Source organism: Lynx rufus, unplaced genomic scaffold (assembly GCF_022079265.1).
Source record: "Lynx rufus isolate CCGP_SWC_20201006 ecotype Redwood Valley unplaced genomic scaffold, mLynRuf1.p SCAF_3, whole genome shotgun sequence".
NCBI lineage: Eukaryota > Metazoa > Chordata > Mammalia > Carnivora > Felidae > Lynx > Lynx rufus.
Genome location: NW_025814845.1, coordinates 84,217,938 through 84,290,026, shown reverse-complemented (window position 1 = coordinate 84,290,026; position 72,089 = coordinate 84,217,938).

Sequence of the window (72,089 nt, the reverse complement as noted above, 5' to 3'; positions counted from 1 at the left end):
GTTCTAAAAATTCTATGGATATAGATCACTGGTAATTTTTCATTGGCAATTTTTTTCTGCATTCTAGCCATATAATTTATTATTTAGTTCCTGTTCACTCTCCCCTTCCTCAAGCTTTATTTCACCTGGTGTTTTGTTTCTGACGTAACTGGCATTCATGATCTAGAACCTAGATCATGGCATTCATGGTCTAGAATTCTATGAGAACTGGGTTTTAAATGTGACCTTCCCCGGATGATATTCTTATGGTGGGTGTTGAGGGGCCATCAACCCATGACCATTTTGAATTAAATCTTAAATGATTCATGAGAATTTGAAGCCCCACACTTAATTGCAGGTGATATGATTTGTGAAAATTTGATTGTCACACCTAATTCTCAGAAATCTCATTTGTAGACCCTCAAATGTAAGGCTGAACTAGTCAGTCTCCTTTGTGTATGCCTTTGTGGGAAGATACGTTTTCTTGTCTACCTTTTTACTTTTAACTTTTTGGCTTTTTATGGGCATCTGCAGCCCAACTCCTCACTGTACACAGATCAGGGTCATGTGTCCTTTTTCACGTGTGCCTTTAAAACCCAAGACTGAATTATAAGAATTGGCAAACTCTGTTAGGCTGGTCACCAGCTTTAGCACTTGCTTTTATGTATAGATTCAGACTCATTTCATTTTTGTCTCCTGTGGAGATCCCTTTCTTGCAAGCTCTGACATGAATTTAAGAAAATTAAAAATATATATTTCAGCCAATTTTGTTTTGTATTTAATGTTTTGTAGACAGCGAGTTTTCAGGACATCTGGTCTACTATATGACCAGAAGTGGAAGGCTCTCCTTTCTTTTCTCACTCATTACCAATTTCTGTTCATTTCATAGGCAGAAACTTTCACTCTTATTTTTGTTTGTGTGGGAGTCTTTTGTAAATATTTCTTTTGCTTTTATCTTCTCTGCATAAAAAAGCTTAACAAGATACTGTTTTAATCAAAGATAACCTTGGCTCTAAAATAGATGTCTGTGACGTTTATTATAAAACACTATTTCTTCATACTACTACATTGTATCCTCTATAATTTTACCCACAAATCATTAACATTGGCAAATAGCAGTAATTTGGCTGGTTGGTCTTTCATTTGAAAGGGTTTTTTTAAAAGTATGTTAATAGACCACAATATAGTTGGGCCTTATTTTATTTCTAGTGCCCAGAGTTTCTGAGACTTTGCTGGGGCTTGTGCTTAGCTCTCTAGATCAGTGCTGCTCAAAGCATCGTCTGTGGTATGAAGATGGTCCATAAACTGCTATTGGTCTCCAGTAAGTACAGTACAGAAGTGGAGTGTTTAGAAGCCTTCACAATTTGGCATTGCAGACTGTAGACATATCTAAGTATGCAGTAAGTGAACTAAGCTTATTGAGCTGACATAGTCTGGTTGTTCTGATGGCAAATTCATGATTTCTGTTTGGCGGAGCTGTGTGATAGTTGTGCGATATTTGTCCACGAAGAAATTTATTTTACTCCACGCATGAAGATATGTATCCATATCTTCAAATGAACTCAAATAGTTCTTTTTGGCAGTATATTCAGTTATTTCAAATAAATTACTGATAAGGCCCAATTTTTTTTTTCTGGGTAGCCAGTGCTTTTAACCTGAAATTTTATACTTACACCTCTTCCACGGGTACCACAGGTCACATAAAGGCATGAACAAAAATCAAGCTGTAAACATAGGTGTTTTACTTGTGTTAGAAACACAACTCGAAGCACCTGTACCACCATCATTTGGTAATAGATGCTACTACACTAGGCAAGGAGAGCATAAAGGCTGTCACTATTCAAGAGACAATGTAAGTTTAGGACTTGAGACTCCAAGCTCTGAAACAAGAATGCCTGGTTTTAACTCCAAGCCCCACCACTTAGTAGCTGTGTAACATTGGGCAGGTTACTTAAACTTTCTGAGCCTCACCTTTCTTACCTTTAAAAAGAGGATCATGGCAATGGTCCCATGTCCTAAATTTGTTTGGAAAAAATTCAGTGAAGATTGTCATCATTATTTGTGGCACTATTTCATGCACTTAGAGCAGAGAAGAACACTATGATAATCCACATTTCTATCCAATGCACACATAGTTGTTTTGATCTTTAATAGTGGATGAAAAAAATGCAAGTATGCAAGTTTTAATTGTGTGTTTTTATTCCCTTCTTAATTTTCCTAACCCAATAGCTCTTTCTTTCTTTCTTTCTTTCTTTCTTTCTCTTCTTCTTTCTTTCTCTTTATATCTGTCTCTTAACTCTTCTCCAAGCAGTTCTCTGTATCTTTGTTCACCCCAATTTTCAAATATTTTCCCTTGTTATGAGTCTTTATACAACAAATATTGATTAAGATTCTTACAGGTGCCAGGCAGTATTCCTGGTTCTTGGGATAAAGGAATTAATCAAACACTGGTTCTGTTTTTAAGAAGTCTACAATTTCATTTGGGCTACTGCATATGTAATAAAGATGAGTATTGTAAATGTTATGATACATACATGAATGAGGTATAGAGGAGATTTCAAAAGAAAAGTCTCAAAATTTTGTGCTATGAAATAGTGTGTAAGTGATGTTTCAGCTGATCATACAAAAATGAATGTGCTCTTCAAGAGGACTGGGCAAAGGTGATCAGATGAAATATTTGTTAGATATAGCTAATGTAAATAGGAATCATTCCATATAGGCATGTAGAGAAAACTTTTCTTTTTACAAGAGGAGGTTGGTGGTAAAATATACCCACAACTAGATCCAAAGCTCTGACAAAATAACAACCCCTAACTTTTACAAAGTAGAAGAGAAATCAAAGTTTGCACTCAGTATTTGCACCAGATCTTTTTTTTTTTTCAGGAAGTCTGTGATTTTCTTCATTCTATTTGCTTTATTTTGCTGTAGCCAATGAAACAATCAGGAAAAAATATAATCCATTTGTTCAATATCACAAAGTGAAAATAAGACGGTTGCTGGGTCAGAGTAGGGAAGCAAAGTGGAGATACATACCTAGCCAGGGAAAGCAGAGAGAAAGCCAATGACTGTCAAATAAGAATGGTCACCTGGGTCTGCAACAAACTATGAGATTGCAGAACACGGGCTCAGACATGTGAAGTACAGAAAACAGCCCTGGAATATGATGAACCAGTGGAGAATTTCTGGACTGAGGAATTAAGTGACAGGAAAACACCAAGCTGTAGGAGTAATTCTTAGTGAAGTGACTACTCCTACAGCAAGTTATAAATTAAATATATTTAAATCGATAACTATTTTCACAACTTAGTTCTGATTTCCTTGCATGCATTTTCAAGAAAGAAAGATGGAAATGTTGTAAGCTACAATTCCCATAATTCACTTTATCTTTTCCTAACTTTTAGTCTCTTAAAGAAATACAGACAATAATGCTTTTATTTCCAATATGTATTGCTAAGGCTAAGTAAAGTAAGAAGACAAAGCTTATGTACACAAATGAATGAGTTGTTTCCTTTCTTGTGTGCTCACTAATATTAACTCACCTTTATATTCAACCTACACATATAAACACACACAGATACGCACATCCACACACACATGCTTCAACACATAGAAAGAGGATAGTTTAGATACCCTTGAGTAATATACTATAACTAAGTACCTAATTTAAATCTTTGCCAAGAAGTTGGAAAGTGAGGGAAGGGAATATAATGGATTTTAGCTTTAATTTGTGAAAAATTTCTCTGCCTGTTGTAAGTCACAGTGGAGAATGGAAAGAGATCCTTCTATGAAAACTGGGTTTTGTGTGACTGACACACACTGCAATTTTAATAACACAGACTGAAATGCATTATTCAGAATTAACTTTTGTCCAGCAATTCAGTTCTGCTGTAGATCTTCATACTTCTAGTAAGTCTGTTGTCTGCAAAAATTCAATTTATTTTTCTGATTAATACTAGTAGCCAAGATAGTACTTGTCTACCTAAGTAGAATTTAGTGAAGACCACAAGAAATTATTGTAATGTATTTCAATAGATCAGGTAATTTTGAGTTAGTATCTAGTGTGAAATACTTCAATGAATATCTAAAAGTATCTAGCCATTTTGATTTTGATTTCCCTTTGACTGGTAAGAATAGTATCACATTTACATAAAGGAAACTATCCATGTCAAGGGACAAAGCATAGGCATCGATGTTACTTCTTAAGAGCTGCAATAAAGCTCTTATTAAGTTTCAGAAATTCTTGAAGTGTGGGATGGTATATTTAAAGATGATAATATTTATTGTATTCATCTAATAAAGGAATATAGTCTCACCTTTTCAAAATCAAATACAGTAAAACCTTGGATTGGGATTAACTTGTTCTGCAAGTGTTCCCAAAGATGAGCAAACATTTCTACTAAATTTTAGCTTGATAAATGAGTGATGTTTTGCAATACAAGTAGTATGCGATGCTGAAAGTCACATGATCACAACTGAGCCAATGGTTCTTGAAATTCACTTTCATATATACAAGTGCTTTGGATTACAAGCAAGTTTCTGGAATGAATTATCTGTGTAAACCAAGGTTTTATTGTAATCAACACAATTTAAGGTAAGTTATCTTGTATAGGTACAACTCTTCCACCAAGATGATAAGATCTGTCAACTGTATGCCTTTGTTATTTGATATTTAGCATTCCTGCTTTGTCTTATGCAAGAATGACCCCTGTAAGTTCATGATCTGGAGTAAGGTAATTATTACTCTAATTCACCACATAGTTTTGGTGAAGAATCAATGAAGTGATATATGCAAAATGCTTAGTGCAAATCCAAGGAATCCTTATAACATGTGTCTAATATGTGGGAATACAATCTCCTGAAGTAAGTGATCACAGGCTAGAAACAAGAAACTGGTCTCAAGAAATGCTAGGGATTAAAAAGGACAGAAAGACATGAAGTTCACAGGGATGCATTTACATTAATTGACAAATGTCTTACTTTTCTCCTCTGTATGGGACACATTACAACAATGAATGTCTTTTCCAGGAAAATAATTATCTTCAACCATGAGGAAAAGCCTCTAATTTCTTATTTTATTCCTTAGAAATCAATAGATGAATGGGGAGGAGGCAATCAACATGACAAAGAACAGAGGAATAAGACAGGGGGAGAAATGAAGAGGGAAAGGGAGAGGGACATAATGAGGAGGTGAGAAGAGGGGCAGTGATGTTGAACATGTCGACACTGTACCTCCTTCTTCCATCCTCTCCTCTGGGTATGAAGGAGACAAAAACAAAAGTTTCTCAACATACCAATCCACTTTTAAAAAAATGTAATTCCTATTTATACCTAAGCCCATCTCTTTGCTCAGTCCATCCTCCATAGAGTACACACACACACACACGCATACACCTCACATTTCCATACACTGGACTAATTGTATCAATCAAATCGAATCTATTCAATCTAATCCTACTGAAAAATTTATACCTAAAATTGAAGTTTCTTGTCATTAGTATATTACTTTTACTTGAGTAAGCTTATATGCTTTGGACATAAATAACTATATTCATAACTAAGTAAATATAATATACAAAAATATTAAATAACTTAATATATAACATAAAAATTATAATTACATTTTTATTCCAAGTGATTTAAAGACCAAAAAATAGTTAAAAATAAGTTTAAAATGTTGAGGATACACCAAACTCCACACCCAAGAAACAAATAATCCAGTGAAGAAATGGGCAGAAGACATGAATAGACACTTCTCTAAAGAAGACATCCAGATGGCCAACTGGCACATGAAAAGATGCTCAACGTCGCTCCTCATCAGGGAAATACAAATCAAAACCACACTGAGATATCACCTCACGCCAGTCAGAGTGGCCAAAATGAACAAATCGGGAGACTATAGATGCTGGAGAGGATGTGGAGAAACGGGAATGCAAATTGGTGCAGCCGCTCTGGAAAGCAGTGTGGAGGTTCCTCAGAAAATTAAAAATAGACCTACCCTATGACCCAGCAATAGCACTGCTAGGAATTTACCCAAGGGATACAGGAGTACTGATGCACAGGGGCACTTGTACCCCAATGTTTATAGCAGCACTCTCAACAATAGCCAAATTATGGAAAGAGCCTAAATGTCCATCAACTGATGAATGGATAAAGAAGTTGTGGTTTATATATACAGTGGAATACTACTCGGCAATGAGAAAGAATGAAATATGGCCTTTTGTAGCAATGTGGATAGAACTGGAGAGTGTTATGCTAAGTGAAATAAGCCATACAGAAAAAGACAGAGACCATATGTTTTCACTCTTATGTGGATCCTGAGAAACTTAACAGAAGACCATGGGGGAGGGGAAGGGGAAGGGGAAAAAAAAGTTAGAGAAGGAGGGAGGCAAACCATAAGAGACTCTTAAAAACTGAGAATAAACTGAGGGTTGATGGGGGGTGGGAGGGAGGGGAAAGTGGGTGGTAGGCATTGAGGAGGGCACCTGTTGGGATGAGCACTGGGTGTTGTATGGAAACCAACTTGACAATAAATTTCATATTAAAAAAATAAAAAAAATAAAATGTTGAGAATAATGGGTAGTATTTTATGCCAGTAGACATCAGATATTTTCTCAGACTTTTAACATATCTTGGCCACTGATACCTTTTTTCTTTTCCTGGAACATACCAGGTTTATCCAGAAATTTGGCTTTTCTCTTCACTTCATGGTAGGAAATAAAAATTATGGAATGTTCAAAGGTGAGTAGAGCAGTGGCTGGGCCCTGAAATAAACAATGTCACAAATATACTGAGCTAAAAGGATGACATATGATTTTCTTTATATTGGTTAGAAAATACTAAGATAGTTTTCCTATTCTCCGCCATCGTGATGTATACAATTGACTTTTCCTCTTCATGTCTTCTCACAAGACTTTCAGGATCAAGGTACTCCTGGCAAAGAGATGAAAGCAGAATCATCCCATTCCCCAGCAGATACAGATGAAAACTGATAATAAAATCAGGTACAACTCCAAGAGGAGTCACTGGACAAGATCTTAACTGAGTTTGTTAGGGGTTGCACATGAGATGGCCCACGTATTGATGCCATATGTAGGTCATGTGCTCATACCTTATCATTCTGTAAACATCAACTACTATCTGAATGATATACATGTTTTATTGGGGAAATGATTTTTCTCTTTTACCATGCTTCTGCATCAGTAGGTTGGTTCTGTAACAAATATATGAAACCTTTTCTTTGAAAAAGAAAAAAGAAGAAAGAAAGAAAATACTGAGATAAATCTTTTGTTATATAAAAAAAATCAGAGAGACAAATTTTCTAAGTTAGATTTCCTTCCTTTATAACTCCAAAATAATAGCATACCACTGAATACAATTGGCTCCTTGGAGTTACTAAAGATAAAGTTTTTCCCTGGGAATTTATTTTTGAAATTTTCCTAATTCATAATTAACCATTTAGTTGCATTTGCACAGAAAATCAAAATGTGCCATGCAGTATTTCAGTAGTGATATGAAGAGTGTAATTAATTTAGAAAGTTCATGTCAGGGGCTCCTCCTTTTAGTTATAATTTCTATTTTCCCTTTCCCCTTCAAATTATTTGGATTCATTTTACCACCTCACTCTGCAGATCATGACAATAGTTCAATAAAATTTGCAGGTGCTAAGCAGTGTGCGTGGAAGAAACAGAAAAAGCTTTCTCATTTATGGTAAATGTATCTTGTGATATGGTCTTTATTTTTTTAATACATAGAATGAAAGCAAAACAAAAGAACTTTATACTAAATTCTTCTATCACTGAAAGACATTTAATTCATTTATATTTAGTGTAATTACTGAGTGTTCTTATATTTAATCAACACATTTGATTTACAGTTATTTTTTCTTTTGCCTTTCTCTTGGTTAATCAGATATATTTTTGTTCCATTTCCCACTTAATTTATAGTTATACATCCTCTTTATTCAGTGTTAACACTAAAAATTATAATATACATTTCTGAGTTCTCACAGGCTAATTAATACAAGTTACCTTTATCACATCCAGATAATGCTAAAACTTTACAATACTTTAATTTATAATTCTCTCACCTGTTTGCATTATTTTATTTTGCATTTTAATTTATATTACACACATATATACAATTTCCAGTGTTTGTCATTATCATTTTAATTTCCATGATTCTATTTGTCATTATTTTTCTTCTGACTGAAGAAATTTTTTTTCTCAGTATGTAAATAAAATTTATTGAGATGTAACTTACTGGATTAAAATAAATAGGTCTTAAGTACACATCAATGAGTTTGTTTAACTTTTTTTTTAACTTTTCTCTTTGAAGTAATTATAAATTCCCTAGAATTTTCATAGATAATACAGAAATTTCTATGTGTTCTTTAAAACCTTCCCCAAGGTTATAATCTTTATAACTATAGTACATCATCAGTTCCAAGAAGTTGACACTGGTGTAAAGTGTATATACAGTTCTACATCATTTTTCATATATATCTAGATTTATGTAGCCAGCACCATAATCAAGATACAGAACTCTCCTATCACCATAGAAATCTCTTTATAGTGTCATTCACTTCTCTCCCTAACCTCTGACAACCACTAATCTGTTCTCTATCTCAATAATTTTGTCATTTTGGGAATGCTACATAATGGAATCATTATGAGACCTCTGATATTGGCTTTTTTCATAAGAAGTAATGTTGTTGAGAGATATTCAAGTTGTTGCATGTATCAATAGTTTATTCCTTTTTATTGCTAAATAGCATTTCATGTTATGGATTTATCACAGTTTCTTTAACCATTTCTTTATTGTAGGAGATTTTGGTTGTTTCTATGTTTGACAAAAACAAATAAACCTGCCATGAACAATTGTGTACATTTTTTTTATTGTGTAGAAATAAGCTTTCATATCTCTAGGGTAATTGTGATTTCTGGGTTCTATGAAAAGTATATGTTTAGTTCTTTAAGAAATTTCCAAAACGGGGCACCTGGGTGGCTCATTCATTAAGCATCTGACTTTGGCTTGGGTCATGATCTCACAGTTCATGAATTCAAGTCCCACACCAGGTGAGCTAGAGCCACACATTGGGTGAGCTCAAGCCCTGCTTCTAGTGAGCTTGTGCCCCCTTGTTTCAGGGGAGCACAAGCCCCACTTTGGGTAAAACACGAGCCCTGCATGAGCCCCGTTTCTCTCTCTCCCTCTCTCTCTCTCTCTCTCCCTTTCTCTCTCTCTCTGACCCTCTGGGACTTTCTCTGTCTCTCTCTCACCCTGCCCCTCACTCACTTTCTCTCTCTCTCTCAAAAAAAAAAGTGCCAAAACTATTTTTCAGAGTGGTGCTGTAATAATGAATTCCCACCAGTCCCTCCACACCCTTCAGCATTTGATATTTCAAGGTAAAAAAAAAAAAATTAGGTGCATGATGACAGCTTATCATGGTCTTAATTTGCATTTTTCCCAGTGGTTAGTGATGTTAAACATATTTTTATGTGTTTATTGGCCATCTGTGTATTATATAACCTCTTTGACGAAGATATGTTCATGTCTTTGTCCATTTTCAAATTGGAATTCTTCTTAATAATGAGTTTTTAAATTCTTTGTCATCTAGACATCAGTCTTTCCATGGACCTGTTGTTTGCAAATATTTCTCCCAGTCTGTAGGTGTCCTCTTAACCATCTTCATAAGATCTTTCAAAGAGAAAAATGTTTACTTTGACACAGTCTAATTTTTCAATTTTTTCCTTTACTGGATTATGTTTCAGTGTCACGTCTAAAATATTTTCACCAAACAAGCACCACTGCAATAAGTGACAAATCTCATTTCTAAAGTTGTTATATTATTTGAAATTTCCAATTTTCAATAAAATTATGAGGTATGTAAAGAAAGAAGAAACTATAGCTCCGTATACAAGGGGGAAAAATCAACCAATAAAAGCTGTCCCTAAGCAAACTCAGATGACCTAGAAAGCTAAGGACTTATAAAGAGCATACAGCTAGGACTTATACAGTCACCTATCAGATCTTACTAAAAACTGAACAAAAAAGAAAACTAGGATAATTAATGTCAGCATGACATTGGTGCAAAGATACGAAGTTACAAAATGAAATACAATAATCTAGAAACAGGCCCACAGATAGTCACCCTTTGGTATATAACAGACACCATTGGAACTAGGTGAGGAAGAGAGGATTTTTCTAAATGGTGTTGGGTAAATTAAATATTTATTAGGGAAATAAATGAACCTTGACACCATGAAAATATACAAAATAAACTTGGGATGGATCATAAACCTAAAAATGAAAATTAAGCAATCAAACTTCAAGATGTCTTTAAGATAGGTAAAGATCACTTAAACCAAAAAAGGAAGATTGATATTAAATTTAAGAATCACTGGGGTGCCTGGTGGTTCAGTCAGTTAAGTGTTCGACTTAGGCTCAGGTCATGATCTCACGGTTCCTTGGTTTGAGCCCCACATCGGGGTCTGTGCTGACAGCTCAGAGCCTGGAGCCTGTTTCAGATTCTGTGTCTCCCTCTCTCTCTGCCCCTCCCCTGCTCATGCCCTGCCTCTCTCTGTCTCTCAAAAATGAAAAAAAATGTTTAAAAAAATTAAAAAAAAGAATTTTCATTTATCAAGAGACACCATTAAGAAAGTGATAATATAAATTAGTAGAACTACCTGACATACTTATGTATTAAATAAATGGCTCATTCTATTATATGTAAAACACTCTAACAACAAAAAAGCTCAAATAATACCATTAAAAAATTAGCAAGAATGGACAAGTACTTCGCATAAAAAATGATAAAAAAAGAAAAGCTCAGTTGACATATGTGAAGTTTCTTGACATCATTACCAGCAGATAATTTGCAGACCAGAAAGACTAAAATGAAAAAGGCTGACAATACTAAGTTTTGACATGGATATAAAGCAATTGCAACTATATTCTATTGCTAATCTGAGGATAAATTTATTAAACAATTTAGAAAAATATTTTGGCATTTTTTTAATGAAAGTAGACATGCATATAACTCATAAATCAGCAGTTTTACTCTTGGGTATGTTAATACCACAGAATGAGTCCTTATAATCACAAAACACACATACAGATAAATTCATAGTATCTTTATTTATAACAGCCCAACACTTGAGAAAACAAAATATAAGAAGGCATAAATATATTATGATTCATTCATACAATGGACATCACAACAATGAAAAACATACTACTGAAATGTGCAAGAATGTAACAATCTTAAAGACATGATTATAAGTGAATTAAGTCAAGAACAAAATACTGCATACAGTACAACTTTCTTTATAGCAAGACAAAATTAATCTATAGTAGTAAAGATCAAAATAATGGTTAACATGAGGAGAATACTGATAGGGAAACATGGTGGATTCTTGGAAATACATTATGTGGGGTTATAGTTACATAGGTGTATACCCATATAAAAATATAATTGACCTGTGCAACTTAGATTTACTCAACTTATTGTATGTGTTGTAGCCCAATAAAAATAAACATTTAAAAAACATTTTTTAAATGTAGAGCAGAAAAGATTTGCTAATAATTGAATTGGGAGTTCTGAGAAATAAAGCAAAAGATTATTTCATAGTTTTTCCTTGAGCAAATGGAAAACTGGAGTCACCAATTATTGAGATAGAGAATATTGGAGGAGGAGCAGGTTGAATTAGGAAAGAGAGATTGAATCATGTTTGTCTGGATACCTATTACACACTTGAATGCAGACAAGTTAGCAGCTAAGATATATAACTGTAGGGTTTGTTGAGAAGTCTAAACTTAAGATAAAATTTTGGAGGTTATCACTGTATTAGGATTCTCCAGAGAATCAGAACCAACAGGATATGTGTGTACATGTGTCTGTGTGAGTATATCCTATATAGTATTTGTGCGGGTATATGTAAAGAGCTTTATTTTAAGGAATTGGCACACATGGTTATGGGGGCTGAGCAGCCCCAATATTTGAAGTCAGCAACTGGAGACCCAGGAGGGTCAATACATAGCTCCCAGTCTGAGTCAAAAGGGCTGAAAGGCCAATGATGTAAATTCTAGTCTGAAAGTCAGCAGACTTGAGACAAAGAAAGAGCCAATGGTTTAATCCAAGTCCAAAGGCCAGAAAGGATTCATGTTCCAACTCAAACAGTTATGCAAGAGGTTTAACTAACCCTCTTACTCAGCCTCTTGTTCTTCAACTGACTTGGGTGAGAGTTACACCCATTAGGGAAGGCAATATGCTTTTCTATATCTTTACAGATGCACCAGAATAATGTTTGACAAATATCTAGCGCTTTGTGGCTCAGTCAAGTTGATACATAAAATTAACTGCCATAAATCACCAAAGATTTAAAGCCGTATTAGACGAGGCCTCCAAAGAAGTGATGCAAGAACAAAATTCTGGGAAATTTAATGTTTGAAGACTCTAAACATTAGTGATATTCAACTAAAGAGGATTAGAATGAGTGTCCCATAAAAGCATGAGGAAACCAAGAGACGGTGATGTCCAAAAAGCCAAGTAAGTACTTCACAAAGTTGAGCTTAAGCACTATGTCAAAACAGTGAAATGGAATGAGGGCAGAGACTTGCCATTCAGGACACTGAGATTTGGTTCAAGAGAAGATTGAAATTCTTCTACTCCTGACCATAATAGACCAAGAAGGGTAATTTAAAAGACTTAATCTCTCTGCCATAAACAACTAAAAACCTGGATAAAATGTGTACATCAATTGTTTTTCAAACATTGAGCAATAGGTATCACAGAGCTCTAATTCCTGAGAAAATGAAATAAACCAGGTAAGCCCCGCAATTCCTTTGGCTTTCTACCTTGCGATAATATTCAGACAAAAGGGCAAGGATGAGAAACCCAAACAGAGCAATTAGATTTGGGAAGGTAGAGGCAGCTGGAACTATGGAGCAAATACCAGCAAGAAAGGTATTGCACAAAGAAAGATCAAGAAGTCTATAGAGGATTGGATCTGTTGTTGTAAGTAGGAGTAGCGAAGAATTACCAGAGAGCTGTAACCTGAATATTTACCCAGAGATTACACAAACTTTATAAATTTTGAGTCACAACCAGCCAGAATGAAGTCTCCATTAAACACCTAGAGCATTCAATATGGACCTCAGAGGAGTAAGAGAACTAAATTAGTCCAAAGTAAAAATCACTGTGAATACATGCTAACCAAGTTTACACACAAACCTTGAAAAGACCAGCTAATTTTTTTTTTTTTAATTTTTTTTTCAACGTTTATTTATTTTTGGGACAGAGAGAGACAGAGCATGAACGGGGGAGGGGCAGAGAGAGAGGGAGACACAGAATCGGAAACAGGCTCCAGGCTCTGAGCCATCAGCCCAGAGCCCGACACGGGGCTCGAACTCACGGACCGCGAGATCGTGACCTGGCTGAAGTCGGACGCTTAACCGACTGTGCCACCCAGGCGCCCCTTTTTTTTTTTTTTTTAATTTTTTTTTTCAACGTTTATTTATTTTTGGGACAGAGAGAGACAGAGCATGAACGGGGGAGGGGCAGAGAGAGAGAGAGACACAGAATCGGAAACAGGCTCCAGGCTCTGAGCCATCAGCCCAGAGCCCGACACGGGGCTCGAACTCACGGACCGCGAGATCGTGACCTGGCTGAAGTCGGACGCTTAACCGACTGTGCCACCCAGGCGCCCCTTTTTTTTTTTTTTTTTTAATTTTTTTTTTCAACGTTTATTTATTTTTGGGACAGAGAGAGACAGAGCATGAACGGGGGAGGGGCAGAGAGAGAGGGAGACACAGAATTGGAAACAGGCTCCAGGCTCTGAGCCATCAGCCCAGAGCCCGAAGACAAGCTAATTTTCAAGTTACCTAGTTGCCTTCAAGAATCCAAATAAATGGAGAGATATAATATGTTCATGCATTTGAGGACTCAATGTTGTTATCTCTGAGGAAGGCATAAGATTTCTAGTATATTAAGCTATCATTCCATTTGGCCTCCATTATTATTCAAGCAGGTCATGGATTTGGGGGTATTTGGGGGAATTCGTTGGAATTTATACAATTCTTTGGAATATGTGCTACAAAGAAGGAAATTAGAAATGATTGGCCCCTGCGCAGAACTATGTAATGATACTCACTAAGAACTTTATTCTTGCTTGTGGCTGGCCTGGTTATAACAGATCCAGCATGGGACACATAATGTACCTGTAGCCTAAGGCCCTTCTCTTGGGTGTTATGCTATGTACAGTTCTCTTCAGTCTATCATACAGTTATGTATCAGAATTCAATTAGAAAAACCAACCCATTATAAGTATTATAAGAATGAAGGATCTAGAATAAGAATATGAATTCATATGAATGTGAGACAACTGGGGAAGAAAGGTCTAGAAGGGGAGTTTGAGTACTGGAAATACAGACACGAACCACGTCAATTTAGTGTGGGTGGAAAGGGCAGAGTTTTGGCGACCAGGCTTGAAGTGGGAGGCTCTGGTGGGAGGTTATGGAGCAGTCTATGGACACTGCTACTTGTGTGGAAGCTGTTGCCTCTGAGGAACCTGAGGCCTGCGCTCTGGGGTAAGCGTGGATAGTGGGCTTAGGGCTGCTATTGGCTATCAAGGCCCCAACCTGCAAGTTAAACTGGATGAAGAGTAGGAGGAAAGAAGAAAACAGGGAGACAAGAGAAAATGAGGTCCTGCTGGACACATCTGGGCCTGCTGGTTATGTTTGTGACCACCCAAACCTCTGACACTAGTGGCTTCTGCTCCCCTTCCACCTTCCACATCTCATGCGAGCAGCTTTTTTGGCCAACTCTAACGTAAATCTGTACCACTCAACTTTAGATAGGAGCAGTGGCAGCAAACTCACAACACTAATTGGCACAAAAAGCCTGAAGACCTGTTGAGTGATATGGAATTCTTTGATGGAGTACTTTACATGATGTTGACTATATATGGAAATAACATGAAATAAAATGGGGAAGGGGGGGCGCCTGGGTGGCTCAGTCGGTTAAGCGGCCGACTTCGGCTCAGGTCACGATCTCGCGGTATGTGAGTTCGAGCCCCGCGTCGGGCTCTGGGCTGACAGCTCAGAGCCTGGAGCCTGCTTCTGATTCTGTGTCTCCCTCTCTCTCTCTGACCCTCCCCCATTCATGCTCTGTCTCTCTCTGTCTCAAAAATAAATAAAAATGTTAAAAAAAAATTTAAAATGGGGAAGGGTGTTATCTATGTCAAAATCTTAGGTTACTTATGTAAGACCTCTGACAACGGACATGTGAGTTGGGCGTTTGTCTCTTTCTTTCTTTCTTTCTTTCTTTCTTTCTTTCTTTCTTTCTTCTTTTTCTTTCTTTCTTTCCTTCTTTCTTTCTTCCTTCTAGATGTTTATTCATTTATCTTGAGAGAGAGGGAGATAGAGAAAGTGAGCAGGGGAGGGGCAGTGAGAGAGGGCGAGAGAGAGAGAATCCTAAGTATGTTCTATGCTGACAACAGAGTCCGACATGGGGCTTGACCTCAAGAACCGCAAGATCATGATTTGAGCTGAAACTGAGTCAGACCTCCAACTCACTGAGCCACCCAAGCACCCCAGCTTTTGTCTATTTTAAAAGAGTGGCAAAATAACAGAATAAAACTTTAAGGTGATAATGATCAGCTCATTTATTATACTTACCACATACCAGGCATTTCAAATACATTATATATATGGACTTACTTAAGTCTGACAACAAACTGTGAAGGGAGTATTATTACCCCTATTAAATCCGGAGACCTGGAGACATTAAGTAAATTGTTGAAAGTCATACAGTTGGTCAATGGCTAAGCCAGGATTTGAATCCAGGTAGTACAGTGTCAGAGTTTGTGCATTAACAGTGATGATAATATGCCTGATGGAAAAAGGTGAAGGATATTGCAAAAGAAGAAAATGTATGGAGTATCAACTTAGATGCAAGCAGGTAATTCAAACAGCAGGATGATAAATGGACTGGTTTTGATTCATATTGAGTTCATAGATAATTTGAAGATAGAAAATTCCTGTAAAATTTTGAAAAGGGATTAAGCACATGGATCTCTAAGCTTAAAATGTTTTTCTCATGATGAAACTATAGGAATTCACTGTGATGCAAATAGAAGAACTTAGAAAATGTCTTAAGAGTCCAAGTTCATGTAATGTCCAGCAGAAAGAACATTAAGATGTATTCTTTAGGAAGAAGTAACAATATTTGATTACCTATTAAAGACCTAAGACTTTTCATATCTTCTTTGAAAATGTACATGAATTCTAATCCAACCCATCCCCTATCCCTGGACTCAAAGTCAGTGTCAAATTTAGCTCCTTCATGAAGTCTTTCCTTTCTCCTTTCAATAAATTCAGGCATTCCTTCCTCTGGGTTTTCACAGAAAGTACTTTGTTCACACTTCTAACTTAGTGAGTATCATTACATTGACACTGGATATTAATATGTGCAATGGATTCTGTAGTGCACAGTTTGCATATCCCTTTAGGACTGAGACATTTATTCTAGCGGGAGGAAGGTCTGTCTGTTGACAACTTACAACTGTCCCTCCCCAAGCATTGCTCTCAGCTGAATGAAACAATTCACCCTGTCCCCCAGGAAATCTCACATTTAATAACTATTTGATGCAAAAGTACAAAGGCCTGGCCCATTTGCTCCAATTGGAGATAATTCTGAAGGGGCAGCCAAGCGTCAGAACTCCCTGGGGGACTGACTGAGTTTGCTGTTGCAACTGCACTACGGTTTGATTTCACCTTCTCCACAGTGCCGCATCCTAGTTGTTGCAACCAGAAGACTCTCCAATAAATCTAAGTGCATTAAAATATACACTTTTATTTTCTAATAGTGATTTTTAATTTTTAATTTTTTTAAGTTTATTTATTTTGAGAGAGAGAGAGAAAGAGAGAGAGCGAGCACGCATGAGCCGGGGAGGGGCAGAGAGAGAGGGAGAGAGAAAATCTCAAGGAGCCTCTATGCTGTTAGCACAGAGCCCTATGCAGGGCTCAATCTCTTAAACCATGAGATCGTGACCTGAGCCAAAACCAAGAGTCAGATGCTTAACTGACTGAGCTGACTAGGCACCCCTAATTTTGATTTCTTTAAATTGAGTCCTTTATTTTCAGTAAAAAAAAAAATATAAATATGTTCAACTCTTAGGAATCATCAATGATGCACTGATTTTCATAATTCAGTCATATGATTTTGACTGATTTAGCACCTTTCAGATAAACACCAAATTCAAAAGCATATCTACAATACAGGGAGATTTACTGCATTTTTTATGTTGTAAGACTCATACATTTGTTTCTTGATAGCAATTACGCTTTCCTGAAATTTAATCACTGCATTGGGAAAGTCAGACTACTTATATTGGGTCAATAAATGAAGGAGCGAATGATTAAATCAATTAATAGGAAACTGAGGGATTCAAGACAAAATACCCTGTAAACATATTTTAGACCATGGAATTGTGATGCTTCAATTCAAACTCCCTATAATGTTAAAAGAAAAAATAAAGCCATGGATTGCTAGGGAATTGACAATAGTCTGATAATACAAGGAAGAAAAGAAGAAAACAAAGGGTGATAAGTTAAATGTAGTATTTGAGACATTGAGAAATGTGGGCTGAACCAAGAACAACTTGGAAGGCTAAATAGATTTGTGTGGACTAAGGAATATTGAGATCTATTTACAAGTCTATGTGTGTTAAATTCAAAACTATGAAAATTACCATATTCACTTGGAAACTTTGTAGGCCGGGGAACTTCTATGTTTTAAAAATGCATTGGTCATACCTGAAAAAAAAAAAAAAAAACAATCATCAGAGACTCAGATAACTTCACCTCTGGGGATTAAAAAGTTAGCTATTCCAGCAGAATGCATGGGCAATGGTCCTTAGGCAAAGACTTGTTTCAAACTGTGACAGATTATATTGCTGGCATTAATCAGGCATGTGCATCATGATGCCTTGCACAGCTGCTTAAGGCCATGAAGCTTTATTTAGAAAACATAAATGTACATTTAGTGGGTATGTTTATTTTTTACTTATTTCAAATACTTACAATTAAAGGGACCTAGTCTTCTAGTGGAATCACTGTACCATTTTAACATGAATTTTAGTAATGATTTTTTTTTTTATATGAAGTTTATTGACAAATTGGTTTCCATACAACACCCAGTGCTCATCCCAAAAGGTGCCCTCCTCAATACCCATCACCCACCCGCCCCTCCCTCCCACCCCCCATCAACCCTCAGTTTGTTCTCAGTTTTTAACAGTCTCTTATGCTTTGGCTCTCTCCCACTCTAACGTCCTTTTTTTTTTTTTTCCTTCCCCTCCCCCATGGGTTCCTGTTAAGTTTCTCAGGATCCACATAAGAGTGAAACCATATGGTATCTGTCTTTCTCTGTATGGCTTATTTCACTTAGCATTCTTCTCGAAACTAGAACAAGCAATCCTAAAATTCATATGGAACCACAAAAGGCCCCGAATAGCCAAAGGAATTTTGAAGAAGAAGACCAAAGCAGGAGGCATCACAATCCCAGACTTCAGCCTCTACTACAAAGCTGTCATCATCAAGACAGCATGGTATTGGCACAAAAACAGACACACGGACCAATGGAATAGAATAGAAACCCCAGAACTAGACCCACAAACATATGGCCAACTCATCTTTGACAAAGCAGGAAAGAACATCCAATGGAAAAAAGACAGCCTCTTTAACAAATGGTGCTGGGAGAACTGGACAGCAACATGCAGAAGGTTGAAACTAGACCACTTTCTCACACCATTTACAAAAATAAACTCAAAATGGATAAAGGACCTGAATGTGAGACAGGAAACCATCAGAACCTTAGAGGAGAAAGCAGGAAAAGACCTCTCTGACCTCAGCCGTAGCAATCTCTTACTCGACACATCCCCAAAGGCAAGGGAATTAAAAGCAAAAGTGAATTACTGGGACCTTATGAAGATAAAAAGCTTCTGCACAGCCAAGGAAACAACCAACAAAACTAAAAGGCAACCAACGGAATGGGAAAAGATATTTGCAAATGACATATCGGACAAAGGGCTAGTATCTAAAATCTATAAAGAGCTCACCAAACTCCACACCCGAAAAACAAATAACCCAGTGAAGAAATGGGCAGAAAACATGAGTAATGATTTTTTAAAAGATGATTTTATGATTCCCGAGACTTCAATGAAAACAGCCTTGTAATCTTATCCAAAGCCATTTATAAACTTCGGATTCAAAATCAATCTAGACATTCCCTAGGTAAGAGTACTGGATAATATTTGTCAGGAATCTTGGCATGGTCAGGAATATTGCACAAGAACCATGTGTGTCTTTGGTATGAGAAATGATGTTGTAGAAAGAAGAATTATCTAGAGATTATCATTACTTACCATTATTCATATATTTAAATTAAACAAAATAAAATATGGACTCATGGAAAACAGAACACTTTTTATATAATTACATATGAATTAATTCAGCAAAGTATAAAGTAGCCTAATCAATAAACAACATCCCTTCCTTCTAACTTTTAGCAGAATACACACGCCTCATAAAGTATGAGAGTTACATGAGTTGAATCAATATTTCTGAAACTAATTATCTGCTAGATTTTAAGAGATAGTTTTGTGAACAGATAAGTGCAAGCTAGTGGACAAGCGAAGCAAAATGACATTCGCTTCTAGCTAGACTACAATAAGGAAGAAAAACTAATTTTATGGTTTTAAGAAATGATTCAAAGTTCATTTTGTTTTTGTCAAAAATTCTCTAGGTTGTAAAATTAGTATTTAAAAACAGACTCAGGGGCCGTCTGGGTGGCTCAGTCAAACATCCGACTCTTGATTTTGATTCATGTCATGATCTCACAATTTGTGGGATCAAGCCCCACCCTGCACTCTGCTCTGATAGCGTGGAGCCTGCTTGGGGTTTTCTGTCTCCCTCTCTCTTTGCCCCACCCCCGCTCACTCTCTCTCTCTCTCAAAATAAATAAACATTAAAAAATATATTAAAAACAGACTCTGAACAAACATAAATTTGAATAAATTCTTTCCCTAGAGATAATGGGAGTGGGACTCAATGCAGGGTATAGAGAGGGCCTGCCATCCATATATCCCTTTATATAAATGAGGAAAAAGTGTGCTTTGTGTGCTTAATGATCATGCCATACACATGAGAACATCATTATCACATCATCATCAACAGCAACAACATAGCAATAAAATCACTCCATAAAGAAGAATTCCCAAAAGGCTACGGATCTACTCTTAAAGTCAAGTAATAATTTCCAGAGGCTTAAGAAAACATCTTGAATCTTTCAACTTTATTCTCCTTTAATGCTGACTTACAGGCATGAAAAGAATCTTCTCCAATATAATCTAGTGTCTGTAAATAACCTCACTGCTCAGGGGAACCTCAAGGATATTGTAGGACCCAAATGCAATACCATTATGTGAGAAAGCACTGTCATGATAACTGGACAATCACAACTGCCTGCATATTAACCAATATACTTCTATATAATCCATTGCCCCCCCCCAATTGAAACAAATTAGATATCTCAATTAAACTTTATGTTTTGAGGTACTTGTATTTTCACAGGTAGTTGCAAGAACTAATGCAGAGGAATCTCATGTATCCTTTATGTTTATCCCAATGGTAACATTTTACAAACCCAACCTAAAATATCACAGAGTGTTGACATTGATACAATCAAGCTACAATTTATTTCCCTGCAAGGAACCCTCAGGCTGGCCTTTTAAAATCAAGCCTACTTCTGTCCTGTCCCTGACCCCTCATTAACCCTTGGCAGCCAATAATCTGTTTTATATTTCTGTATTTTTTTCATTTAAAAAAGTGTTCCATAAATAAAATTATACAGTCTACAATCTTTTGCGATTGGCCTTCTTTCTCCCCACACAGCCTTATTCTCTGGAAATTCACCCAGGTTTTTTTTTTTTAAATTTTTTAAACGTTTATTTATTATTGACAGAGAGAGATAGAGCATGAGCATGGGAGGGACCAAGAGACGGCGAGACACAGAATCTGAAGCAGGCTCCAGGCTCTGAGCTGTCAGCACAGAGCCCGACGTGGGGCTCGAACTCATAAACCAAGAGATCATGACCTGAGCCGAAGTCGGACGCTTAACCCACTAAGCCACTCAGGCACCCCAACCCAGGTTGTTTTGTACATCAATAGTTTGTTCCCTCTCGTTTAGTATTCCGTGGTATGGATAGACCATAGTGGGTTTAGCCTGTCAGCCACTGAAAGACATCTGCTTTTTCTTCCATTTTTTGGCAATTAGGAATAAAACTGCTATTAAACATCCATCTACTGGTATTTGTGTGAACATAAGTTTCAATTTCTCTAGGATAAATGCCCAAAAGTACAGTTGCTGGGTTGTATGGTAGTTGCTTGCTTTAAGAGAGTGTAAATGTGTTTTACAGAATAACTTTATCATTTTTATTCCCACCAGAAATGTATGAGTGACCAAACCTCCATATCTTCATTAGCATTTGGTATTGTTACTACTTCTTATTTTAGTTATTTATAGGCGTGTGGGGATAGTTTGCTTGGTAGTTTATACTTGCAGCTAGTATTTGCATTTTCATAATGGTTAATGATGTTAAATAACTTTTCATGTGCCATCTGAATATTCTCTTTGTTGAAATGTTTTCACATCTCTTGCCTATTTCTAATTGAATTATTGTTATCATTTTTTTAATACTGAGTGTTGAAAGCTCTTTATGTGTTCTGAATACTCAACCTTTGTTAGATTGTAGTCTGCAAATATTCTCTCCCATTTTTTTTAGCTTATCTTTTTACCTTCTTAACATGGTCTTTCTCAGAGTGAAAGTTTTTTATTTTGATGAGATCCAGTTGATCAGTTGTTGCTTTTTTTGTTTGTTTGTTTTTTGTTTGCTTTTTTTTTTTTATGGTGTGGTTTTGGTGTATAAACAGTAACTTTATGCTGGAGAAATGTGACAAACATTATCTCAGCCAGTTTATCAAAGCCAGCATCAACAATGGTAAGACATGTTGATAGTATGTACCCTTGATAATCATGTGATGAAAATTATACTTTATCTCTGTGTTTCCTTACCTCAAAAAGACACACCCTAGTCTTATCATGAGAAAAACAGCAGACAAATCCCAGTTAAGGGACATTCTACTAAATACGTGTCAAGGTCATCCAAACAAGAAAAGCCTGAGAGATAGTCACAGCCAAGGGAAGCCTGAAAAAGCATGACAATTGAATGTGTGGTATCCTGGATAGGATCACGGAACAGAAACTGTACATTAGGTAAAAATAATGAAATATGGATGAAGCATGGACTTAAGCTAAATATAATTTATCAATATTGGTCCATTAGCTGTAGAAAATGTATCATACTAATGCAAGATATTCATAAGAGGGAATTCTAGGTGTTTGTTATGAGAACTCCCTGATTTGTCTTCGTAATATAAATCTGTAAATCTAAAACGTTTTAACATAAAAATGTTATTTAAGAAATGTGCATTTTTTCCCCAGCTCTGTCCATTGAAAATGGCTAGAAACAGTGAACAGCATAATAACAAGAATCACCCTAGTGCCCAGTGGGGCAGAAGGGACAAAAAAGTTGTGTGATGAATAAAGCAAATTTCCTTTATTATTTTCCCTAATTTATATGTGTTTGAAAATTCCAAATTTAAAAATTCCTTGAAATGGCAATGTTGCGTAATGAGCATTGCCTTTTATGACCTGAGATTCGTTATAACTGGGGATAGCTGAACTGATATCATCTGTACGGTAACGTGGTATAGCCATTACCCCACTAGTAACCACCCATTCCCAAGCCTGTAGGAGAAACCAACCAGGCTCTCCTGGAGACCATGAATTGTGAATCAAATCTATTTTAGCTAATGAAATGATCACAATAATTTTCAAGGAAAGTATTATACTTAGAGAGGTACTAAAGCCTACTTCTTCCATCAGATGGTTTTCCTGGCTCGTGTTTTATAGAAGAATCTTCAAAACTGATGTCTACGATTCTAGACAAATTTTGCTTTTTGTGGACAAAATATGTAAGTACAATAAGCTATTTATAAATGTAAATGCAGATGGCGCCAGGCACAAGGTAGGCAAATTGCGTTCTGGTTTTTGTTGTAGGAGCCATGTGTAGATATACACCTCCTGGACAGGGACTCTGCTAGCCAAAGGCTTGAGTCACTATGTAGTTGCTCAGCATCCCGTGAAAGCGCCAAAGAGCCTATCACAATTTTTCATTGATTCTTCTGCTTAGGCACCAGCCTCTTTCCCTCTTATTGTCTCATATTTGACACATATTTTAAGGTTATTCACTTTTTCTTAGTTTTCTTATTTTTATTTTTGAATTTTCAAATATATGTATGTATATACATATATACATATATACACATATGTATGTGTGTGTGTATATATATATATATATATATAAACAGAGAGTATATATATATATATATATATAAGCAGAGAGGGTATATCGATCATTCCGTTTTACATATCATCAATGCCAATCGATCATTTTCATCTACAACCCTTGCCACAATGGGCACTCAGGTACTTGTTGATATTATTTGGTCATTTCTCTAGAGATTTTCAGTGATCAGAGCTAGGAAACATTTTTTAGTCCATTATGGAGTCAGCCTAAAACTTTTACCCAGAGCCTGGGGGAAAGTTTTGTATGAGATTCAGTGATGAGGTTGGACATCAGGAAGATTTCATGGAAAAAAAAGGAGCTCCCATTAAACACGTTTAAATGCTGTTCCTTTAAGGAGGTGCCACTCTGAAAAATAATCCTGTTTGTTACTTCACATTGAATGTCATATCGTCTCTGTTTGATTTCCTATATAATGCTTTTTGTTTTTTAGTATTTATGCTCAAAATGCAATTTAAAAAAAAAAAGAAGCAAACGAATACAAATGAATTTTAAAAAATAGCTGGCAAGAATACAAACAAAGTTTTCCATCCCATCCAGCACATGCTTTCAATGTCAGATATGGCTTTTGTGTGGGGTTCTTCATATGTAAAGAAGACCTATGAGGTCAGCTAGTACAGATTTTCTATTTTTCACATCACTGAACTAACAAAACTACAGATTCCCATTTCATTAACATGTTAGAGAAAAACCAACCTCTCTTTTCTATTCATTTTCTTTTCATAAGGATTGCCTTTTCTTTTGTGCTTCCCCGAAATATGAAAACAGTGTTCCTGTACCAAATCACTATACTGTAGCATGCAAGCACACAAACGCTAGTATAGTGTGAAATGAAATGATGAAAATGTGCTATAATCCCCACATTGTAATGCAAACCTATAAATGAAGATCACACAAACACTAGCAAATTTGTAGAATAAGAGAAGTTTGACAGAGTTGCATTGCATTTCTACGTATTTTTGTTATTTACATGTCTGATGATTTTGCCCCCAAAATGTTTTGACTGAAGTGTTTCATGCTTATAACATTATTAGGAATCCATGATTCCAAATCCTGTCTTTAGAATGAAGTCTTTAATTACATATAATGCTGTCATTTCCTAAAACATTAATAACATATGCATTAAAAAATTCACAAACTGTGGTGCCACTACATTGGAAGTTGAAATTGAAAATTAGCCATTGGGAATCCCTCAGGGCACTAAACTATCAGGCAGAGAAAGGGTTGCCTTACAGACTGGGAAAAGTGTTTCTTTCTTTCTTTTTTTTTAATGTTTATTTTTGAGAGAGACAGAGAGGGAGACAGAGTGTGAGTGGGGGAAGGGCAGAGACAGAGACACAGAATGAGAAGCAGACTCCAGGCCCCAAGCTGTGAGCACAGAGTGCATCATGCCGGGCTTGAACTCATGAGATCATGACCTAGCAGAAGTCAGCCGCTTAACTGACTGAGCCACCCAGGTGCCCCTGGGGAAAGTTTTTCTAATTACCAAGGAGATATTTGAGTGCTGCTCTCTGATATGGATTTGAAGGAATCTTACCATCTTTTCAGACTCCAGGGAGTTTTCTAGGGAAGTTCTAGGGTTTTCATTTCACAATAAAAACATTTCATGGCAGGTCTTCCAAAGCTCTAGGTTTGGTGTTTCACCAAGCAGGTAAAAAATGCCAACCAGCTTCAGCTGAAAGCAAAGAGAACATGGAATTAATGGTGAAACAGGGGTTTTTAAAGACCAATGTGGCCTCATAACCAGTTCCATATATGATGACTACAGCAGCAACGGATATTTTATTTTTGTATCATTATGCACACATTAATATATTAACCCTGATCTCATCCCTTTCTTTCCCATATTATTTTTTGGTGATAACAACTTTAAAACTCAGTTTTTCTATGATATAATGTTAACATTGAATTGTAATTGAACTAAAACAAGTGTTACTATCATAAAGTGACTTTGGGGATCTTGTACCTTCAGGTTTTGAGAGGTGAATGTCTTCATTTGCATTAAAATTGGCTGCAACTTATCATCAGATTGATATTGTTGTTGCAATGAAATAATTGTTACTTATTTTTATTATGCTTAAGCTCAAATGTGCAAGAGAGTATCTTGACCTATGAAAAGGGTGTCACATGGCTAAATATCAGCTTTGTGAAGGCTTCTCCCAGAGATCCACATGCTATCCACACAACCCTTCTTCCAGTAGTTTCCTCAGTGCAGGGAATGGTAATTCCTCACAGGAACTCATCTCTGAGTTTCTTCAACATCCATTTATGGCTCTTCCACAATCCAACACTTGAGTAACCAATTTTCTATATTAAATTTCTTGTGTTTAAGACTCATGGGTTGGTTTCTATATCCCTAGGTATATTGATAAATTCTATTTTTAATGGTACCAGATACAAATGGATTAAATGAATATTTATCTTATAGTCATCCAATTATGTTAAAATTGCTGAATAGCCTGAGAAGGTCCTTACATGGATCTGCCCTTAGAATAACTCACGGAATTACAAAATATCATCCATTCCTTTATATCACATATGGGTTTTACCTTGTGGTTATTGTGAATAATGCCACATTAGACACTGATACACAAGAATCTTTTGAGTTCCTTTTTCACTTCTTTTTAGTATATACCCAGGAGTAGAATTGCTGGGTCACATAGTAATATGTTTAGTTTTTGAGAAACTTCAAGCTGTCTTCTACAGTGGCTGTACCATTTTACATTCCTACTATCAATATATGAAAGTTTCAGTTTCCATTATTTTTTATTTTTATTTTTTTTAGAGAGAGAGAAAGCAAGCAGGGGAGAGGGGCAGAGGGAGATAGAGAAAAAGAATCTTAAGCAGGTTCAATGCTCAGCACAGAATCTAACCAAACGTGGGGTTCAATTCCATGACCCTGGGATTATGACCTGAACCAAAATCAAGAATCAGATGCTCAACAGGCTGAGGCACCCAGGCACCCCTCTTATGATTTCTTCTTTGAACCACTGGTTGTTTAATGTTTTAGTTTCCACATATTTGTGAATTTTTCAGTTTAACCTGCCTTATCAATTTCTAGTTTCATCCCATTGTTATCAAAGAAGACACTTTGTATTATTTCAATATTGTAAAATCTATTGAGACTTATTTTATGGCCTAACATGGTATTTCCTAGGCAATCCTTAATGTACATTTGAGAAAAATACGTAGCTGCTGTTGTGTTGAGTATTCTATTGGGTCTATTAGGCCTATTTGATTGATAGTGTTGTTCAAGTTTTTTATTTCCTCATTGGTCTTCTGTCTAAATGCGTTATCTATTATTGAAAGGAATGCATTGAAGTCTCCAACTATTATTGTAGATATGTCTGTTTCTTCTTCCAATTTTATCAATGTTTGATTCATATATTTTGGGACTATGTCTATAATTATATCTCCTTGATAAATTGTTCCCTTTTTAATATATAACACCTTTTTAGTCTCTTGTAAATATTTGTGACTTAAATATTTTTTTTGATATTCTCTTTTGGTTCCTATTTGCATATAATATCTTTTTCTTTTTAAAAAAAATAACATTTATTCATTTCTGAGAGACAGAGAGTAAGCAGGGGTATGGCAGGGAGAGAGGGAGACACAGAATCCCTAGCAGGCTCCAGGCTCTAAGCTGTCAGCACAGAGCCCAACATGGGGCTTTAACTCACCGAATGTGAGATCAGACCTGAGCTGAAGTCTGATTCTCAACCAACTGAACCACCCAGGCACTCCTGCATAGGATCTTTTTCTGTTCTTTCTAATGTGAGTCTGTTGTAGATAGCATAGAATTAGATCACGCTTTGTTTTTCTTTTTATTTTGCCAATCTCTGTCTTTTGATAGGGGAGTTTAATCCATTTACATTTGAGTAATTACTGACAAAAAAAGTACTTACTTCTGCCATTTTGCTATTTGTTCTCTGTATTGCCTTATTATTATTTTTTGTCCGCCATTTGCTCCATCACCAATTTGTTTTGTGTTTGTTCCATTTTTAGTATGATAAACAACACATAACATAAAATTTGACATTTTAACTATATTTAAACATAAAATTCAATAGTGTTAAATATATTCATATTGTTGTGAAACATATTTCCAGAACTTTTTCATCTTGCAAATCTGGAATTCTGTACCATTCACACAAATTCCCCTTTTCCTCTCCCTTTAGTCCCTGATAGCCAGGATTTTACTTTGTTTCTATGAATTTGATTACTTTAGATACCTAATATAAGTGGAATCATGTAGTATTTACCTTTTTGTGACTGAATTATTTCACGTAGCATAATGTTCTAAAAGTTTGTCTATATTGTAGCCTTTTTAAAAGCTGAATAATATTTCACTACACATATATACATTTTCTTTATTCATTCATTTGTTGATGGATATTTGGGTTGCTTCTACCTCTTGGGTAGAGTGAATTATGTGAACTTAGTTCCCTAGTGTGAACTTGGCTATTGGCTGCCATAAACATGAGTATTAACTGATTTATTGTACTGTACCAATTTGATCCCTTGTGGTTTCCTTTGTGCATTTTTGTTTTAGGTACTTTCTTAGTGGCTAATGCAGTGATTATAATTAGCACATTAAATTTGTAACAGTTGAGTTTAAATTGATGGGGCGCCTGGGTGGCGCAGTCGGTTAAGCGTTGGACTTCAGCCAGGTCACGATCTCGTGGTCCGTGAGTTCGAGCCCCGCGTCAGGCTCCGCGTCAGGCTCTGGGCTGATGGCTCAGAGCCTGGAGCCTGTTTCCGATTCTGTGTCTCCCTATCTCTCTGCCCCTCCCCCGTTCATGCTCTGTCTCTCTCTGTCCCAAAAATAAATAAATGTTGAAAAAAAATTTTTTTAAATAAATAAATAAATAAATAAATTGATATAAGTTAGATTAAATAGCATGCAAAAATTGTGCCATTGAATAGCTCTTAAATAACCAATTTGTGTTGTTATTGTCACAAATTATGTCTTTATAGAGTTTACTGATTAATATGGATTTACAATTATTGGGGTTTTTTTTACATTTTATTTTAAAATTATGAGAAATAAAGAGTTACAAGCCAAAAAAATGCATTTTATTTTTTGTATTTACCTCTTTTATTGTCTTTACTGGAATTTTCTATTTCTTTGTGTGGCTTCAAGTTGTTGTCTAGCGTCCTTTCATTTCAAACTGAAGAATTCCCTTTAGCATTTTTGTCAGAAATGCAACTAGCAACAAACTCTTTCAGCTGTGTTTGTATAAGAATGTTTTATTTCTCATTTATTTTTTTTTTAATTTTTTTTCAACGTTTATTTATTTTTGGGACAGAGAGAGACAGAGCATGAACGGGGGAGGGGCAGAGAGAGAGGGAGACACAGAATCGGAAACAGGCTCCAGGCTCTGAGCCATCAGCCCAGAGCCTGACGCGGGGCTCGAACTCACGGACCGCGAGATCGTGACCTGGCTGAAGTCGGACGCTTAACCGACTGCGCCACCCAGGCGCCCCTCTCATTTATTTTTAAAGATAGTTTTGCCAGATATAGAATTCCTGACAGTCCCTTTATTCCTTTTCTGCACTTTAAAAATATTACCCTACTCCCTTTTGATTGGTACTATTTATAATGAGAAATCTGCTCTTTCCCTATTAAGGACACCTTGTATGTGACAAGTCACTTCTCCCTTGCTGCTTTCAGTATTCTGTTAGTCTTTGGCTTTGGACAGGATTATGTTGTGTCTTGTGAAATTTTTAGCATGTATCTTTTTTTTTGGAGTTTGTTGAGCTCCTTGAATATGTAGATTTGTGTCTTTTATCAAAATCGGAAAGATTTGCCATTATTTCTTTGAATAGTCTTTCTGCCCTTTAGTCTTCTCTCTTTCTAGGATTCCTATTATACATACATGTCCCAAAGGTCCCTTAGGCACTGCTTATTTCTCTCCATTCTTTTTTTCCTTCTAGTCCACAGAGTGAATAATTTCAGTTGACCTATCTTCAAGTTTGCTGTTTTTTTTCTGCCTGCTTAAATCTTCTATTTAAATCATTTAGTGAGTTTTCTATTTTATTTATTGTACTTTGTGTATCAGCATAAGAATTTTTATTTAGTTTCCTTTTTTAGATTTCTTTCTCTTTATTGTCTATATTTTCTATTTATTTATACATTGCTCTCCTAGTTTACTTTACCCATGGTTTCCTTTAACTCTTTGAGCATATTTAAGATAGTTCATTTTAGTTTTTGTTTAGTAAGTCCAATGTCTGTGCTTCCTTAGGTACATTTATCAGTGAATTGGCCATACTTTATTTTTTCTTTGCATGGTTTATAGTTTTTTTTGTTGTTGTTGTTGATGTTGTTGAAAGTGGAACAGTTTAAAAAAAAAAGAAAATGGAACAGTTTTGACTATTATAATGAAAGTACCTCTGGAAATCGGCTCATTCACCTCCCTAAAATTTGCGGTTGTTTTATACTCTGTATACAACATAGTATACTATGTGCTATAGCTGTTTGTTTAGCGGTTAGTGGTTTTTAAACTACTTTTGTGAAGCCCATATTGTTTATGTGTGGTTTCTTTAGTTCATGTTCTGCTTGTGTTTTCACATAGCTTTATTTCACCTCCAGAGAGAGAGAGAGAGAGAGAGATAAAGGAAGTAAAGAAGAAAGAAAAAAACCCTCTCCCAGTCTTAGTGTGTTGACTCTGTGCTGGATCAGTCCGTCAGTGCTTAGACACACTCTTTATGACTCTGCATTAGCCTTCACTTCCTGCTTGCAGTGAGACTACAGATAAGCCAGAGGGAAAGCTTAGGGTCTTCTCAGTCCTTTCTGAGTATTCATCCTGCCCTGGGCATATGCATTGCTTTCTGTATCTCCCAATATATGAAGGTTCTTTTGAATGCCTTAATTTACCAAAGAAAGCCTCTCCTGAGCTTTCCCCCCCAAGATTTCAGCATTCTTATTTGCCACAATTGTCATATTTTGCCTCAAGCAGCTGCTGAATATTTATTTACCTTACATTGTTTTTGAGGAATGCTACTGCTTTTCTGCTGTTAGTGAGTTCTGAGTTAAGAAAAAAAGTAAAGGTAAGTGCCTTGCATCAGTCCTTCCTGTAGCCTTCATACAGGTTACAAAGGATAAACACATTTCTTTGGGGGCGGGGGGGGGGGCAGTTCTGCTCCTTCTGGAATCAGGCACCAGGGTCACACACCGGTAACATGAGCTGCCATCTTTAAGACTTTGTCCCAGTACCAGGGAGGAGATGTGGAAAGGGCACAATAGAAAAACACACAAAGTTTCCTCATGTTTTTAAGTCATCTGTTTTTTGATTAAGCAGTCTCTTGGTTGCTATGAACTTTTAACTGTTTTTCAAAATTCTGACAAAGTTGATTCTGACAGTTTTTCTACTTGATATTTAAAATTTTTCTGGGGAGAGGTGAGCTCTTGGAGCTACCTACTCTGCCATTTTTGGTGATGTCTAATTTATGTATTTTAATAACATGTTATGTTTGTAGTGTGTCTGCAGCACAAATGCTCTCAAAAGAGCATGGCACTTACTTCCCAGCTTCCAGGAATGTTGACTGTAGTCAGTTTGTAGCTAAATCTCTCCCCCAGAATTTTTGTCAGCTGAAAGGAGAAGTCTCTTTCAATATAATACCTCTCTGGGGCAAACTCATGTCTACTGACTGGTTAATAAGAAGGAACAAAGGCTGGACCTTTCTGTCAGGACATCTGATGATTCAAGACAATTCTGACCATTCACCACACCTTCAAATTCTTATGGAGTTGGTGAGCTCTTCTTATACCTTCATTGATGTTATTCACTTCCAATAATTTCCGTACACAGAATCTGAGGAATAGGAAATAAAATAATACTTAAATTCAAATGTTAAATTGAAAAAAAAAACTGAAGAAAATAATTTTATTTTGTGATAACTTGCCCTTTTTATACCCTTCCTTGTTTCTGACCATTACCTATTATTTTCTTAATTTCTTACAAAAAATATCTAATGTTTTTATAAAAACCTGCTAGGCTAGTTATCAAGTTCTGCAGTTTGTGTTATTTACTTACTTTCTCTTTTTGAAAGTAAGGAAAAATTACCTGTATTTTTTAAAATAAATTTATTCCAAATTCCTTAATGATCGCTGATACTTGGAAGTCATCTAATTTCTGCATTCTCTTAGCCTCTGGCAAATAATTGGTCACTACATGACATTTAACTTTTTTAAAGTTATGGATTTTGAAGATTGCCAGGAAATCCCTCTATTTATCCTTAAATAAAATCTTAGGCCAAACCTCACTATATGAGAAAACAAGAAAAACAAATTTTTAACATCATTTTATTTTTAAAATCCACATCATTTTCTCATCTTGTGGGCAATTGATGAAAAACATAAAGCTTTTTTGATCAATAAATACAACACTTGAAGTAGGAACTTATCGGTGACAGTGGTTGACTTATTTCAACTTCAGCATTCAGTTTATTTCAACACTGCACAATTAAAACCAAAGAATAGAAGAAATATATCTTCCAGCCACAGAATATTTAGCTAAAAAATTAAAATTAAATTTATATTTGTCTGATTCTGTTTCTAGGTTTCATGGCAAGGCCCAGATAGGATTTTTACAAAATTGAAATATTTCAGGGTGATGATCTAACTCAACGGTCAGCAAACTATGACAGGTGGATAAAGGGATCCACCTGTTTTAGTAAGTAAAGATGCACTGTAATGACAGAGTTGAATAGTTGTGACAGAGACCATATGGCCCCTAAAGCCAAATATATTTACTATCTGTCCATTTATAGAAAATTTTTCCCAACCTCTGATCTAACTTAAAATACAGGCTATGAAATATATGCAAAATTTGCTTCAGAGAGACCTAAAGCATACTTCAAAATAATAAGTAGATATACCCCAGATGGGGTAAAATTGAGATACAAAAGAAGAATGTGTTATTGCCATCCAGTAGAAAGATTCCAGATTAAAAAAAGAAAAAAAGGAAGAGAGAGCAGTTTCAGTAAAGAAATCATGAAAACCCCAAATCAAACTTCTAAAGATAAATACTTCAAACCTGCAACACTATTGGATCAAAGCTGTTTTTCACTTGGGAAACTCCATGCGCTACCAGAAAAATTGTATTAATTATTATATAATGATGTTAATTAATATTCAGTGGGATAAGAGTAATATGAAAAGTATAAAAGAGATGACCCAAAATATATATTAAGTGCTGAAACTATCCCAGATGGCAATATAGAATAGTGAATGTAAACTTGGGCTCTGGAGTCAAACTGCTTGAGTTTAAATCATGCTTCATTTACATGTAACTTAAAACAGTGCCTACCACAATGTGAGCAGTCATAAATGATTGCTGTTTCTATGATTTTGAACACGATATATGCTCTTTTAGCTGACGCTTTGCCTTTTGTAAGTAGTATCCCATTCTTGTGCCTTCCCTTTGTCTAGTAGTTAACTGAACATCCATGCTTAATTTACATGAGCTAACATATTTATAACTGCATTAAAAAATTATCATATATGTCATGTTCCATAACCTAGACCTTGTCACTACAAATTGTGCAACACTTTATCCCTTTATGAACATAACATCAGATTTTTCAATTCACTCCTGTTAATATCCCAAACGCCCACAACCTATGTTACTTTAAAAATAAACTTTTCTCGGGTGCCTGGGTGGCTCAATCAGTTGAGCATCTGACTTCGGCTCAGGTCATGATCCCATGATTTGTGAGTTCAAACCCCACATCAGGCTGTATGTTGACAGCTCAGAACCTGGAGCCTACTTCAGATTCTGTGTCTCCCTCTCTCTCTGCCCCTCCCCTGCTCACTCTCTCTCTCTCTCTCTCTCTCAAAAATAAACATAAAAAGTAAAGTAAAAATGAACTTTTAATTTTAAAATAGTTTTAGATTTACAGAAAAATCTTGAAGGTAGTACAAAGAACTCTTGTATACCATATAACCAGCTTCATCTACTTCAATGTTTAGATTAGTAAAGTATATTTGCCACAACTAATGAATTAATATTGATTCACTACTATTAACTAAAGTTCATATTTTATTCAGAATTCTATAGCTCCCTCCCAATGTCCTTTTCTATTCCAGGTTCCCATCTAAGGCACCGTATTACATTTAGTCATTATGTCTTCTTAGACTCCTCTGCTTGAGACAGTTTCTCAGACTTCCCTTGTTTTTGATGACCTTGACAGTTTTGAGAAGTACTGGACAGGTATTTTGTAGAATGTCTCTCGGTTGGGATTTGTCTGATGTTTTTCTTATGATTAGTAGGAGGCTATGTGGTTTTGGAAGAAAGACCACAGAGTTGAAATGCCAGTGTCATCACATCACATCAAGGGTACATGCTGTAAACGTGTCATATCATTGTTGATGTTAACTTTGATCACTTAGCTTGAGGTAGTGTCTGTCAGCCTTCTCCACTGTAAACTTATTCTTTTTTTTTTCCCCTTTCCATATTGTGCTCCTTGGAAGGAAATCACTATATATGGCCTGCACTTAAGGAGGGAAAAGCTATGTATCAAAGGTTGAATATCCACCCAAAGAATTTGGGATTCTTCATGAGACATATGTTTATGTCATTTATTTGGGCAACCATTTCTTTCTATCTATCAGTACTGATTCATGAATATATATTCTATATTTCAAGTTATGATTAAATTTACTTTGTTGCTCAAAATTTTCCAGCTTTTGCCATTGGGATCATGTTCAATTGGGTCATGTTACCCTTTGACATACTCATCATTTTGGACTTTTTGGATTTTTTTCAGGTATTTTTGGCATTATAAAATTATCTAGTCTCATCTTGTATATTTTTCCTGACAGTCCTAGAATCAGCATTTCTCCAAGGAATTTTAGTCCCTTTTATTGGGAAATGGTATTAAAAACCAAATTCTGAGTACTAGGGGTGCTTGATGTTACCAGGGTGTAATTGCTTCTAGGACCTCTTAATTAACAGAATAAAAAGATGATGTGTGTGTATGCTAACACTGGAAAATGGGATTTTGTTGAATCTATAGATGCCTTTAGGTAGGATGGTTATTTTAATAATATTAATTCATTAGATTCATGAACATGTGCAATCTTTCCATTTGCATGTGTTTTCTTCAATTTCTATCAGTAAAGTTATATAGTTTTTATTACACAGATTGTTCACCTCCTTGGTTAAATTTATTCCTAAATATTTTGTTATTTTTGATGCTATTGTGAATGGTATTTTTTTAATTTCTTTTTTCATATGCTTTATCATTATGTAAGGAATCCAACTGATTTCTGTATGTTGCTTTTGTAGTCTTTAGTAAATCAATGATTTATTGATTTTGTTTGACTGATTCTTTGGCGTATTCTGTATATAGAATCATATCATCTGCAAATAGTGACAATTTTACTTTTCCTTTCTGCCTTGGATGTCTTTTATTTCTTTGTCTTGACTAGTTGCTCTAGCTAGGAGGACTTCTAGTATTATGTTGAATGGGAGAAGCGAGAGTGGGCATCTTTGCCTTGTTCCTGATCTTAGAAGAAACAATTTCAACTTCTCTTCATTTCGTATAATGTTAGCTCATTGAATATAATGTGGGTTTGTCATATATGGTCTTTATTATGTTCAAGTATGTTCCTAAGAGTTTTTATCATGAATGCATGTTGTATGTTGTGAAATACTTTTTCTGTACCTATTGTGATGATCAGGTGATTTTTATCTTTCATTTTATTAATGTAATATATTACATTATATTGTGTATGTTGTGTGTATGTTGAACCATTGTTATATCCCAGGGATAAATCTCACTTGGTTATGGCATATAACACTTTTACTATATTCTTCAATTTGGTTTGCTAATATTTTGTTGAAAAATTTTGCATCTATATTCATTAGGGATCTTGATCTATAAGTTGTTTTTTTTTTTTTTTCTTATAGTATCTTTATCTGATTTTGGTATCAAAGTATTGCTGGCCTTATAGAATGTTTGAAAATTCACCTTCTTTGATGTTTTGGAAGAGCTTGAGGAGGATTGATGTTAATTCTTTAAATGTTTAGTAGAACTGCAGTGAAGCCATCTGGTCCTCAAGTTTTCTGTGCTGGGAGTTTTTTGACTACTGATTCAATCTCTTTACTGGTTTTTGGTGTGTTCAGATTTTCTATTTCTTCCTGAATCAGTCTTGGTATGTTGTATGTTTCTAGAAATTTATCCATTTCTCTTAGGTTATGTATTTTTTAGCATATAATTGTTTATAAAGTCCATTATGATTCTATATATTTCTGTAGTATCAATCTTAATGTCTCCTCTTTTTAATTTTATTTATTTGAGTTCCCTGTTTTTTTTTCAGTCTACCTAAACATTTATCAATTTTGTTTTTTTTGAAAGAACCAGCTCATAGTTTCACTGATCCTTTCTATGGTTTTTCTGATGTCTATTTTATTTTTTTCCATTCTAATCCTTTTTTTTTTTTTTAAGTTTGTTTATTTTTGAGAGAGACAGCACAAGGGAGTTTAGGGCAGAGAGAGACACACAGAATCTGAAACAGGCTCCAGGCCCTGAGATGACAGCACAGAGCCCAATGCAGGGCTCAAACTCACAAACTGTGAGATCATGACCTGAGCCGAAGTCAGATGCTTAACCGACTGTGCCTCCCAGGTGCCTCATTTCTATGCTAACCTTTATTACTTTCTTAGTTTTGCCAACTTTGAGCTTAATTTTTTTCTTCTTTTTCTTGTACCTTGCAGTACAAAGTTAGGTTGTTTTTTTGAGATCTTCCAAATTCCTTAATATATGCATTTATTGCTATAAACTTTCCTCTCAAAACTACTTTAGTTGCATCTCACAATATTTAATATATAACATTTTTATTTTAATTTGTTTCGAAATAATTTTTATTTCCCTTTTGATTTCTTCTTTGACCCAGTAGTTACTTAGAAATGTGTTCCACAGTTTTGTAGATCTAACTTTCCTCATATTGTTTGATTTCTGGTTTCATACCACTGCAGTCAGAGAAGATAGTATAATTTCAATCTTCTTAAATGTTCTAAGATTTAATCTGTGGCCTATCATATGATCCATCCAGGAGAAAATTCTTTGTGTACTTGAGAAGAATGTGTATTCTGCTGCTATTGGATGGAATGTTCTGTATATGTCTGTTAAGTATGTTTGTTCTAAAGTATGGCTCAATTCCAACATTTCCTTGTTGGTGTTATGTCTGGACAATCTCTCCTTTGATGCTAGTGGGATACTGAAGTCCCCTACTCTTATTTTATGGTTGTCTATTTCTCCCTTAAGATCTGTTATTAATTTTTTTAATGCTTATTTACTTTTGAGAAAGAGAAACAGACAGACAGAGTGAAAGCAGGGAAGGGGCAGAGAGAGAGGGAGACACAGAATCTGAAGCAGGCTCCAAGCTCTGAGCTGTCAGCACAGAGCCCAACATGGGGCTTGAACTCACGAACCATGAGATCATAACCTGAACCAAAGTCGGATGCTCAACCAACTGAACCACTCAGGTGACCCAATATCTGTTATTAATTGCTTAATATATATTGGTGCTTAGGTTTGGGGAGCATATATATTTATTATTGTTATGTTTTCTTGATGTGATGACTCCTTTATCATTAAATAATTAACTTCTTTGTCTCTTGTTACCCTTTTTGACTTGAAGTCTGTTTTCTCTATTTCCCATTTTCTTTAAGTTTGTGTTTCCTTGGAATATCATCTTCCATCCTTTCACTTGTAGACTATGTGTATCTTTAGAACTGAAATGAATTTCCTGTAGGCAAACTATAGTTGAGTCACTTTTTTATTATTCATCTAGTCACTCTGCCTTTCAATAGGTGAGTTCAATTCATTTACATTTAGGGTGATTATCAGTATGTAAGGGTTTGCTACTGTCATTTTATCTTTTGCCTTTGGTTATTTTGTTATCTCCATTGTTTCTTTTTCCTTCTGTTTCTGTCTCATTTGTAAGTTAGTGGTTTTATGTGATTTTCTCAGTCTCCCCCTTTTTTGTTTCATATCTCTTCTCCGAATTTTTGCTTGTGGCTACTTTGAGGTTTATGTAAAATGTCTCATAGATAAAATAGTCCTCCTGCTGATAGCAATTTATCTTCATTAGCCTATAAAATTTCCTTCTGTTTACTCTTCCCTTTTTATATTTTTAGTGTCACAAATAATCTGTTTTGATATAATGATTTGTTACCAAATTGTAGTAGCTATTGTTATATTTCATACTTTTCTCTTTAACCTTTATGTTACAGTTAAGAGCTTAATCTACTATCCTAAAAAGAGTTACAGTATTCTAATTCTGACTATTTATCACTCTAACCAAAGATTTTTGTATCTTCATGTTTTTGTTTCAAGTTGAAGAGCTGTTTTCAACATTTCTTTTAAAGCAGGTGTAGTAATGGTAAATTTCCTGTTTTTGTTTTTCTAAGAAAGCCTTTATTTTTCCTTTATATCTGAAGGATAACTGTTGAAAATGTTCTTGTCTAGTGGTTTTTATCTTTCATTATTTTGAATATGTTATTCCACTCTCCTCTGGCCTGTGGATGTCTTCTGAGAAATCTGCTAATGGCCTCTTGTAGGTTACTATCTACTTTTTTTCCCATGTCTTTATTTATCACTGACTTTTGATAGTTTTAATATAATGTGTCTTGGAGAAAGTCTTTTGCATTGAGATAATAAGATGTTTTATTACATTCATGGACTTGTATATCCAGTTCCTTCCCCAGGTTTGGGAAGTTCTCAGCTATTACTTCCTTAAATTACTCTCTTTTTATTTTTCTCTTCTCCTTCTAGGTTGCCCATTGTTCTTATGTTGTCTTTTCTAATGGTGTCAGATGGTTCTCACAGAGTTTTTTCACTTTCTAAAAATCTTTATTCTGTCTCCTTTTCCACATGAATCGTTTCTTTATTTCTATCCTCTAGCTTATTAATTCTCTCTTTTATGCTATCTGTTCTATTTCTAATGCATTCTAATGCATTCTTCATCTCTTTTATTGAGTTCTTCAGGTCCAAAATTTTTGTTTGATGAAAAGCGTTGCTGCATTTGAAGAAGCTAACACTTTCTTATGTAGGTGAGGCCTTATTTAGTTTGATTCTAATAGTTCAACATGTTGGTAATTAGATGTCTTCCTTTTGGTTTCCCGAAGGTAGCACTATAGAAGACATTTTTGCTGCTAATATTCAAAGTTTCTTTAAGTTTGGAAGTTGCTAGGAGGGCTGAGAATATGCACATTAAAAAAAAAAAAAAGATGGGAAGGAGAGAGGAGGAATGTACTTAGCTAGCGCTAAGTGGCTTTGGGTGTGCTCATGGCTCAGTAGGGAGATCCTCAAGGGACGGAGGTTCCTGGTGGTCCTCTTGTCTCCAGGGTCAGACAATATGAGATGCTGTCCTTCAGCCCTCTCTGTCTGCCTACTTCTCTTTCCTTTCCCAACTTTGGTCACTGTGGGTTCTCTTCAAAGAGAGCAATTGGTCCTTGCAGCTGCAGCACATGTGGCCAGACAGACCCCCACTAACTGCCTTCACCCTCAACCTCCTCTGCCAGAAAGTCCATGCTGGATCTCCGTTGCACTGGCTTCTCTTGCTATCACAATCCCTGCTGATGCAGGCTCCACCACCATTTCCCTCAGTCTGCCACTTCTTCCATGGTCCAATCTACCCACTTTTGGGTACACAGATGATGGATCCCTCAGGAGTCTTGGTATGCTGTGCAGAGCCCCCCACCCCCAATTTGGGTTATGAATGTCCACTTAGTTGTAAATCAAAGCAGACAGAAAAGGGAAAAAACTCAGACAACCATGATGTTGACATCACTCTCTATCCAATAAGCCTTTTATCATTGAAATAAATGCCATTGCTCCCTTCTAACAGATAAGTTGATTATAATTGTGTTGGTCTACTTCCGGCTACTCTGTTCTGTTTCATTGACCTATGTATCCATACTTTCACCAATATCATGCTCTCTTGATTACTATAACCTTAAAGTAAGTCTTGAAACTGGGTGTGCAAGACCTCCAACTTTGTTCTTTTTCTTCCATATTGCATTGGCCATTTTAGGCCTATTACCTTTCCATATTAAGTTTAGAATTGCTACTTTCGTATCTGCAAAATATCTTGCTGGCATTTTGGATGGTTTTGTGTAAATCTCTATTTCAAATTAGGAATAATTGACATTTCAACACTTTGAGTCTTTCAATGCACAAATACAGAATATCTGAATATTCTCCCTTTATTTAGAATCTTTGATTTATTTCATTATTATTCTTTAGTTTTCTGCATTTAGATTATGTACACACTTTATCAGACTTATAGTTACATATTTCACTATTTGGGGCATTATTCTAAATTATATTTTTTAAGTGTTAAGTATTTATTATTTGTATATAAGAAAGAAATTCATTTTTATGTATTATGTATCTTATGACTTTGCTATCCTCAATTATTAGTTCCAGAAGGTTTTGTGGTCAATTTTTTGGATTTTCTACATGGACAATTACATTATCTGTGAATAGAAAAATTTTATTTCTTCATTCCCGATATTTATACCTTTTTCCCCTTGTCTTGTATTATTGCATTAGCTAGGACAGCCAGTATGATGTTAAATGAGAGTGATGAGAGAGGACATTCTTGCCTTGGTTCCAATTTTAGTTGGAAACTGCCCAGTTCTCCACCTTTACGTATCCACTATTTAAAGCTGTTGATTCTCTCTGGCCCCGAATTCTCTATTTTCTTGCTTAATTTTTCTTCATAAAAATGTAACCATAAAAATATGTATTTTATTTCATTTAGTATCTGTGTCCTTGAAGTAAAGTATAAGCTCCACAAAGAGGATATTTTTAAGGAATGTTTGTTTACTATGTCCATACCATGAAAAATAGTGCACTTATGGACTTTTAATAATATTTGTTGAATAAATGAAAAAATTAAGAAGGGAAAATAAACATGCACAGATACATTGATTTTAAATATATGCACAGAGATGAAAAATTATAACATTTCAGTTTTTGCTCATATATATATCCATACATTTACATATATATGTAAATGGGATATCAAGGTCAGCAGTTTTGATATCTTTCATTCATATTCCACACAAATTAAATTGATTACAATAATGATAATTCACATCCATACAGCAGTTTATGATTTTCAAAGTACTTCCATATAGTATTTCATATGGTCCTCATCTCCACTGGTATTATTACTATTATTATAAGTTCTCTTTTCATGTAAAGAAACTGAAACCCAGTTTCTTGCCAAAGGGTATGCATTAAATGATTGTCAAAGTCTAAAATTAACTCCCGGTTTTATTATTTCAAGTCTATTTTCCTTCCTTTCACACAGTGCTCCTGTGTTTTTCATTATTTATAATGATTATAATTATACAGCATGTTTCTATCAGTTGCGTAGGGTGAGTTGAAACCTGTCATATAGAGAAATACAAAATGATCAGTGGGTGAGTATAACTGACATGCTTAATAACTAAAAGTTTTCATCAATTAAAAAGCTAAAAGAACCTTTATATGCTCAAAAAAACTCTATCATTGCCTTTATGAGGAGCTTTGTTCAACGTCTTTAAGACTAAAACCAGAATAAATGTTGCTGTATATTTCCTCCCAACACAGATTTTCATTGTTTCTAAACTTGTTTTTGTTTGCTTTCCTTGTTTTTGGCATCAATTTCCACCAAAATAAGATACCTGAGAAATCTACTTAATTTCTACTTCTCTTAGCCTCACCATTATAACCAATGAATGACCAAACCCTGTTAATTTTACTTAGCAAATATTTCTGGAACATGTATATTTTACACTCCTACTCTCACTACAGTAGTTCAGGCTCTTACCATCTTTCACTTGACCTCCAGGGATAGCGTGTTAACTTTCCCCCCTTAAACAATCTCAGACAAGTCTTCAATATGTTCTCTACATAATAGTACTTCTGTACCCCAATCCCATGTATCCTCTACTGTAAAGGGACAGATAATAAATATTTTAATCTTTGGGGCATATGGTCTCTATTGCAACTACTAAATTCTGCTCTTGTGGTGCAAAAGTTGATATAAACAACATGTAATTGGATGGCTGTGCTTTAATAAACCCTTATAAAAACAGGCTATGAGTCAGATTTGACCCATAGATATTAGTTGCCAACACCTGTTCTTAGAGAATAGGGCCTTTGTTATCATCTATGCCATCAGCATCTAGGTGCTCAGCACTTAGTAGAAGCTAAATAAAAATTGATCAGAAAATAATGAATGATGGAGCACCTGGGTGGTTCAGTGGGTTAAGCGCCTACTCTTGATTTAGGCTCAGGACATGATCTTACGATTCATGAAATTGATTCTCCACATCAGACTCTGTGCTGTCAGAGCTGAGCTTGCTTGGGATTCTCTCTCCCTCTCTCTCCATCCCCCTGCCCCTGCTCGTGCTCTCTCTCTCTCTCTCAAAGTAAATAAATAAACTTTAAAAAGTTAATTAATGATTCCAAAAATAAATAGATAGTGGGCAACCAACAGTCAAATACCTACCCCAAGAGCCTTTAGGTATAAAGTGGGGAACTGATTTAGTCATTCACTTAGAAATTGTTCATGAAAGGAAAAACTATAATCTTCTATTGTATATAATTAGTGTAAAGTCTTCATAAGTTAGCTAATGTATTTGGTTGGTTCTGGGCTGGAAATGTAAATTTTGGAGGTAGTAGTAATGCAGAAGCATTTAAAGTCATAGCTATGGAAGAAGTGAATGATTAAAGAAGAACCAAGGGCACAGGTAGAGGGTACCAAGGAAATAAGCAAGGAGGACATCAACCTTGAAAGAAATAAAAAGAAAGTAGACTCTACATAGAGAGGGCTGAGGGACAGCCAACATGAGAGAAACAATCCTGAAGACAACACTCTCAGGAGTCAAGGGTGAAAAGAGTTTAAAAAGTAAATAAGCAACAGTGGTTAATCCCACCAAGACATTCAGTAAAGTTAATCCCTGAAAAATGTTCAAGAATTCAGAATTAAAAGTCACGAATTACCTTATCAATTTAGGGCAGTGAAGGTAAAGCCAAACGATGATGGGTTTACTAGTGGATGTGAGGTAAGAAGGTGAGGATGAGATAAGTGAGTTTAAAACAGGCAAACAAAACACTGTAGAGCTATTGAGTATGCCGTATCATGAGAGAATTTGTTTTATGTTTATCTTGTTTATTTATGAGTTTCTGTAAGATGGAAAAGCATTGTGCATATCTAAGTGACTAAAAGGAATCAATACAGAAGGCTATATTGAAGATTCATGAAAAACTCAGGAGAAATAATGGGCAAAGTTCTCAAAACAGAAAATGAGAAAAAATAGCTACAACAGAGTTGGCCTAAGGGAGTTGAAGAGACACATCTTCATCTGAAAGTATTAGAACTTAAGGTTAGAAGTAAACAGAAATGCATTTTAGGCAAAGAAGAAGCTGAAAAAGTAAAAAACAAACAAATAAAAACAGTCCATTTTTTCATTTGGAAAAAAAAAATAATAAAGTAAGTCCCATAGCTGAGAAGGAAACAGAAAGGAAGGATTGAGAGCTTGAGGAAGTTTCAAAAAGCTTTTGAGGGAAATGAGAGATATTGATCATTAAGTACACATAAAAGAATTGCAAGATAGTATGTAGGGTACAGCTATGAGTAAATCTTAAATCTCTACTGGCACAAATATGCACTGTTAGATTTTTTTTTTTTGCATTATTCAACAGAAAGGTGTGGGTGCTGAGAAATAAGATACTAAAAATTATCCATGATTGAGCATTTGGATAATCTGTGAAATCAAAAAGCAATGCAGCAAAGGAAGGAGGGTGTTGCCAATAAATAGTAATTGAAATGATGTCCCATAAATTGTCATGTTACAGTGACAGGATCAAAGCTACAAGGGAGCTGGTAGAAATGGACATCTGTGGTTGCAGATCACTATGAAGTTAAGGATAGGCCTTAGGGAAATGAGTGAGAATACCAGAAGCATAAGAAATCATGTTCAGAATTGAGATACTGGAATTTATACCTCAAAGGCAGAAAAATTCTGGGTAATGAGAAGAACCAAATGGACCTACAATTATTGGAGGCTGACATAGATTGCAGGTAAGGTAAATAGAACTAACGGTGTCAGGGAATGTGAAGTGAGGGTGTTATCATTGCTATCCACTGTAGCTGACGCTGTGATACCCTGTCCCGCTCCTTCACCTGTACCAATTACCAGCCATATATCTCATTGCCAAACCCTGTGCTTTTTTTCCCCCTTGAGATGTTCCCTAGCTTTTGGAGCCTGCTTTACTGGAAAAGTAATGTCCTCCCTTCTCCCTAAAGCTCTTCACCAATGAGGGACCAGCTCCCTCACCCTTTGGATGGGATGTGTGTTTTTTACACTAGTTCACAGAATGCCTCCAGTAGAAATAAGTTTCAGTATTCATTAGTACCTCGTTTGAAAACACACTCTACTGGTTCCATTCTCTTTCTTATCTAACTTGTTCCTTTAAACTCAAATTCTTACATTAGGGTTCTATTTTTTCCACTCACAGTATGACACTTACATAGATCCTGAAGTTCCTTACAGTGATGCCAGGAAGGGAGGGTAGAGGCAGCAGATACAGCAAAAGCCAGAAATGACTTCAATGAGGAGGATTAAACATGGCTCAGTCATTAAAGTATGCAATTTTTGATCTCTGGGCTGTAAGTTTGAACCCTATGTTGGGCATAAAGATTTTTTTTTAATTAAAAAATAAAATTGGGGTGCCTGGGTGGCTCGGTCAGTTAAGCCTCTGACTCTTGGTTTTGGCTCAGGTCATGATCTCATGGTTTGTGATTTTGAGCCCTGTGTGGGCCTTTGTGCTAAAAGCACAGAGCCTGCTTGGGATTCTGTCTCTCAAGATAAATAAATAATTAAACTTAAAAAATAAATATAATTAAGTAGATGTCAATAAACAAAAGAACAGAGGTAAGAGTTTGGGTGTCTTAGGAGGAGGAGGAAATGAACAATGTTACAGAGGGTAAGAATAGCATGATATGTGTAAGGAATTTATGTGTAAGAACCTTAGTGCTTTTAGAACTTAGAAAGGAAAAATAAAAAAATGTGTTGGAGAGCCAGGCAAGGGACAGATCATTACTTGTATGTTGGCTCTTGGAAATCTCTTCTTATGCAATGTACTGTCATTGAGGAATGTTGAGTAAGTGCAAAGATTTTGCCAGAATTCATACTAGAACTTAGAATGGTTTGTATGTCTGCAAGTATGTGTGTGGTGTGAGATTGAGAGAAGTTAATTGATTGATACAAAAATAAATTCATAATCAGAAAAATAGGAGAGATCGGTAGAAAATTTATTTTTGATGATGTTATAATATATGGATAATTTCTACAGGTGCATTCACTGGCTTATAAAACATCTCTGAAAAAGCAGAATTGAAGGTGAGATTTAAATACTAGGGAGAGAGCTATGTGAAGATAGAGTCGAGCATACAATCAGTACGGAGGACCTAAGGTGGATTCGGTTTGTCCTGCCTGAAGAATAGAATATTCTGGCTGGGATAGTGGTACAAAGGGAGTAATAAGAGATGGATTTGGAAATAGTAAGAAAAGCTGGGATAATGTAGGGTTTTAGAAACCCACTGTGTTTTATTCTAATGTAATGCCGTGTAAGGTAGAATAAGGGACTCCTATAGGAATCCACATCGTAATCCTTGGAACCTATGAATATGTTACATTACATGGTAGAGAGAATTAAGGTTGCAGGTAGAATTAAGGTTTCTAATCAGCCGATCCCAAGATAGGGAGATTATCCTGCATTATCCGGTGTAATCACAAGCATCACTGAAAGTGGAGGAGGAAACAGAATGGAAGAGTCGCAGATATATATGGCTATGAAAGAAAAGCACAAAGAGATGCAGTGATGGCTTTGAAGATAGAGAAAGGGGCGGAATGTGAGTGGCCTCTAAAAGCTAGAAAAGACAAGGAACTGGAGCTTTTTTAGTTTCTCCAGAAGAGGTAGGCCGGCCAACATTTTTATTTTTAGTCCTTGGGGGACTGAGGTTAGATTTCTCACCCAAAACTGTAAAATGATATGTTTTTTGTTTTAATACACTCATATTGTGATAATTTCTTATAGCGATATTAGAAAACTAATGCATGAGACAGAGGGGGTCAGCAAACAAGGGGACTGCAATAACTACATATGATTTTAAAACTCTTCGTCATTACTGTGTGGACAGTGGGTTATGGTGGAGGAACAACAAGTGAGGAAGTCAGTTATGAGTTGGCTACATAATTTAAGTGAAAGATGATGGTAGGTTGAGCATGAGTACAAATGGTAAATATAAAGAGAAGTGAATGGGTTTGGGATATGTTTTGGAATTATAACTGACAGAGCTGTTCATTGGGTGGATTTAGTGAAAGAAAAGTAACTGTCAAGGAAAATGCATACATGCACAACTGGCTGATTGTAACATCACTCAAACAGCTGGAGAAGAGCAGTGCAAAGGCAAGTTGGTGAGGTAAATGAGGAGTTTTGAGACCGTAATGCTATGTTATGTCCCTGAGGTTGTGTCAATAATGTCAGATATGTAAGTTTGAATTTCTGGGGAAAGGTCAGATGTGTAGGTTTAAATTCCGGAATCATAAGCATGGAGGTGTTCTTTAAAGCCATGGGTCAAGTTGCCTGGGTGGCTCAGTCAGTTAAGCATCTGACTTCAGCTCAGGTCATGATCTCATGGTTCATGAGTTCAACCCCATGTCAGACTCTGTGCTGACAGCTCAGAGCCTGGAGCCTGCTTCGAATTCTGTGTCTCCCTCTCTCTCTGCCCCTACCCAGCTTGTGCTCTGTCTTTCTCTCTCTCTCAAAAGTAAATAAACATTAAAAAATTTTAAAAATAAATAAATCCATGGGTCTAGATTCAGTCATCAAGGGAAGGTGTATATATATATATACATATATATATATATATATATATATATATATATATATATATATATCTCCAGAGAAAAAGAATTGAGAGACACAGCAATGGCACCTTGCAAAAATTAAGGGTAAAAGAGAATACAAGAATATGAAGAACCTAGAAATAATGGTCAGGGATATAGGAAGACATCAGAGTTACATGATATTACAGAAGCCAAGCAAACAATGCATTTCTAGAACAGATCTCAGATCTGTTAAATCATTGGATTTGGCAGCATGGACGTAAGTAGAAAACTTGGCTAAATCTCAGTGAAGTGTAGCCAATAGGAGCCCAATTGAAGTAAGGTGAGGTTAGATTGAGAGACAAGGAAGTGCAGGCAGTGATTTCATGGTAATCATTTCAATAAACTTTTTTGTAAAGGGAAGCATCAACATGGGGTAGTGGTTAGAGTTAGGTATTTTCCTTGTCAGCATAATAATTTTCCAATACATTTACACAAAGTGAATGTTTCATATATGACTTTTCTTCCTCCCATCTCATCCTGAAGCACAACCCTTAACTTACTTTCTACTTGAAGTACATTTATCCATTGTTTAGTCATTTGCTTATTTCCTCATCAATTCTCAACAAATGTTTGTTGAATACCTATGAAGTAGAAGACACTGAGATGCTATCTGGAGAGGTCAGATCTGTATGTTTAGATTTGGGGGTCATAAGCATAGAGAAGACATATAGGTATACATGGCACCTGGCATCTAATAATTATAATTTAGTAATTTCTCTTAGATTACAGTTCTTCATATATTAAAAGTGTAGATTAATTGTCCAAAACCATTGTCATGGACCATTAATAGCTCTATTCAAACTTACCTATGGTCCTTAAAACCATTGCTTTTCAATGGACTATTATTCCACTTTCAACACATACTCTGTATTTTTATATTTCAATTCTCCATATTTTCCTTAAAAATACTTTTTTTGTGTCAGGTCCACTTGTAGAAATAGTCACCATAGAAATTGAAGACTTATACTCAATATTTTACTTCTTCCGGAAGTCTTCGGAAAAATCCACTATCCAGTGGTGCCTGGGTGGCTCAGCTGGTTAAGTGTAGGACTTCAGCTCAGGTCATGATCTTACAGTTTGTGAGGTTTGAGACCCATGTTGGGCTCTGTGCTGACAGCACAGACCCTGCTTTTGATCCTCTGTCCTCCTTTCTGTCTGCCCCTCCCCCACTCGTGCCCTCTCTCTCTCCTCAAAAATGAAGTAAAACATTTTTTTTTTTTAAAAAGATTGTTTGGAAATTTCTCCCCAAAATACACATGTTCTCCTGAAAGGCATAACAAAAAATACCATTTTAAAAAAAATTAACTATCCAAACATAGGGATCTTTTTGCTTTAAAGTATTGTATCAGTTGTCATAAATACTGTATGTACGTATTTACCATAGTGCTTTAATCTGCCTGTGGAAAGGGGCTCTTACCTTACTTTCACTGTGTTCTCAAAAATATCTTTCCAGAGTGCTTAAACTTAGTAACTCTTAATGAATATATGTTGAATAGACATTCTGCAGTGCTTCGTGAAATAATTAGGAGAAAACAACACAAAACTGAGCTAAAATGATTGATTCGGCCCATATTCCAGTTGCTGTATTTACTAGTGGCTACATACAAGCAAATCCCTCCAAATCTAGCTTAATGAAACAAGATCCTACAAATTCTCTAAGGCATTTATTATTGATGTGTTATTCTGTGAATGCTACCTGCTTCTCTTTGGTATTCATTTGATAGAAGAAATAGCGAGTTCATTTCATAATGGATTCAGATAGTCCCATTCAAACCTTCTTTTAACCTCATTACAGTCAAATGGCATGACAGATACTGAATCCTGAACTTAAATTTTGAGAACTTACGTTAAATAAATGAATGCTTCATCAGCAAAGTCTTTTATCAGTAATTGATTATTTTAGGCACTGAAATACAAAAAGTACTTTTGAAAGTTAGAGAAGAAAATACACTCCCCCCAAATAATTTAAATTGAAATAATTCTGCGTTTCATTTTGGAGAAATTGTAAAAGATCAGACTTGTCCCATAGGAATTCTAGTACTTCCAGGTTTGGGCTTAAGTTATAAATATCTCAGAAACTGCCTTACTCATGGTGTTTCAAATTATTCCCAGTTGTGTCTCTTACTGAAACAAAGATGCATGACTATACCTGTATATAGTGGAGGGAAAAAACGTTCCAACTCTTTGAAAAGGTTATATCTAGTTCAAATTTGGATCTGCCCTTTCCAAGAGCTAAACTAGTTTTTCAACAATTACAAAAAGAAAAGGATTCTATGATACCTTTCCCTATTGTGTGCACTTTATTTCATCTGAAACCGATTTCATAGGTTCTGGGCTTTTGGGGGATCATCCATGCACATATACAAAAGTGTCATTAAGGAAAATGGCAAATATCCCTCCATTTTGGTATCTATAAGAAGTCCAAACCACATTGTGACATTTTATTAAAATGAAACTTTCTCAGTATTCTGTCACATGATGTGGAAACCTAATAGTTCTTATTTTTAAATCCTTAAGCTGTATACCGTATATTGTTATATTGTATATTAAATTATTTTGTATATTATATATTAATAAGAGCAGGCAGTCAAATAAGAGGATGACAAAAGTCAAATAATGACAGTCACAGTAAAAAAAGGAGAAAAATATAGAATTTCCAGATAGTCTCTGGGCACCCTGGTTGCTCAGTCAGTTGAGTGTCTGACTCTTGATTTCATCTCAGGTAATGATCTCACAGTTTTGTGGGTTTGAACCTTATGTCAGACTCTGTGCTGACCAAGCATGGAGACTGCTTGGAATTCTCCCTCTCTCTCTGTCACCCCTCCCCTGCTCACGTGCTCTCTGTCTCCAAAAAAGGAAATAAACTAAAAAAAAAAAAAAAAAAAAAAAAGCATTTCCAGATAGTCTCTGAAAGAAAAATCATTACAAAGAAGCATCATTTCATAGCAAATAGGCAATATGTTTGTAGCCTGAACCCCACAGGCACTGTCTCTGAGCTTTTGGCAATAAATAAAATTGAATCAACAAAAGAAAATTCATCTGCTTTATGAATAGGTTAATAGACCGTGTTAGCAAGATGTCGGAAGAAAAATAAAACGGCTTTATTTTATTTTTTAAGCAGTAGAAAATCAAAATTTTAAATATTCAGACTCTATAAATTCTGAACCTCCTGTTTATAAAACTATTTATTATTTTATTTCCTTGATTTACAAAATGAAGCATATTTATTTGCTTCTCACGACTCTTAAAGGTATAACAAATAATTTCAGATGTAAGTGGTCAAAAAATTATATATCTTGGAATGAGGAGTAGAAATCAAACTTTTTCTTTTAAAGTCCAGCCTGAGAGCTATCAGAAGGTATCAGCTACAATCCCCCGGCTGGTGGTTGTATAGCAATTAGCAGTTGGCCCATTGTCAATTCCACACAAATAAAATTTTAACAGCCTAAGTATTATGGAAGACAGTTGAGAAATGAGATGATTTTGAAGACACAGAACAAGCTATGTAGCCTAAAGAAAAAAATTATGTTCCTGATTCACAGATTGATCTGCTGTAGATTCTGGCATGTTCTTCCAGCAGTGGTTCATACATGCTACAACACAGATAAACCTTGAAAACAAAAGTCCAGGGTTTAGCTAAGCTACTCCCTGGTATTGCTGCCTCAACATCCATTTTGTGTGACCAAGCAGCCTGCAGGGACCATAAACTGGCACTAACCCCCCTGGCAGCACATACTCTAGATAACAACCCGCAGAGTCACACACAAATGTAAGTTATTGATGGACAACAGTTCTTTGGCTCCATGGCCTTCCTTTTAGTTGCTCCCTGGAAAGACTTCCCTGGGCCTTATCAAAACTCCATCTTTTGGTTTGAGCTGATCAATTCAGCCTCAGCCCAAGAACCCCAAAGTACTCTATCTGGACCCCCCATAAGGCGTGTACCCCAGGTCCTATTGTTCTGTCTGCACCCTGGTACCCCCTCATGAGGCCTTCCAGGTACTTCCTCCAGGACTGAGTGATAAACTTCTCTAGGTCAGCTTTTCTTGTGGTCTGTTGTTGAATCATATTCAGTCATGTTGTGCTCACCATTCAGCACCTATGCTCCACTTAACAAGTATGAATCTGATAGTTTCATAACAACAATGCTAGGTGAAAGAAATTAGTCACAAAAGAGTACATATTGTGTGATTCCACTTATATGAAATGTCTAGAATCGGCAGATCCATACAGACAAATAGTAGGCGAGTAGTTGCCAATGGGGAATGGCAGATGACAGCTAATGAGAATGAAATTTCATTTGGGGAATGAAAACTTTCTAAAAGTAGGTAGTGGTGATGGTAACACAATTCTATGAATATACTAAAAAAGAAAAAAACTGGGTTGTACACTTAAAAAGATGTGAATTTTATGATATGCAAATTATATCTCAATAAAACTCTTATAAAAATCAGTGTGACAAATTTTGGATATACAGTCAATGATTTAAATATTGTCTTTAATTGGCAAACTAAACTATACTTATTGAAAACTATCATTTATTTTAAATACTGTCTACTTTTGTACAGTGTTTTATAGGATTTATAGCACTTTTATATACATTATCTTTCTTAAGGCACAAAAACTCTGTTACTGAATTAATAGTTCTCATTTTATGGAAGAGGACTCTAAGACTTAAAGAAATTGAATGATTTGTCCAGTGTTAAGGGATCTAGTGAGCTACAGATTTAGGACCCTTCTCAGGTCAAGCCTCGCCGTCTTTCCTGACATTACAGATGACTCCTTCAAGATTTACTGAGAGCAACACACGAATGGATAGGAATGAAATGGAGAGTCTGGATTCCAGAGAGGACTGCTTTAGTCATAACTACTCTCTCTAGAGAAAATGTGGATGGCTCAGAGTGGGAAGTCAGTAGCAATTTATTGTTTGATTTCTGTGTTCCCAGTACTAACGAAAAAAGAAACCACTGAGTATTAAGGTTATGGTTAGACAGAGGATGCTGTTTTATAAGAACATTGAAAATAGAAATAATTCAGTAAAATTTAGAAGAACATGAAAATGCCTGAGAAGAAACAGAGAAGAACATTTCTAGAAAAGTTAGTATTATTAGAGATATGAAAAAAAGTTATTTGTGATCATCAAAGATCCTTTTATTTCTTTATAATGTCCATTTGACTAATTCTGGCAAAGGAAGCATGAACAGAAGTAAAGAATGTCCTGTCTACACAAAGGAAGTGAAAAACCCATGAACCTCCTTCATCTCTCTCTCTTTCCTTCCCATGGTGAATATGGAGCTGTCATACTTCAGATTGCATGACCATACGATGGGCTTACATAAAGACTCACATTAGACTGTGAGGTAAGAGAGAGAAAATGTTTTTTTTTTTCTTTAAGCTTCCAAAATTGTATGATTTAATTGTTCTTGCAGTGTAGGGTATCCTATCCTTGCCAACTTGAAGTTAAGTGCTTTCCTTTTTATTTAAAAATATGTGTCATTGATGTAGCAATTGCAAAAGCAGTGAAAAAAGCCAGTTGCGTAGAAGTTCAAAACATAGCTATCTATATGATGCCCAGACCAAAGGGTAAAACTGTTTCCTGATGTAGTGTGGGAGGCAGACTGCTTTGTGTGTTTACTATTCACTGTGCTTGGCAAAGTACTAAAAATGAAGAAAGATCGTTAAGAAAGAAATAATCAAATTGTAAGCAGAAATAGGAAGAAAGTCATTTAAAGCTCAGAGGCTTGACCAACTGGAAAATATTTCTACAAATAAGATAAAAGAGAATTTGAGCAATAAAGACCTACTAGGCTTTCTCAGCTGATGCAGAACAAGGATCCAGTTATGGCTGTGGTCTTTTCTTCCAAGCCTGATAACCTCAAGGTAGCCATCCTTAAGGAGGTGGGGCATAGGAGGATGAGAAATTGAGAGAAAGCAAAGGCATCAGATCTGAAACAGATGTCTCAAAAAGATGTAGGGGATGGATATTGACACATCGAACTGACTGGAAGAAAAATAGATTCAAACCCTCATATTTGAAGAAAATGGTATTGATGAAATGAATTCAAGTATTTAAGACTTAAAACAAGCCTTAGGCCTTTAATCTTTCTTAAGCGGATATTGGACTTAGAAAAAGCGGTCTATTCCCCAAGCTGAGCATATTCACCACCTCCCACTTTCAGATGGAGTCAAGAAAGACAGCAGGAAGGAAGAAACTTCCAGGAACAGAAGCTAGGAGCTAAAGAAGACTGTGGACAAGAGTGTTCCTAGATAGCAGAATTATGGACTCATAAACTCCCTGCTCCCAAGGTCAGGGCCTTCCCAGTGTTTGCTGTGTCTCCCATTATCTTGTTTTCTGATTAAGAGTTTTATTGTGGTCATGCCCTTGCTCTGCTTTTTCCTTTTGAATGTGTTTTTTTTTTTGTTTGTTTTTTTTTTTTTTTTTTTTTTAGTTCCTGTGACACAACGCCTATAGGAAATAATTTGGACCTAATGTGGAGGGCCGTGTGGACAAGCTTCCTCTATTTGCTTACTAAGGAAGTGGAGGACAGTGGACATTGAAAAGCAAATTGTAGTGTCATCTCATTTTGTGACCCCAATAAATATGCCCCTGACAGCAGTACCCAAGAAAATCATTCACTTATTTGCTATTTCATACTGAATTTAACATAAGCAAGAGTAGTAAGGGGGTTGCATCCATATCCTGTCTATTTAGCAAAACAGATATTTATATATTCCTACTTATATACTGTTCTTCATTGTTTTTTTTTTTATTTTATTTTTTTAACATTTATTTATTTTCGAGACAGAGAGAGACAGAGCATGAACAGGGGAGGGTCAGAGAGAGAGGGAGACACAGAATCTGAAACAGGCTCCAGGCTCTGAGCTGTCAACACAGAGCCTGATGCGAGGCTCGAACCCACGGACCGTGAGATCATGACCTGAGCCGAAGTCGGACGCTTAACCGACTGAGCCACCCAGGCGCCCCTCTTCATTGTTTTTTAAGGTAGTTTATAGGCAAACGGAGAACTCTAAAATGGTATTAAAAGACTTACATTTTCTCTCTTTAAGCTCTGTTTAGAGTGTATGCATTATTTTCATTTGTTCAACATCCCTTCTCTCTAACTTCTGGTGGCAGATCTCTCCTCCATGACTGTATTTGTGGACTCACCCAAACAATGTCAAAGTAGTTTTTTAGCTTCTAGGTCACAATGACTATATCAGAGGCTGAGCACATGGTCCTATAGCTTACATTTTGTGTGGTTTTAGCCAGTTGTCATAAATTCACAAGGGAGTACACCCAGATCTCTAGGTGATAATGTTACCCTGCCTTCTGGATAAAGTTGATTTGATATAATTATGTTAATACATGAGAAAGTGTCAGATTTTTTAAAAAGATAGGTGGAAGAAATTCTGGGTTCCTTTGAGTCTCTGTAATTTCAAACACCCCTGGGTCTAGTGCCACATTTGCCTTTTCTACTGATAGATTTATACATTAATGGGAGTAATATTCCTCTTCTCGTTTAACTTAGGCTGGCTTAGATTTTTGTCACCATAATTAAAAATTACTTCTAATTAATCTACTTCTAGGCATACCCATAAATGGCAAATAGTTAATACATTTCCTCGTGTATTGTTTCAGAACATTTCCATCCATATCTATACTTGACTGTCTGGATAGAACATGCTTTACATACTGTTTTGTGCAACTTTGTTTTCACCTGAGAGTAAATCATCATTCCATTAGATTTCTTTGCTTATTTATTCCATAATTTCTAGAAAAAGCCACTCTACCCAATAACTAGATTCTAATCAGACCTGGGAAAATGCAATTTTGGAGTGGTCTAGAAATGAAGGATCTAGCCATAAGGTTGTCAGAGGGAAGTGCATTTGGAACGGTCAGTACAAAGCTCTAAGTTGAGTATGCTGGAGTACTGGAAAACAACTACAGCTGAGCAATCATAGTAGAAAGTAATAAATTGGCATCACAGAGATTGTGGAGATACTTGTGAGTTAAGGAAAGCCCCTAGAGTATTTTGAGCAGAGAACTGAAATGATCTAATTTAGGGATTAAAAAGAACGCTCAGGCCACTTTAAAGAAAACAGACCAGAGGAGAACTATGTGCAGTATGGAAACCAACTGGAAGGCTATCACCGTAGTCAAGGCAGGAGATGATGGTGGTGGTATTGAGAGAGGGCTAAGAATTTAGCTAAATTCTTAGCCCTCTCTCAATACCACCACCATCATGAATCTATACATACACACATGAATCTATACATCATGAATATATATATATATATATGTATGTATATGTATATATGTATCTATGTATGTATACGTATGTGTATATGTATGTGTATGTATATATGTATATATGTATATGTATGTATGTATATGTATGTATGCATGCATATGTATATATGTATATATATGTATGCATGTATATGCATATGTATGTGTGTGTGTATATGTATGTATATATATATATATATATATATATATATATATATGTATGTATGTATTTTTTTTGAGAGAGAGAGAAAGCATGAGCAGGGGAGGAGCAGAAGGAGAGAGAGAATCCCAAGCAGGCTCTGTGCTGTCAGCATAGAGCCCGATACAGGGCTCCATCCCATGAACTGTAAAAGCATGACCTGAATGGAAACCAAGAGTCGGTTGCTTAACCAAGTAAGCCACCCAGGCACCCCTCAAAATCTCATTTCTTAAAAATAAAACAGATTTATGGAGATGTAATCACATAACTTACCATTTACAAGTTTAAAATGCACAGTTTCTTTAATTTAATATATTCACAGACTTGTACAACCATTCACCACAATCAATTTCAGAATGTATTTATCACTTCACCAGAGAAAACCTATTCCCTCCAGTAGTCACTCATTCTCCATTTGTCCCCAAAGCCTAGGAAAAGACTAATATGCTCTCTGTCTTTACAGATTTTCATGTTCTGGACCTTTCATATAAATTAATAACACAATATGTGGCCTTCTGTGATTAGCTTATTTTATTTAGTGTAATGATTTCAGTGCTCACCCATGTTGCTGGTTTCTTTTGAAAATTTTTTTTGTTTATTTATCTTTGACAGAGAGAGAGAGAGAGAGAGAGAATGAGCCTGAGCTGGGGAGGGGCAGAGAGGGAGAGGAAGACAGAATCTGAAGCAGGCTCCAGGCTTGAGCTGTTAGCACAGAGCCTGATGCAGTGCTCGAACCCACATGACCTGAGCCAAAGCCAGATGCTTAACCGCTTAACTGATTGAGCTGTCCAGGCGCCCCTCAGTGCTCACCCATGTTAAAGTATGTATCATTTTATTTATTTTTATGAATATTATTCCCTTGTATAGATATATTTTATTTATCTATTCTTCCATTCGTGGACATTTAAGGTTGTTTCCATTTTTTGGTTGTTATGAGTAATGCTACTAAGAGCATTTGTGTATGGATATTTTTGTGTTGACATATGTTCTCATTTCTCTTGAATAGATAACCTAGGAATGGAATGGCCAGTTCCTATGACAATTCTTTGTTCAACATTTTGGGGAATTGCCAAACAATTTTGCAAGACAGCTACACCATTTACGTTCTCAACAGTAACGTATGAGCATCTGATTTCTCTACATCCTTGCAAAGCTGGTTATTATCTATATTTTTATTATACACATTCTAGTAGCTGTGAAGTATATTTCATTGTGGTTTTAATTTGTAGTCTCTAGTGGTTAATAATGCTGAACATTCATTTTATTATTGGTCATTTGTATCTTTGAAGAAACATCTACTCAAAACCTTTGCCCATTTTTTGATTGGATTATCTCTTTTATTGAATTGTAAGTTTCTTATATATGCTAGGTATAATTTATATAATTTGCAAATATATTCTTCCATTCTATAGGTTATCTTTTTACATTCTTGATAGTGTGTCTTAATACACAAAAGTTTTCATTTCTCTGAAGTCTATTTTTTTCAGTGCTTGTACTTTTGGTGTTGTATATGAGAAGAATTGCCTAATCCAAAGTCAAGATTTATTCCTATGTTTTATTAAGGGTTTCATAGTTTTATGAAAACTTAAATTTGGGCTTATGACCCATTTTGAATTAATTTTAGTGTAGGATTTGAGGAAGGGATCCAAAATAATTCTGGTCAAAATAAAACTGGATAGCATGTGGCTATCCAGTTGTCCTAGTACTATTTGTTGGAAAGACTATTCTTTTCCCATTGAATTGTCTTGGCATTTTTGTTACAGATCATTTGACTATTAGAGAGAGAGAGAGAAACCAAGAAACAGACTCTTAACTACAGAGAACAAATGTGGCCACCAGAGGGGAGGAGGGTGGGGAGAATTGGTGAAATAGGTGAAGGGGATTAGTACACTTACCTTGATTAGCACTGAATAATATATGGAGTTGTTATTATAAGCCTGAAATGAAATATAATAGTGCATGTTAACTACACTGGAATTAACTTTTTTTTTTAATAATTTGACCATAGATGTTAAGTGTTTGTTTCTGAACTCTCAGTTTTATTCCACTGATCCATGACTGTCCTTATGCCAGTACTATACTGTTTCACGTACTTTAACTTTGTAGTAAATTTTGAAACTGAGAAATGTGGATTCTTCAACTTTTTCAAGATTATTTTGTCTATTTGATGCCACTTGCACAGGCATTTGAATTTTATAATCAGCTCGAAAATTTTAAAGTGATTACATTTAATCTGTAGGTAAGTTTGAAGAATATTGCCATCTTAAAAATAGTGGCTCTTGCAACATATGAAAATATTGTGTCTTTCCATTTATTCACATCTCCTTTAATTCCTTTCAGCAATATTTTGTAGTTTCAGAGTATGAGTTTTGTACTCCTTTTAATACATTTATTTCTAAAATTTGTTCTTTTTATGTTATTGTAAATGAAATTGTTTTCTCAATTACATTTTGAGCCTGTTAATTACTGGTGTAAGGAAATGCAATTGGTATATTGATCATATATCCTGAAATAATGCTGAACTTGCTAATTACTTCTATTTTCTAGTTATATATTAGGTGTTTTCTTTCTTTCTTTCTTTCTTTCTTTCTTTCTTTCTTTCTCTTTCTTTCTTTCCTTCTTTCTTTCTTTTTTTTGTGGATCCCTTATGGTTTTTTATATGTAAGATTATGTTCTCTGCAGATACAGTTTTACTGCTTCCTTTCCAATTTGAATGCCTTTTATTTCTCTTTTCCTCCTTCCTTCTTTCCTTCCCCCCTCCTTCCTTCCTTCATTTTTTTTTTTTTTGTTGTTCCCTAATTGCCCTGGATAGAAACTCCAGTGATGAATAGAAGTGGTAAGAGTGAATGTCCTTATCTCATTCCTGACTTTAGGGGGATAACATTCAGTCTTTCATCATTAAGTATGATAACAGTTGTTTCGATTTTGTTCTTTGTAAATGCCATTTGTCAGGTTGAGGAAGTTCTCTTCTTTTTTTTTTTTTCTTTTCAAGTTTTTATTTAAATTCTAGTTAGTTAACATACATTAGGTTCTGTGAAAAGAGTAGAAAAAAAAACAATTGGTTTCAGGAGTAGAATTCAGTGATTCATCACTTACGTACAACACCCAGTGCTCATCATAACAAGTGCCTTCCTAATACCCATCATCCATCTAGCCCATCCCCCACCAACCTCCTCTCCATCATCCCTCAGTTTGTTCTGTATCTTTTATGGTTTGTTTCCCTCCATCTTCTCCCCCTCCCATATATTCACCTGTTTTGACTTTTTTAATTCCACATATGAGTGAAATCATATGGTTTTCTCTAACTGACTTATTTAGCTTAGCATAATACATTCTAGTTCCATCCACGTCATTGCAAATGGCAAGATTTCATTCTTTTTTGATGGCTGAGTAATATTCCATTATATATATTTATGCCAGTTTTTCTTTGTCCATCCGTTGGACATTTAAGCTCTTTCCATAATTTGGTTATTGTTGATAATGATGCTATAAACATCAGGGCGCATGTACACCTTCAAATCTATATTTTTGTATCCTTTGAGTAAATACCCAGTAGTACAGATAGGATAATTCTATTTTTAACTTTTTGAGGAAACTCCGTACTGTTTTCCAGAGTAGCTGCACCAGTTTGCATTCCCACCAACAGTGCAAGAGGGTTCCCCTTTCTCTGCATCCTTGTCAAGACCTGTTGTTCTTGTGTTGTTAATATTAGCCATCTGACAGGTGTGAGGTGGTATCTCATTGTAGTTTTGATTTATATTTCCCTGATGATGAGTGAAGTTGAGCATCTTTTCACGTGTCTGTTAGCCACCTGGATGTCTTCTTTGGAAAAATGTTTATTGATATTTTATTCCCATTTCCTAACTAGATTTTTTGTTTTTGGGTGTTGAGTTTGATAAATTCTTCATAGATTTTGGATACTAATCTTTTATCACATGTGTCATTTGCAAATACCTTCTCCCATTCTGTAGGCTGCCTTTTAGTTTTATTGGTTGTTTGCTCTGCTGTACAGAAGCTTTTATCTTGATGAAGTTCCAATAGTTCACATTTGCTTTTGTTTCCCTTGCCTCCAGCAATGTGTCTAGTAAGAAGTTGCTCCAGCTGAGGTTAAGTAGGTTGTTGCCTGTGTTCTCCTCTAGGATTTCGATGGTTTCCTGTCTCACAGGTCTTTCATCAATTTTGAATGTATTTTTTGTGTATCGTGTAAGAAAGTGGTCCAGTTTCATTCTTCTGCATGTTGCTGTCCAGTTTTTCCAAAACCATTTAGTGAAGAGACTGCCTTTTTTTTGCCATTCTTTCCTGCTGTGTTGATGATTAGTTGACCATAAGATTTGGGTCCATTTCTTGGTTTTCTATTCTGTTCCATTGATCTATGTGTCTGTTTTTGTGTCAGTACTATATTGTCTTGGTGACTACAGCTTTGTAATATAGCTTGTAGTCCAGAATCATGGTGCCTCCTGCTTTGCTTTTCTTTTTCAGGATTGCTTTGGCTATTCAGGGTCTTCTGTGGTTCCATACAAATTTTTAGATTGTTTTTTCTAGTTCTGAGAAACATGCTGGTGGTATTTTGATAGGGATTGCATTAAATGTGTGGATTGCTTTGGGTAATATAGACATTTTAACATAGAATTTCTCTTCTTGTCCTAATATGCTCAGTGTTGTTGTGTGTTTTTAACCATAGCAGGGTGTTGTACTTTTAACGATGTATTTTTAAAATTTATTCAGACATTTTAACATAATTTGTCTACTATATCTATTCCAAATTCTTCCCTTGGTAAATTGGGGGGGAAAAATATATATATATACCCAATAAAGAAGAATATTCTTCTTTATTGCTTCTTGGTGAAAGTATGTTTTCTTTCAGGCTATATTTTTAATTCAAATATTCTTTCTTTTAGCACCAAATTTAAAATTTTGATCAGTTCTCATTTTTTTTATGGTGTGAGAACTGAAGTAAGGATACAACTTTGTTTTTCTGAATTGGCTATCTCTTTCACCAAACTAAAATTTGTTTTGTTTTCCACTCTTTTCACAAAACCTAAATCCAAACATGCCACACAGTAGGCTCTTACTAGAGATTTGTTGAATCTGTGAAAGAAAAGAGATTACTGTGTTTTGTTTTGTACTAGGCTAAATTTTACATATAAATTTAATGAAATAGTAGTAACTAAAAACATGGGAACAAAATGTAGTAAGTACTTTGGTGTTCACTAAAAATTTCAGGATGCTAGCTACATAATATATTTGTGCATGTGCATGTATGTACATGTGTATCAGAGAGAGAGAGAGAGAGAGAGAGAGAGAGGGAGAGTCTGTGTATGTTTGAGTTATTTTCATTGACTTTATGAATTTTTATTATTAATTTTGGGTAGTTTTACTAAAAAGTTTTGCTTGCAAATAAATAGTGACATTTTTCAGGCATACGTAATAGAGTAGAAATGATCAATATATGAAAAAGTTTAAAATAAACAAACTATAAGGAAACACTGAATGCATACAGCAAAACAAATATAAAATGTGATTGTAGCAAAATTTCAGAATAAAGAGATGTAAGAAGTTATTCATAGAAAACTTTTACTGAAGAATAGATGTTTTAACATAGTTTGAATAGGAAATCAAAAGAGGCCTCTGACAAGGAAGTAACATGGCTTTAACATGCAAAAATTAAGAAAAGTGTTTGGGAAAATAAATAGAAGGGTCTTAGAGATGATTAAAGGATTGGACATCAAGATCTAAGAGGAACAGGGTTTGTAATTACAAGTCTGGAAATGAGAGAGAAAGTATTCCTAGCCTTCTTCCTGAAAGGACCCTCAATTTTATCCCAATCTGAGTGGTTTGAAAAATTTTATAGAATGCTCTCTTTTCTCTATAGTTAATTTCCTTTGTTTTCTTAGCTCTCATGCATCTTTAGTATTAGAATAACATAAATTATTTTAAGGAAAATTATATATATATATATTTAGCAAACATCAAATCATTTACTAAGTTTTGTCCATGTGTTTTTAGTTACTACTATTTAGCTTGAATGTAAAGTTTAGTCTATTACAAAACACAGTAATCTCTTTTCTTTCACTAGCTAAACAAATATTACTGAGAGTCATATAATGTACAATGTAAATTTTTATATTATTATTTTTCTTTATAAATTGACAATGGGAGATGAGCTAATTCTGGGGCTAAGTTAAAAGTAAACTGGTGTTCCAGCAACCATCAGTTTGCTCTCCGTATTTAAGAGTCTCATGATTTGCCTCTCTCTCTGTTTTCATCTTAATTTTCCCTTCCCTTCCCCTATGTTCATTGTTTGTTTCTTAAATTCCACATATGAGTGAAATCATATGACATTTGTCTTTCTCTGGCTGCCTTATTTTGCTTAGCATAATACACTCTAGTTCCATCTATGTTATTGCAAGTAGCAAGACTTCATTCTTTTTGATGGCCAAGTAATATCCCATTATATGTATGTATGTATGTATGTATGTATGTGTGTGTGTATATATATATATATATATATATAATATGTGGTATATACCACATCTTCTTTATCCATTCATCAGTCGATGGACATTTGGTCTCTTTCCATACTTTGGTTATTGTTGATAGTGCTGCTATAAACATTGGGGTGCATGTGCTCCTTCAAATCAGCATTTTTGCATCCTTTGGATAAATACCTACTAGTGCAATTGCTGGGTGATAGGGTAGTTCTATTTCTAATTTTTGAGGAACCTCCATACTGTTTTCCAGAGTGGCTGCACCAGGTTGCTTTCCTACCAGCAGTGCAAGAGGGTTCCCCTTTCTCTGCATCCTCGTCAATATCTGGCTTCCTGAGTTGTTAATTTTAGTAACTCTGATAGGTGTGAGGTGGCATCTCACTGTGGTTTTGATTTTTATTTCCCTGTGGATGAGTGATGTTGAGCATCTTTTCATATGTCTGCCATCTGGATGTCTTCTTTGGAGAGGTGTTTGGTGGGGGGATTGGCTAAATGGACCATGGGCATTAAAGAGGTCACTTTTTGAGATGAGTACTGGATGTTATGTGAGTACTGGGTGTTATATATAAGTGATGAATCACTACCTGAAATCATTATTACACTATATGTTAACTAACTTGGATTTAAATAAAATTTAAAAATTAAAAAAAAACCACATATTCAGCAAAAGAAAAAAAAGTTAGCTGGTCTTAATGAAATCCATTTCTTTGATATATCAAGATACAATGAAACCAGTAACAGAAAATGGATGTAATCCCCTCAGATTACATTCCATGGAATAAAGTTGGGAGCCCTATGGCCATTTACAACTTGTGAATGTTCACTTTTGGTTTTAGAGAATTCAGCACTTAGATTATGTTTGTTTGAAAGTGTTTGTGTAAAATTTAGATCATTCAAACCTGGTTAATAATTATTAGATCATCTGCTAGACTACCCAATTTTGTTTTTTGTTCTTTGGCTTTATTTGTTTATAATTGTTTTTCAGTGCAGATAGAACTGAAAGAAGAATTTAAAAGAAAATACAGGTTTTCCTTTCATTGTTCTGGCTGGCTGGCTTAGTGTCGTGGTTGATAGGTAGGAAGACTCTGTATTGAGAGACATAGGGTTGGAAGAAGTGTTTACCCACAGATAGGTGATTGGAACAGGTTAATTAGTCAATCTGTGCTTCATATAATTATACTAGCTAAGGCATATGATTGTTATGAGGATAAAACTTGTTAATGTTTTTAAAGCACTTAAAATGGTATCTGACACACAGTAAGCAAGAAATAAAAAATTCCTCTATGTCTATGGAACTCTTCAGGAAATAGCCTGTAGTTCGCTTGCTAGTTATGAAAGAACACCTCCCTAGGATTAATGGAAAAATGCCACAGTGCTTTTGATGAATGGATGGTGTCTAGTCAGGCACCACATTAAAAAAAAAACCAAATATATATATATATATATATATATATATATATATATATATACACACACATATATATGTGTATATAATGCCTTTTATTTCTCAAATAAGAGCATTAATATCACATATATAAAATAGAAAATATTAATACGTTAGAAACATCCACCATACCAAGTTGGTATACATTTACCTTATGAAGGTTAAATAAATTGTATATTATTTTAAAAGATATACATGTTAATCAATACTCCAGTTTCTTTTGCACTTCTAAATTTGGATTTATATTTTTTTCTTCTTATTCTTTTCAAAATGGAGTTATTTAATCATTTAATAAAGGGAAAAATTCAAAGGCCTTCTGCCTTTTTTCTATTATTTTGGAAATACTACTTTCTTCTAATTTTTTAAACATTTTATGTGATCTGTGATAGTCTCTTTTGCTTTCTCCTCCTTCTTGACTACATCAATTTCCCCCATTTCTTTGGATATTTCTTTTTGCAAAAATTTAAACAATTTCATCTGTTTTCTGAAGCCTTTCTAAATGTTGTCATTTTAACATTTCCCAGGGCCAAAGGCAGAGTGCTCTGTTCTAGTCTCCACCATGAAAAGAAGGATTTGTACTCCTCTGTTCTGACTGAAACTTTAACAATTTAAAGCCAAATGGCTTAGCTTCCCTTTTCTGTATCAACTCAAAAGCTAAGACGATATTTCTTATTTTCAGTGTTATACACCCCTTCAAAAACACTTGTTCTGAGATTTAAATATCCTGAGTGCAGTGAGATCTCAGTGGATTAGAGGAACTTTTGAGCTATAAAGGGAAGGCAGTCCCATAGCTTCAAAGGTGAAGCCTAGAAGGGTGAACTATATTTCCTCCAGTGTAGACTAAAATCTCCTCAGAAAAGCAGGCAATTCCAACTGCATTCTCACTATCAGAACGCTTATTGCTGCTCTAATGTGTTCCTGTGGCACAAGGGAGAGACTCTTCACTGGGTAATAGCCTCACTATTTGCAGTATATACGTTTATGTAAGTCGTGGTCTTTTTCGTGGTGGGGGGTGAGGGATGGAGATTAACATTTATAACTTGGAGTGGATGTAAATAATAGTGTCTTGGACAGCAATGTTGATGGTTACACTCAAGTCCACAGCCACAGGGCCTATTCTGCTTACTCCAAGTCACGGCTCAGAAGGTTCTAAAAACAGAATCCAAAGATGTTCCTTTGGTAAGGGTTTCTTTAAAAAACAAACACAAGGGGCGCCTGGGTGGCGCAGTCGGTTAAGCGTCCGACTTCAGCCAGGTCACGATCTCGCGGTCCGTGAGTTCGAGCCCTGCGTCGGGCTCTGGGCTGATGGCTCAGAGCCTGGAGCCTGTTTCCGATTCTGTGTCTCCCTCTCTCTCTGCCCCTCCCCCGTTCATGCTCTGTCTCTCTCTGTCCCAAAAATAAATAAACGTTGAAAAAAAAAATTTTTTTTTTAAAATAAATAAATAAAAAACAAAAACAAAACACAAAACAGGCAAACAAACAAAAAAAACCTGTGTGAATGATGACAGTCTGACATTCATATGACCCAAGTCATATGATTGGAACCAGCTGACTGAATTGTTGGTGATTTTGTTCCATTCTTTCTTTGTATAATGTTGCCCCTGAAATAACAGTACACTCAGTAGTCTTTTCTAAGAACTTGTAAAACCAGTCTTGGATTGAGAAATTTTAAAAGGGCACTAAAGAAAAGACTTGTAAAGACCTGAAATAGCAGATGTGAGAAAGAAAAGGGTTTGCAAGAAATGACATGAAAACCAAAGTATTTTTCTCCTCAAATCTTGTCTTTTTTCAAGTGTATAATTACCTTGATGGCTCAAAGCATTAAGGATATTCCTGTAAAAAAGTTGTTGGTTTGGAAATGAAGTACCTGGGTACAATAATCGTACATAGGATTATAATATATAAAATATATATAAAACAAAAATACTGCAGTGAAGGGCCACCACAAAATGTTAAAGTGAAACTGTCAGTAATTTGGGGGCAAGAATGAATAATTTAAATGTGTAGAATCCTAAGTAGTTATTAATATGGCTGGAAAATAATGAATAATGACACACCTTTTTTTTATATTTGCGAATAGTCGACATTTAGCAACAGGGTGACTTCTGTAAGGTTGTAATTTGGAGAACAGAGAGCTACAACCTTGCTGTCATCTCTAGCATTCAGTGTAACAATTGCTAAGAGTGAATAATTTGTAGTATTTTTTCCTTCATATTGACAACTAGTTTTGATCATGTCAAGATTTCACCTATTGTCTAAATATCATATAAACATAGACTGAAGGTCTACAATTAATAATTTAAGTTACAACATGCATTACTCTTTCCTACCTTATTGATAGTGATGTTGAAAAGATAAGTTTTAAACTTAAAAAATTGTATCAAGATTATTGAATAATGAGTTCTTTAATAATATATACAGTAAAATAATTGCAGGGGAGTAATATACTTAATATGTGATGTGTATGCTATTTCTTTGTTGACTTTTTCATCCCACCAATTATTGTACAGTTAATTAAGATATTACTGTATGCTGTTTATGATCTTAAAATGCCCAAGGATTTTATTGGAATTTGTACCCTCCAAAGAACACTTTATTAGAACTATAATAATACCATAAATAATCATTGTCAATCTCTTTTATTTTACAACTTTATTATTTTTCTAGGTAACATTAATGATGTGAAAGTAAAGCTACTATAAACTGAATATCGCCTACTGGCCTTTGGTCTCTTTATCATCTATGTAATTTATTCATGATTATAATACTAATATTTATTAGCTGATCATGGGCCAGGTATAATATACATGGACATAAGTCCAAAATAGCTTCTCACCATTACCTTGAAATTTGTGAATTGAAGAATGCCTGGGAACCACTGTCACACAGGCAGACAAACACATACACCTACTACCACTGATGGTATTCTCCATGCCTAAATCATACAGTGAATCCATTTATGTCTAGCCAAAAAAACAAAAACAAAAACAAAAACAAACCCAAACCCAAAACCTAGAAAGAAACCAAGAAACTCTAGAAACTCTGGTTAACTCTGGAAACCCTAGATTTCTTTCATATGCCTGTGTTGAATTTATATGATTTAGTAGACCGTGCAGAGAGCTTTATGGTAAGACTATAACCTCTCTTTTCAGGAAATCTGGAGAATTAGAAACTCTGAAAATTCCTCCCACTGAAAGAAAACCAGATTCGGTATAAAATTTGCTTTCTAATGCATTCCTGGGATCATAAATAGTAAGAAAAATCTTCCAGATTCATGAATAAATTAAGAAAGTAATTTAATAAAACAAAAATATTTGAGCTATTATCAGCGTGGAAGCCTTGCACCTTAGACAAACCTGACAGGCAAACGTGAGACAAAATATATATTTGGTAAGCCATGGTCCTTTGAAGCATACAAGAACTAAAACTCTAACATTAAGTCTGGAATTTGGGACAGAAGTAAAATTAATCTAGATTGAAAGAGTTTTTGGCTCTTTGAATAAGCAAATGTAAACCTTTTTTTTTTTCTTTTTTTTAACAGTGAATGTAATATAGCTCTTAAGATTCTTATCAATTATGGCTAATCAGTATAAGCTTATAATAAAATATCACAAATACATATAGAAACAAACAAGAGATTAGAAACCAAAGATTTCAGACAATGGAATTATTTGATAATATACAATTTAAAACAAAAATGTGTAAAATAACAAAAGAAAAATGAAACTGAATCACAAAATGAGAAAGGGAAATATGATTTTGAAAAGCAATTTTATAAAAGCAACTTGAGAGAAAAAAATAGAAATTTAGAAATAAAAATATAATCACTGAATTATAAATTCATTGGATGTCTCAGTGTAAAGGTTAGAGACAACTGAAGAGAGCATTGTCATTCTGTAGACTATATTGTATGGTATAATGGAATAAACTTAGAAGTTATTCACAAAAGCAAAATTTTCTGAAATGATAGATTTTAAAAATGTTACCCACATATTTGAAGAAAAAGATAAACCAGGGGCACCTGGGTGGCTCAGTCAGTTGAGCATCCAACTTCGGCTCAGGTCATGACCTCATGATTTGTGAGTTCGAGCCCCATGGGCTCTCTGCTGTTAGCACAGAGCTGGCTTCAGATCTTCTGTCTCCCTCTCTCCCTGCCCCTCGGTGCTCATGTTCTCTCTCCCCAAAATTAATAAAACATTAAAAAATAAAAGATAAAGATAAATCATAATCAAGATGAAAAATAATTAGAACTTTAAAATAATAAAAATGCTAGATATTCAATGTCGGGAAGAAACAAAAATAGTGAATTGTAGGAAATTTAAACAATTGCAGGTCCTTCTTAGAATATAACAAAGGTTACAAATTAATGAACACAAAAACCAACTCAAGATGTTAAAAATATTAGAATTAATCCAAAGAAATTAGAATGAATGTAATAATAAAAATCTAAAATTTTGGGGGCGCCTGGGTGGCTCAGTCGGTTAAGCGGCTGACTTCGGCTCAGGTCATGATCTCGCGGTCCGTGAGTTCGAGCCCCGCGTCGGGCTCTGTGCTGACAGCTCAGAGCCTGGAGCCTGTTTCAGATTCTGTGTCTCCCTCTCTCTGACCCTCCCCCGTTCATGCTCTGTCTCTCTCTGTCTCAAAAATAAATAAATGTAAAAAAAAAAAATTAAAAAAAAAATCTAAAATTTTTGAAAGAGTAAACAAAAAACATAATTACTAAACAATATTAACATATTATATAAATTATGAAGCAGACAGAAAAGAGCCAAAACATACAGAAGAAATAGACATAATAACAATTTCATAAGGACAAAAAATGTTAGAAAGGAATATGAGAACTTTTCTCATAAAAATAAATGTGAAATCTAGACAAGTTAGACAAATTCCTACTCAAAAATAACTCATTAATTCTGCAGAAGGAGGGGGGAAAAAACCCTGAACAGGTCAAGGTTATCAGAGAAAAGTGTATATAAAATATACAAAATTTTCCCTTCAAAGACAAAAACTAATTCTTGTTTTTGGGAAAATGCTATTATAATTTTAAAGAACAAATTATTTGAACTTCCTAAAAATGTCCCCAAAGAATAAATAAGAGAAATACTTCTTAATTCACATTATTAACTTATTTGAAGTTTCATAGCAACACTAGATAAGGAGTGTACAGAATGGAAGATTTAAGACTTTATTAACTCACGGAACTAAATGTAAATATGCTAAAAATATTAGCAAACAGAATCCAATAATTTCTATATATTGGTATATATTATGACCAAGTTGGATTTAGTGCAGAAGTTCAAGAATAATATAAAATTAGTAAACTGATATATCTATTTTACTGCATTATAGAATGGGGAAAGTTGTCATCATCCTATTAGATGCTATAAAATACATTTGATATAATTCAAAACACACTCATAATAAAAATTATTTACAAAATATAAATATTGGAGGAGTTTCTTTTTTTCCCAATTTTTATTTAAATTCTAGTTAGTTAACGTAGTGCAATACTAGTTTCGGAGTAGAATTCAGTGATTCATCACTTCCATACAATACCCAGTGCTCATCTTAACAGGTGCCCTCCTTAATAGTCATCACCATCTAGCCTGCCCCCCACCCACCTTTCTCCATCAACTATCAGTTTGTTCTCTTTTTTTTTTTTTTTTTTTTTTGCCATTTATTTATTTTTGAGAGAGAGAGAGACAGAGAGACAGAGTGCAAGCAGGGGAGGGGCAGAGAGAGAGAGGAAGACATAGAATATAAAGCAAGGTCCAGGTTCTGAGCTGTCAGCACAGAGCCCGACACAGGGCTTGAACTCACAGCCTGTGAGATCATGACCTGAGCCAAAGTCGGACACTCAACTGACTGAGCCCACCCAGGCACCCTGAGTCTGCTGTCTATCTTTAAGAGTCTTTTATGGTTTATTTCCCTCTCTTTTATTTTTTCCCCTCCCATATGTTCATCTGTTTTGTTTCTTTAATTCCACACGTGAGTGAAATAATATGGTATTTGTCTTTCTCTGACTTATTTGGTGTAGCATAATGCACTCTAGCTCCTTCCACATCATTGCAAATGGCAAGATTACATTCTTTTTGATGGCTGAGTAATATTCCACTGATCTATATTTTCAATGCAATTTTATTAACTTCCTGTTGTGTGTGTGTCTAATTTGACAAGCTAATTCTAACATCTATATGAAAGAGTATAGGAACAAGGGATCAATAATTGTGAAAATAGTCCAGAAGCAGAACTGGCCTTGTAAGATACCTGTTTTAGTCCATTTGAACTAAACAGGATATCACTAGATATTAACTGGCTTATAAAAACCTCATAGTTCTGAAGCCTGGAACCTGGAGATCAGGCTGCCAGCATGGCTAGGTGAGGAACCAAATTCAGGCTGCAGACCCTCTTGCTTAAGGGGGCTAGGGAGCTCTGTGGGATTTCTTTGATAAGAGCACTAATCCCATTAATGAGAGTTCTACTCTCATGATCTAATCACTTTCCAAATGCCCCATCTCCTTATACCATCATCTTTGGGGGTTAGAATTCCAACATATGAATTGCTGGGGGGGACACAAACATTGAGACCATAGTATTGTAAAACTTGTTACACAGATAAAATAAATAAGCTATTATGGAATTGATTCAGGGTTAAAACTAACTGACAAATGCAGGGGCCTAGAGAAACTCAAAATTGACCCAACTATGAAATGATTTCTCCCATACTTACTGCTTTATTTCTATCCCATAGAAGTGTATGCGACCCCAGTAGGCACTCAAAAGTTGTTGAATGGCACTCACAGGATTTGTGACATATGTAACACTGTTGAAAACTGGGAGAAGGACACAATTATTCCATGAATTATTCTGGAATGATTGGTTATTCCTGTATAATGGACTCCTTGCCAATTACTGTATAGAAATAAGATCTCAATATGTTGGATATTTTTTTAAATATTTTAATGTTTATTTATTTTTGAGAGAGAGAGAGAGAGAGATAGCATGAGCAGGGGAGGGGCAGAGAAAGAGGCAGACAAAGAATCCAAAGCAGGCTCCAGGCTCCAAGCTGTCAGCACAGAGTCCAACGCAGGGCTCAAACTCAGAAGCCATGAGACCATGACCTGAGCTGAAGTTGGATGCTTAACCGACTGAGCCACCCAGGTGCCCCGCGATATGTTGGGTATTTAAATGTGAAAAGAAAACCCTGTAATTTTAGATTAAAAAATATGGGAAAATATAGTTATGATCTTCAGAAATATTTTTAAACAAGTATTAAATGTTCTAAACTTAAAATATTGAAACATTTCAACATATTGAAATTAAGATATTTTATCTTTCAAAAAGCATGATATGATAAGCTGACAAGCTGTAAACTGGAGAAAATATTGAAATATACACAACTGAGAAAAATAATTATACATAGTATGTAAAGAATTCTTTTTCCTTTTTTTTAAGGTTTATTTATTTAGTCTGAGAGAGAGAGAGGAGGAGAGAGAGTGCAAGTGTGTGCGGGAGAGGGCAGAGAGAGGAGAGAGAGAATCTTAAGCAGGCTCTACACTCAATACAGAGCCTACCATGGGGCTCGATCTTACCACCATGAGATCATGACCTGAGCCAAAACCAAGAGTCAGACAAACTGAACTGTCCAGGCACCACCAATATAAAAAATTCTTACAAATCAGTAAAGAGATAAACAACCTGATATAATAATGGACAAATTATATAACTAAACAATATTTATAAAACCTGAACAGTAAATAAAGATATGGAGACATGCTTACCTTCCTTAGTAATCAAAGAATTAGTAAATAATACTACAATGCTCTACAATATTATACCTGCCAGATCACAAAAATTATAACTGCCATTACAAGTTTTGGTGAGTATATAAATTAATGAGAATTAATGTATGTTGCTAGCATGGTTTTAAAGTAGTACAATTCTTTTGGAAAAAAAGTTTGACATTATCTTTTAAGTATAACATTCCCCACAACTCAGCAATTCTATTTCTAGATTTATACCATAGAGAACCCTTACACGTGTGAATCACAAGAATATTTATGGTATTATTCTCTTACTAGCAAAAACTTAAGATACTGTAAACATCTATCAACAGGAAAAAGGAAAAATAAAATGTGTAGTTATCACATAGCAGAATCTTAGATTATAGTGAAAATAAATACAGTTTTTTGAAACCCCATGAATGAATTTTTAAAACTGCTGAGTGATATATCATCAAACTATTTTTTAAATTTTTTCTTAATGTTTATTTATTTTGGGGAAGGAAAGAGAGACAGAGAACGAGTGGGGGAGGGGCAGAGAGAGGGAGACACAGAATCCGAAACAGGCTCCAGGCTTCGAGCTGTCAGCACAGAGCCCGACGCAGGGCTTGAACTCACAGACCACGAGATCATGACCTGAGCTGAAGTTGGATGCTTAACTGACTGAGTTACCTAAGTGCCCCTCAAACCATTTTTTTAAAAGCAAAGAAATGGTAAATACAAATTTAAAGGGGGAGTCACCGGTGTTGGAAAGGTAGAAGGATGGGATCAAGGAGACACACACCCATTGGGGACACAGTAATGATGATGCTTTATTTTATAACTATATTGGCAGACTTGTGAGTGTCCTTTTTATTATACTTTATAACCTGCATCAGTACCAAATGTTACATAATTAAATTATACCTACATGATACATTTTAGAGTATTCATCAAAGCTACACACAAGGACAAAAATAAAGTCATCTGATATAGACTAAACTCTTAACTATACTATACACTCACAACCACTGATTGTTATATGTTCCTTCCAAATTAGTGATAAAAATAATTGCCTTTCTGTATTGTTTTAGGAAGACGATTTCATCTGCAAGTACCAATAATAACATTTAAAATTTATACTGAGGTAATAACATATCACTACCTTCTTCTGCGACAAACATCTTGGTAATGAGAAAACTTTCAATAAGAAAGCTTGACTTGAGAACAAGGAAAAAAAGAATCTTTGTGATGCTTTTAAAAAGGGATCTGCTTTTTCCTTGGTCCCATTTCTACCGATATTTCAGAAAAGCAGAGAAAATGAGAGCTTTCAAAATGGCATATTTTGGCCTTTGGAATATTGTAATTATTTTCTGTGAAAATATATCTGAAAGCAGCTTAATTCTAATTTAACTATAAGAAAATATAAATGTAAATTTTTTCCAAAGATATTAACCCAATTTTCATAAATGGGAAATTGTGAAGAAT